The sequence below is a fragment of the Tiliqua scincoides genome, chromosome 2 (genome assembly GCF_035046505.1).
Source record: "Tiliqua scincoides isolate rTilSci1 chromosome 2, rTilSci1.hap2, whole genome shotgun sequence".
Lineage (NCBI taxonomy): Eukaryota > Metazoa > Chordata > Lepidosauria > Squamata > Scincidae > Tiliqua > Tiliqua scincoides.
Genome location: NC_089822.1, coordinates 13286695 through 13347642, shown reverse-complemented (window position 1 = coordinate 13347642; position 60948 = coordinate 13286695). Strand labels below are relative to the sequence as shown.

The following is a 60948-nucleotide window of genomic DNA, read 5'->3' as shown; positions in this document are numbered from 1 at the left end:
GTCACTGAAGTGGCTTGTTGGGCATTGTTTTCTCAAGAAGAATATATTGAATCTAAATTTGATATAAAGCAAATTGAAAGCATGTTGTGACAGTTTAAAACATTTTGGTCCAAGATGCTCTCCTTTTTTAAAAGGAAAGTTCATGTCTGCTGATTAACAAGTGATAATCTTGGATTACTGAACATCCTGTACTCTTTTTCTTTTTAAAGGAGTAGGGTGTGCTTTAATTAGAAAGGTACTATGGTGGATTAAGAGATTAGCCAAGAATGACTCCTCCCATATGTCCAATGAGAAACTAGTTATGTTGGGAGGCTCATGTCATGTATTGCATTCTATACACACCATGAATATCCACCTCTTTAATGATGTATGAATTAACAGCAGCAATACTGTGAACCAAAAGAAAGAAAATTAACCTCTCTGGTTGTTGAAAACCTTTCAGTGTTTCCAGGAATACTGGACTTTTCTATATCAAATTTTATATAGTATTAAATCATAATAGCAGCATCAGCAACAACCATACTGTATTTCATACCGTATTCCCTCTTACCCACACCATCTTTGGTAATAAGGACTAGACACTCAGCCTCCAGTGGTGGAAGAATGAACAACAACCTTTTCTAGGGGCAATGATGAGAGTTAACCCTACTTCTTGTGCCTTGTCACCCACTCCAAAGACTTCCACTTCTTCTGCATAGCTCTCCCTCTTCATCTGCATTGCCTCATCTCAAGGTCTGTTTCTTGGTCACGCTAGACTGTGACTGACTGCTGAAACAGGGTTTTTTTTTTTTTAAAATTCAGTATAAAGATTAGAACTTTGTTTCAGTATAAGTGTGGCGTTATGTTCCAATCACTGGTCACAAACCTTTTAGCATAGAAGAGCAGATCGGACAGAAATCCAGTGCCCAATGGGATGAAACAATATTAATGGATAAACCATAAAAGGATTGATTTTCATCTAATGACGAATCCTATTCTGCCCTTCTGCACTATGACAAATCGTGTTGGCCCATCTCCATCCAACCTGATTTGCTGGGCAGTTCCACACTGCTCATGTAATCAACCGGATCCTGCCATTTAAATTAGATCAACATGAGCTATGGGGGGAGGCATTCTTCTCGCCTGAGTTTCACAAAAGGACAGAAATCTTAACATTGTCTCAATGCCTATTGTGATTTAAAAAAAAGAAAGAAAATTGGCTTAAGGTATTAATATAAAAAGTAGGTAGCAGCATCTAATGATTTTTTTCTCCGAGTAATCTGAACCATCTGCCTCTAGATACTAAGGAGTTCACTGCCTTAATCCAGATTATGGCTGACAAAACGTTTTCAGCATACAGTTTTCACTAGCGCTGTCCCCTTCGAGATCTACTGGGGGCCGCAGAAATTTCATTTACTTACTTGTTTTATTTTTTTTCTGTGGGGTTCTTGTCTAGTTTCTTTTGCCCCTGTTTTTGGCTTGTTCCCCCCCCCCAACTTTTGCCGGTGCTTTTTGGGAGATAAAAATGGCTTTCCTAGTGAAAAGTATGTTGAGCAACCAAGTGAAAAATTTGGGACTCGGTGGCCAAGCTGAAGAAAGTAAGGAAGATGCTGCCCCCACTGATCCAGCTGCAGCAGCAGGAATGACCCGAGAGGAATATGAGGAATATCAAAAACAAGTGATAGAGGAGAAGTGAGTACCTTTTCCCATAATAATCAACCTCTTTAAAGTAATGCATAATGTTTCTGTTCACCAGTGAACAAGCTCCCAGGTCATAATGCAAGGTTTGCAATCTTGACATGTCCCAATGTGATCAGCATGTAACAAATTTATAATATCTCAGTTCACAAGAGCAATATGTGGGTGCAACCTTATGCTACTTACTACCAAGAAGCTCCAGGCACTTCCTTCATGGTCCAACTTCCAGGATTCAAGGGTTTGGACACTATCATACCATTGCATGTGGCTTTTCTTTTCCTTGGTTTCTACAGGAAAAGGAAGAGAAATGCCTAGGATATCTTTTGCAAGATATTCTACGAGTACAAATATATTTGTGTTTGTTATTTCACTTTGTCCTTGCAGTGTAATTTAACCAGTCAAACAAATTTTGATGGGGTTTTTTTTTCCTTTGTGGGACTAGTTGTGGAGTTTCATTTTATTCCTGTAAACCACGAGTGATATAAAGTTGGATTTCTCCTTAGAATGCAAAAGGCTTAATGGTCAATGTTACTCAAGCCTGTCTCTGAAAACACATGCTTAAAACAACCTCATTTTACCTCCATGATTCATTACAATTATAAAAAAATGAGAAATATAATTGCTAGAATATAACTCTATAAAGGAGATCCAACAGTGTTTTAACAGTGAGCATTTTGATTTGTCATGTGCTATTTTCTACCTGCAATTACTGAAATGAAGTGGGGTATTTTATGTACAGACTTGTTTTTTTATTTGTACTCTATGTCCAAAAGGAAAAAAAAGTATTGTTAATTGTGTGCAGTGTATAACAATTGTATCAGTAATTGACCTGTAAGATACAAAGCAATTTTCATGGTTTCCATCATATAAATCGCAAAGCAGGCACAATTACAGCAACAAAAACAATTGAATTTCAAATCTCCATGGCATCATTTCACTAATGATCAATTACATAATGGTGGTCTAAATCCCACATCTAAGATGATTATGGGTGAAAGGTTAATAACCCATGGAATTTAAGATGGACCAGGGCTATATTTAGAAGTAGCCATTTTTGTGACATCGTCTTCTCAACCTAAATGCAAATTTTTGTGTGTGATGCACTTCTTAGGCTTTTAAGCAAAAAATCAACCTTTGGGGCTGGGGGAGTCAAACACACAAACCCCACCCCTCAAAATCTGGCAAAAGCGAAAACTGCATTTAATGAGGAGGTCTTTCAATTACTTTTGTTGCATATTAAATGCTAAGTTGTGTTTCTTGGTGGAAAACAAAGTTAACCTGCTTTTCAAGAACTAAAATACTAAAATGGTACTGTATATACAAAGGCGCTGTATAGAAGGGACAGAAGTGTCCCTTTAATTATGTAAATAGATGATAAAGTCATCAAAAGACCTTTATCATAGCCACAACTCTTTTTTTCTGTAATATTTTAGGTTTACAGCTGAACAGACTAAGGTTCACAGAGGTTAAATGACTTGCCAAAGGTCACTTAGTGAATCAGTGGCTCAGATTGGATTAAACTCCCTGTGACCCACCAATTTTCCTCTTGTTTTTGTGTTTTCATGTTCTTACTACATTGTCAGTTTCCAGAGTTCAGGAACACTGTCAATCTGCAACATGTGCAAAGGGCAAAAGAGAACTAAAACTCTCAAAAGCAAATGCTATGGATGGTATTTGACCATTGAACCAATAGTAATATGGCAAATCAGTGGACCAGCCTGAATCAGGTAATTCTTATTCTCTGTTTTATTCAGTTAGTGAACTGCCAACTGCCTTGAGAATAGTTTGAGAAAGACCATAAACATTGGACCCTAATCTCAATTCCTAAAAGCTCCTGCCCCACTACAGAAAAGGAGAAATGCCCTTAACCTTGGTCAGAAGTAGGGGCAACGCTATTTAAAAGGTCTCCACCATTCAGCAGCCATTGGGTTGCCAACCTGATCAGGTTGAAAATCCAGACTTGCCTGCTCTCGAGCCTTAACAACATTCTTGACTAACAGAAACCAGCAGGTGAAATTGTTCACAGTACAGTATTAAGCAAAACAATTGGTTGGCAACTTCCGGTCTCGAAAGACTATGGTATAAGCATATAGCACCTGGTATTCCCAGGTGGTCTCCCATCCAAGTACTAACCAGGCCTGACCCTGCTTAGTTTCTGAGATCAGAAGAGATCAGGCATGTGCAGGGTAAAATAATTAACCCATATTCATGTCTGTGCATCATGGTACTTACTAGTCAAGGTGCAGCTACAGTGACTGGTTAAAAAGTTGGCAACCAACCCTAGTTACATGGGACTTTAATGGGACATCCCTAATGTGTGAGCTACAGCAGGTAATATCTCTTGGGAGTTTGATGTCCTGGAGCAGAGAAAGAAGCATATGAATGAGTTCAGCCCGAATTCTGTATGCAACTTCTGGGTTGCAGAGGAGCATTTGGTATCTCCTCATGCTTTCTTTACAGGTAGAGGATCAGATTCAGAACAGAAGCCTTGTCCTACCCATTGCTCTGTTTGGTGCAATTGTCTCTATGAGATGGTTGTGCCTTCACCATGGTTTCCTCATGAGGAAGCTGCTCGAACCTTTCACTACTGAGGTTATGCCATATATCTGAAACTAGACATGATAGGGTAAAACTGATGACATTTTTTGAATCAGAGCCCCACATTCATATAAAACCACCATAAATTTTGAAAAAAGTTTTTCTGACCCCGAGTTTCACAGGCCTGTGTTACAGAGCAGAGTTTTTGAAAATGTTCAGAAATAAATAGGTACCTGGTCTTTGGAGAGATGTTCAGAGAAAAGAAACAGAAAGAGTCTTGGGACACTGCAAAGACCGAGAAATGTTTCTTGTAGCGTAAGATCTTGCAAACTAGCTGATAAGTGAACTGGAGCCCATGAAATCTTGTGGCACAATAAGCTTAGGGCCCAATCCTATCCAATTTTCCAGCACCGGTGCAGCCACAATGCAACCCTGAGGTAAGGGAGCAAATGTTCCCATACCTTACTGAGGCCTCCATGACTGCCTCCCCACCACAGGATGCAGCACACACACCATTGGCACAGCTGCACTGGCAATGGAAAATTGGATAGAATTGAGCCCTTAGTTGTTAAGGTGCCCCAAGGGACTCCTGATTGTGTTTGCTGCTACAGATGAACATGGCTACCTCTCTGGAAGAGAGAAGGGCAGAAACTTCCTAGGCCTTGGCGGAGTGAGAAAGGCTAATCAGGTGGCACATGTGTGCATCAGCCTCTAGGTTTCCAGTTCATCAGAGGCACATTAGAGGGTGCATCATAAAGTCTGCCACAGGGAGATGCTTGGCAGATTTCCCCCATTTTAATGCTTCAATGACAGGAATCTGACAAAAGTCTCTCTTTCCACTACACCCCTCTTTCCAGTCAGGAGCTGGCAACATTCATGCCTCCTTCAGGGAAGTCTTTTCTTTCTAAGGTCACCAATATGAAGCCCAAAGGGTGCACCTGTGGCTCATATAGATGCATGTTGGAGGGACGCTTGGCAGAAGCAGCTTCTCCTATGACTTCAGCACTCCAATGAGAACATTCACACTTGCTAAGTTTAAGAACAGCCCTACTGCAGCAGACCAAGGGCTCCCCTCCCCTGGCTCTGCTTCCAACAGTGGCAGCCAGAGGGTTCAGAAGAGCAAACCAACAGGTCAAGAGGCCAACAGCCTTCCCCTGTTGTTTGTCTTGGTATTTTGAGGTATTCAAGTTGTCTCTGAACTTGGAGGTGCCATTTTGTTTTCGTAGCTAATAGACCTTCTCCCCGTCCATTTGTTGCAAAAGGCACAGAAATTCTCTTTGGTTCAGCCTTGCTGGCAACTCCCTGTGCAGCTGGTCTCTGTGGATTCTTCAGCTGCAAGGGGGAGTGATGAGACAATTGTAGGAAGGCTGTGACTGCTGGCATTCTGGAAGTTCTTCTTTACTGCCAAAGGACAAGCAATTGCTGGGGAGGGGGATAATTCCTCCCAGAAGTGTATTCAGTTCCCAGATTTATCCATGAAGCAGAATCAGTTGGTGAAATTCTAAGATGGTAGAATGGATGGACTGCACCACTTCTGACTGGAGATGAGGCAATCAGCCTCCACAGAACAGCAACATATGACAAGCTGTTGTTTTTTACCACCTACATATGTACAATATTCTTGCTATTTATTTCTCACATGTACATCCTGCTCTTCTCCCAGGAGATGCAAATCCCCTAAACTCATTTTAGAATCACAACAACACATTTTTGAGCAGGTTAGGCCGAGAGATAGTCAAGGCCTAAGGCCCAAGTGAGCTTCACAGCTGAGTGGGGGATTGGAACGTGGGTCTTCCAGCTCATAGCCCAACACTCTAACCGTTACACCACACTGCTTGAGGGAGACATGCATCCCCCCCAACAAACCCTGGCTTCCTAACAACAGATTTGTTGTCAGGAAGCCATGGTCATCCATAGGTTTTTGGCACATGTCCGCTTATGGAGGGTTTGGAAATGCCTGTCTCCCTTTGACACAGCTTGTGTGTCCACAAGTAAACATTAATGTGACTTGAACCACCATCAGTAACTTGTTGCTGGCTCTCAGACTTGGTAGAGTGAAGAAGCACATTCCAGAAAGGTTGGAGGGGAAACTGACTAAGTAAGATAACAGGACACTCCACTTTTGCTTTCAGGATGGAAAGAGATGCAGCCTTTGCCCAGAAAAAGGCCGAGAGAGCTGTCCTGAGGGTTCACCTGAGGGAAAAGTACAGGCTCCCAAAGGTAAGTCCTGGCTTAAAAAAAAATATGCATGATTTCACATCATTATTTCATTCTGTATTCCCTGCCCCCTATCTCCAGGACCCAGAGCAGGTTTCAGAAACGTTACATGACACACAAAATATCTACCTCCCTTATTGGAACTGTAAGCAAAGTACAAGTAAAGAAGAGACAGAACATACTGACATGCCTTAAGGTGAGTCAGACCCCTGGCCCATCTCAGTTGATGCCGCCACATGGCCTGGCAGCAGGCTCTCCAGGGTTTTAGTCAAGGGTCTTTCCAGCCCTACCTGCAGATACTACCAAGAATTGAACCTGGGACCTCCCGTGTGTGCTCTTAAGAGAAAGAGGGGCAGGAGGATGAGACTTACATTTCTTTATTAGAGTTGCCACAGTTTTTTGTTTTTGCACCTGTAGTAGCAGCCTGATACATATACATTCTACAGGTGAAGCACAAATTGATACGTTTTCAGGAGAGAGGCATCCACTGCAGGGTCCAGACACTGCTGAAACCAGGGCAGCAGTAATGGGAATGCACCAGAAAAGAGCAGTCGCATGCAGTCTTTTCCACCTGTCTTTGGGTCCAATCCTATCCAATTTTCCAGCACCGGTGCAGCTGCAATGCAGCCCCAACGTAAGGGAACAATTATTTCCATACCTTAAAGGAGGCCTCTGTGATTGCTGCCCCACCACAAGATACAGTGCATGCTCCATTAGCATATAGCTGCACCAGCACTGGAAAATTGGATAGGATTGGGCCCTTAGTCCCTCATTTAAAATCCACTTTTCAAAACATAGGGCTATCTCACCAACATCAAGGCAGAACTATATTTTATGTTGGCACATGTTGCTGTTCACGTCACAGCAATGTAGAGGCAAAGGGGCATTTTCAGGGGAGAATCGGCAGGCAGAAGGAAGGGGGCTTCATCTATCCCCTGATTCTTTCCTGGTCCTTCCTCCGCCGCCCCCACCCCAGTGTATTTCCAGTCTTGGGTCCAACAAGGGGAAAAATGAAGGGAAATACAGGTGGATGGGCAGGTTGTAGAACTGGTGGGTGGAAGAAGGTCCAGCACTCTTCTCCCACCCACTGATTCACCCTGAATAGGAGCAGGAGCCTGTAATTCAAGTTGCTGGGGCAACCACTCTGCCATGAACTCCCAGCTCAAACAATGCAGAAAAATCAGAGTGGGGAGGGGGGTCTCTCACCCTGCCATGCCAGGCAGGAGGGACAAGAACCTCCTTCCTGGAGAGGGGTCAGTCTCTTTCCTTACACACAGCTTTGGAGAAGAATAAGTCTTGAGAGGCACCCACTCCACTTCGGTCCCTCTGAGAAGCTCAGGACAAAGCAAGAGAAAAAAATTTATTTGAGAGATTTTTAGGCCACAAAGTGACAACCAAGGTGGTTTGCAGAAATACAACACATGCAAATATTAAAACACATTTTAAAACTAATTGTGGTTTTAAAAAATTAAGCAAACAATGCAGTACAGAGCAGGCACAGAAACAATATCAGTGAGGTAAAGAACTAAGACCTGTTTGTTCAGGGAGCACCTGAAGAAATGGAAATGTCCTCACTGCCTTTTAAAAAAATGGGCAGTGTTGGGGCTTTTGGGGCATCCGGTGGGAGGGAATTCCACAATGAGGACCTGTAGCAGTTTGGCACTGCTTGGGAAGCACACAAGGCTTGGACCTTGTGGCTTGATGGGAGAGTGCAAAAAGCAGAAGCACCCTGAGGGTTGAGAGTGGAGCTGAAACTGCGAGAGGCAGAGCAAATGAGTGAGAGCCTGCAGACATTCAGAGGGTTGATGCAGGGAGGCTTGAAGCTGGAACAGATCTGACTTCTTTGCCCCGCCTCTGCAAGCTTTATTCATACAAAGATACACTGCTAGGGAACCGGCTGTAACTTGCCGGCTCTCTAGCTTAACCACAAAACATTCTTGAGATAAAGACTTCTCAGCATCCTGTTATTCCTAGACGCTGGGCTTGAAGAGAGTGTCAGCATATTTCAAGGCTGAACAGGTGAGTCCTGCGCAGATACAGAGTGTGCTTTGCTTTGTTGCTGTCAAATATGCCAAGGCATCTCAAAGCTCAGTGTCTGTGCACATAAATACTACAATAATAATAATAATAATAATAATAATAATAATAAATAACAGGTATTTATATACCGCCTTTCTTGGTCTTGATTCAAGACTTTATTCAAGGCGGTTTACATAGGCAGGCTTTATTTAAATCCCTTATTAAATAGGGATTTTTACAATTTGAAAGGTCCTTACTACAAGGACCTGCCACTGAGAAGGTCCTCCCCTATGTCACCAACAGTGGTACTTTAGACTTGCATCCTAGAGAATCTGTGTCTAGGGGCAGGAGGAGAGGGGATGGCAATGATCACAATTCATGACTGGCTAGTAAGCTGAGCCAAAATGTGCACACCCCTGTTTAAGAAGAAAGGAAGTGAAAGAACATGGTGAACATGGTGTATGCCTTCTGAAGTACAGTTCTGCCTCAATCAGTGGCATAGCTAGAGGGGGTGCAAAGCACTAAGTGTTGCAGGGAGCCTCACCGAAGCATGCAAGGGGCCCCTCCCATTCAGAGCCATTCCAGGTGGGGGAAAACATATGCCTCTGTTTTACACCTCCTCTAGCTATACCACTGGCCTCAATCAAAAGATGAATGCTTTCATATTTAAAGTGCTCCATGGGATTTGCTCCCTGTAAATATGCAGAGGAGTTGCATGCTTGGTCCCAATGATTTCAGTGAGAGACATGGAGGCAGGTACATCACTCCCACCTGTGGAAATCAACAAGCCTCAAAAGTGCTTACCTGTTCGCAGAACACTCCACATTTTTGCTTTAAAGGCTTATGTAGGTTTATTATCCCACAACTCATAAACAAACAAGGTAATAGCCTACAATAACTGAATGTAAGCGGGGGCACTCTGTGGGACGCTGAAGCTCTTGTGAAATCTAATGCTCTGTATACATTTTAAAAAGCTTTTTATGTTGCCAGGTGAGAACATAGTGTGACCACTGTCTGCAGATGAATGGCATGATGGAGTTAAATCTCAGCTATAAGGCTTTAACAGCTGGACTTAGATTCCAAGTATAGAGAAAGAGGCTATGTTGCTTCTGCTCTTTATTTTGTACTCTATTCAGCAGCATCAAAGCCGTGAGCAAACTGCTCTCTTGGTAGTAAGGTCCTTTCCAGAAAATATTGTTCATGGGTTTATTTGTGATCTTCAGTGCTACTTCCAGAAGTTTCAGGCCTGGGTCAAATATATTTGTGTGAGTTTACTGTCTGATTACTGTGAGTGGGCCTCTTGCTATGGTTTTGTCTTAAAAGGCTGCCCAATTAGAGCCTAGAGTCTAGGGTCACAAAAAAGGATAATGTTTCTTAATGACAGTAGATGGTCCTCTAAAACAGATGATTCACTTGCACCAGTGGGGAGTCTGAGCTAGTTGCTTGGTAGATAGATGTGAGGCACTTGAGCTTTGGAAAGAGAGAACTGAGCTACACAACACAACAAGTGTGCAGTTGGGGCTTGTATATTTTTAATGTTAAATAGCAGTCACAGGGGACCCTGATTCAGATCAGGACCCCAGCATTAGGGAAGGGGGTCTTGAACCCTTTGCCCTGCCACTGTCCCAAACAGGATGAGGCTTCCACAGTCACCTCCCTCTCTTGAAAAAGCTGTGACTGGGACCATCACACAGCAAAGGCTTGAAGAGTCCCCCCCCATACATCTTAGTCATTACCTGAATTCCATTCCCTCCCAGCTTCTACTTAGCAAAATAACACACATGCAAGTGCCACTTGTGTGCTTGTGAGACTCAGGGAAAGGTATCAAAAGAGAGATGGCAGATGGTCAAAGGTGATGCCCCTTGGCTTGGAGTACAGAGGTGCTCTCTTTGGGGATCTGATGTGATGTCTTTGGGGAGCAGCAGTGCCTCTGCTGCCCTGCATGAGTGCCTGCTGTTTGCCTCCATTGGTGCTTGACTTGTATATTTGGAAACAGAGCAATAATAGCATTTGTAGAGCACTTTCTGAGCATGCAAAGTGCTTCACATGTATTGACGGGATGTTGTGAAACAACCCTGTAAGGCAGGGGTGCTCAATACGTCGATCACAATCCACCGGTCGATCGCGAAGCAAAATGAGTCGATCGCAGGCTTCTCTCCTGTCCTGTCACTCCTCATTCATTCACCCAGGGGAGTGAGCCCCGCCCTGGGAGTGAAGCTCCCTGGGAGTGAGCTCCTGTCCACGCATCCCTGGGAGTGAACCCCGTTAACTCTACTGGGGCTGACTTACCTTTCCCGTTTTTGCACTGGTCTTGCTGTGATGTCTATATAGAGATCTTCCCTCCCCCACACCTTTTCCCTGTTTTTGCACTGGTATGTATGGAGATCTGCCCCCCCCAACTTCCATCTGTTGGTTCTGTGTGCAAGGAGTTTTGCACTGGTCTTGCTGTGATGTCTATATAGAGATCTTCCCTCCCCCACACCTTTCCCCTGTTTTTGCACTGGTATGTATGGAGATCTGCCCCTCCCCCAACTTCCATCTGTTGGTTCTGTGTGCAAGGGGTTTTGCACTGGTCTTGCTATGATGTCTATATAGAGATCTTCCCTCCCCCACACCTTTCCCCTGTTTTTGCACTGGTCTTGCTGTGATGTCTATATAGAGATCTTCCCTCCCCCACACCTTTTCCCTGTTTTTGCACTGGTATGTATGGAGATCTGCCCCCCCCCCAAACTTCCATCTGTTGGTTCTGTGTGCAAGGGGTTTTGCACTGGTCTTGCTGTGATGTCTATATAGAGATCTTCCCTCCCCCACACCTTTCCCCTGTTTTTGCACTGGTCTGTATAGAGATCTGCTCCCCCCCCCCACTTGTATTGGAATCTGGTGAGGAGTTAGATGTGGTGTCAGCAGTGGCCCCTTTAAGGGTAAGGCCTAGGCATCCAGCAGAGTGTGCTGCACAGCTGCAGCCACTTGAAGGCAATAGGGCCCTCAGGGATATAAGAGCACCTGAGGCAGGAAGGGCTCCACTTATTTATGTGAGTCAGCCTTTTCCTACATGAAGATCATTAAGTCCAAGTACTGTTCCACCATGACTGATGAACATTTGGAAGTGTGCTTGAGGCTGGCTGTCAGCAGCTACTGTCCGGACTATGCATCCTTGGCTGATTCACTTCAGTGCAAGTCATCAAAGTAAACTCAAGTAATTACAAAAAAATGTTTATAGTTAATTATGTTGTGTTGTGCAATATTGGCTCATGTGGTTATGCAAGGTACACCAACATACATTGTACACATAAATGTTAAATGTTATGATGGCACGAACATTGTAAAAAAACTCTGGTAGATCTCCAGGCCTTGCTGGGTTTCAAAGTAGCTCTCAAGCCAAAAAAGTGTGAGCACCCCTGCTGTAAGGTAAAGAATATTATCCCCGTATTACAGCTGGGGAAGACTGAGGTTGAGAGAGAGAGTATTGCCTAAGACCACCTAATGAGTTCATGGCAGTGGGAAGATGCAAACGAGGGCAGTGTGATGAGTAACAGTCTCTCTGCCACTACATGACATCAGTCTTCTTTGTGCTCTCATCCAAAGGAAACTAAACAGTGCAATCCATGGAGCTTCTCACAGGAAAGTGAGAAGCCTGCAAGTTTATCCTTTGATCCATTTAGATTTATAAACCACCCAGTCGTCTGTTCTTCCTAAAGGCATGCAACTGGCCACAGTGGAGAGCAGGATGCTGGACTAGATGGAAGCATGTCTTCTTGATGTACCTCTTTTTGATGGATCTTCTTCTTGATGTTCCTATGCTCAATCCTTGCAGAGAAAATCAACATTTCCTTATCCCATTCATCACTGGATAATCTCACCCAGTCTAGAGGTTGCCACCAGGTCTACTTGGACCTGCACTGACTAAATCACCAGCACAAGTTTGAGTGGATCTGGCCTGGGAAGAAGGATAGGATACAGCATGTGCACTGCTGCCACTGATCCCCCTCCCCTCTCGGGCCTAATCCACCCACCACTGTCCCCTCCCTGTCCTTCCCTGCCCTGTTACACCCTCTCCATGCCATCTCCCTGTCCTTCCACCACTCCTCCATGGCTCGGTCTGGCGCTTACCTGCTCTGACGCATGTCAAGGCCTGCACAGGCTCTGGCTTTGCCAGGAGTGCTACTAACTCCTATGCTGTCACAACGAGCTTTATGGCATGTTTGTGACAGCCTGTGCATGTGAAGCATGTGCTCCACCAGCACAAACGGAGCATAGGATTGCGCTGATAGCTGATGAAATCTGCCTTGGGGACCCCTCTGGAGGATAGAAGGTGGGCTATAATACAATTTTTTTAAAAAATAAACAAATAAATGCTTGGCATCCCCAACATCTTTTTCCTTTCTTGAAAAGCAGCCACCAGGGATGGAGTGACTTGGATTGTGGCTGTAGTATGTGTGGGTGTTGACCCTTCCCACTACACAATTTGATTCAAACTGCTGACCCCTAAAACCTGTAACTAGTTATGGTTATACAGACAGAAAAGATTTCCCCTCTGCAACTAGTAGTAGTTTTAGGGGTGATTTAAACCAGAGAATCAGTAAGGGGAGTCAGTAAGGGTTAAACCTCCCTGCCCTCCCTACCATGGCCCTGATCCAAATTCATGCACACACATATCCTATCCACACAGTTACTTTTTAATAACAAACAAAAAACACCAGGTACTTCAATATCATTCTAGTTTGGCAGTCAGAAAGCAAATTCTTGTCTGGAGGCAAAATTCTGGCATTGTGTTTACGGTTATAGGAAATAAACTTATTCATAAACAAAATGGACAACTACTGGCTATAAAAGTATTTATTCATCCAAATGCTTAGAACACTTCCTGCCTCAAACCACTCAGATAAATGCATATCCTGTATTTTAAAATGTCCTTCACTTTTGCAATGATCAGTTTAATCTAGCGGCAATAGAAGCAAAATTCAGATCCATGTAAAGTGAGGAGGCAGGGCCATTAGTTTAACTGGGGATTAAACCAAATTCATCTTCCTACTTTTCTCTGAAATGAAAGTGCATATCCACACTATAGACTTGAACAGGTTTAGCAGTAATTCCCTCTTCTCACTGACCTCTGGAAACTGTAATAATAATATAATAATATACAGTATTTATATACCGCCTTTCTTGGTCTTTATTCAAGACTTTATTCAAGGCGGTTTACATAGGCAGGCTTATTAAATCCACACAGGGATTTTTACAAATTGAAAGAAGGTTCTTTCTTTCAAGAACCACTACATATTCAAGGTGTTACACTCCGATCTGGTTTAACATTCTGGCCTCCATCCTCCCACGCTCCGAGCAGATGGAACAGCTCAGCTGCAGCTTGCTAGCTGCTTCAAGGTCGCACGGTGCCAGTGGCCTCGAACTGGCGACCTTGTGGATGTTAATCTTCAGGCAAATGGAGGCTCTACCCTCTAGACCAGACCTCCTGCCCAACTGTAGTTCTGGGAGGTAGTGACTGGGATCTGTAACAGGGAATTCTCAGCTCCTTTCCAGTTAAAATTCCCACGATTCTTTGGGGGAGCAAGGACATTTAAAATAGTCTAAAACCGATACACATGTGTGGCGTCGTTAGGTCTTATAGTTGAACTTCCAATTTCTTTTACTTTGATTTTGTCCATGTCAGGTCAAGACTTCCATATTAAGCCTGATTTTTATTTCCAGTGATTGAAGTAGTGGCTTCACTAGGTTTGCTGTCACCCAGTGTGGTAACTCATGGTGTCACCCCCCATGGACCTCCTCCCGTGCACAGTGTCTGCTCGGATCGCTACCTCTTTCTCCTCCCTTGGCTGTCTGTGACTGCCAAGTTCCACTGTAACATGTGTCCTGGACAAGCTGCATGAGCCACTTCAGTTCAGCTGTGATCTGCTTAAAAGGGGGGGGGGCACCCCAAGCCTTTCCTCACAGATACAGCACACTGTGGCTGGGCAGTGCTGGGTGCTTCTGCACTTCTCAGAACATGCAGGTGTGGCACAAGGGAGGGGAATATAGCCTCTTGCAGCAATGGCAGTGGTGCAGTTAAACTGGAAGTGGATGTAACTGGGCAAGTCATTTTGGTGTCACCCCCCTCCATGGTGTCACCCGGTGTGATTTGCACCACCCACATCCCCCTAATGATGCCACTGGATTGAAGCTTACCTGTTTAAAAATCCAGTGAATCACTTATTAAGGGAAAAGCCAGATGCAGCTCAACTGAAAGGACAAACTTGGATTAAACGCATTATGGTTTTTATGATACAGAACACCATGTACTCTCCATCTAACTGTCCATGTTTATGAGGAACAATCCTAATTCTCTGGTAAATCATTGTCTTCATTTTTGCCTTTTGGATATACCTCATTAAAAATTATGTTCCCACCAGTGCAAACAAATGGTTATTCCTCAGGATTCAGTACCCTCATCCAAATCTCTAGAACTTAGGGCACAATCCTAACCAGGTCTACTCAGAAGTAAGTCCTATTTTGTTCAATGGGGCTTAGTCTGAGGAAGTATGGTTAGGATTGCAGCCTTAATTTTCAATGTTTTTCTTCTCATTGCACACTGACTTCTATGGTCTTCGCCTCTTGATGTCACTTCGCACTTCTAGGAAACTCTTCCAGGTTCTGTGGCTCTGTTTCTGTGTGTGTGCCTGTCACCTGGGCCCGGGCCCAGCCCCAGTGGCCAGGGTTTCCTCAGGAGCAGGGGTCTCCTCATGGGTAGGGGCCTGGGGGGGGTAGTAAGGCACAAGTACTGCCAGGAGGTAGGGCCTGGGGCTCTTGGGAGCATCAAACAGCCATGTGGCCGGAAAGGGTGGGGCTGGCTAAGCCAGACACTGGCTTCATAAGCAGCCTGGGCAGCCCAGGGAGAGGTCGCTCCTCCCCTGGCAGCAGCAGTGCTGGAGGGAAGGCCAGAGGGGGTAGCAACCCTGGCCTTATTCTGCTGGTCCATGACGCGAAAGGGAACTTTACGCCTTGGTCCTTGAGAGAGTGAGCCGGGACTGGGATGTTCAGTTTGCCAAGCGCAGGGTGCAGGAAGGAGAGGTTGAGCTTTCGACACCACATTCCACTTCCCAGCAACACACTGGAGTCTCCAGATGAGGGAATGAACACGGCGAACAACAGACACAATGCTCGCATGATTCAAACCCACTTGTACAAGTGGTTTAACCCACAAGTTACAAGTGATAACTCATGTATAGCCTGATGCAGGTAAGCTGTATGATAACAGAGCACACACATTCAAATGACATAATGATGTGTCCCTGTTTCCCAGGTCATCCCTGTCTGAACTCTGCAACCTTTCCTGCTCTAGCTCTTATTTATTTATCATATTTTTATACAACCCTTCCTCCAAGGAGCTCAGGGTGATGTACATGGTTCCTCCCCTCCTGTTGTCTTCACAACAACCCTATAAGGTAGGTGAGGCAGAGAGACAGTGACTGGCCCAAGGTTACCCAGGAAAATTCATAGCTGAATAGGGATTTGAACCTGGATCTTCCAGGTCTAAGTCCAACTCCTGAACCTCTACACCAGTGTTTCTTGGTCAAACTGTGGGTAAGGACCCATTACGGGTCATGAGCTAATTTTAGGTAGGTCGCATAGCACCTAGCTCAGCCACCATTGAAAAGACAGAGTTGAAAATCCAGCGTACAGAGCTGCTGGGCAGGGCAGGTTCCTGGTTGGAGACAGGCATGATGCTTTGCCCTGAATAGGTGGGAAGATGGGATACTGGAAACGGGGAAGGGCTGTGTGGTTGGAGAAGGAGGCAATTCTGTATTCTGCTTTGACTTCCTAGCTGGAATGTTTGAGTACAGATTGGAAATTACTAGTATATAATGTAATGTGTGAACTGTGTGCATTAGAAGGGGATGATGATATGCAAGTGATAAGGAGCAAATATACCCAACTCCCTCACCATCATGGCCAGGCAAAATTATGGCCAGCTCAGGACCAAGCATTTAAATTATTATTAGTCCAAATGGGCTTCATTTTTCTTTAGCCAATAGTAGCTGAGTCATGGAGTCCTGTGGATCACAATTATGGGCTCTACCTCCCCACTAGTTTTGTTTTGGGGTGGCCTGACCTCACTGCTGTTTACTATGGAAAAGGTTCCCACTGATGCCAACTTTGACTCGAATTGCAAGCCTGTGTTGCAGGGGACTATATACCGAACTTGGGCTGAGGAGCCTTGAGTTCAAATCCCTGCTCTACCATACAGCTTACAGTCACGTGCACTCAGTCCAACCTGCTTTTCCACATTGTTATGAAGATAAAATGGGACAGCATTGCACTTCCTTGAGTTCTGTGGAAGAAAGATACGTACAAACAGGAGTGTTCTGAGCAGATCTGTTGCCTGAATTGGGGCAGTTCCTCCACCCCTGATATGTCCTTCCTTTAAAAATCAAAACAAAAACCACTGTAGCTGCCCCCCCTTGCTTAGGAAAGCAGCTGGATGGGCAAGGAGAGAGGAGTGAGCAAGGCAATTCTTTCCTCACAGGCAGCTCCAGTGCTGCCTCTTTTCTCTTGCTCCTGTCAGTTTTGTTTGAAACAAATAGGATGGGTGGAGTGCCCCCACCATGCTCTGCTCCTTCATGTTTCTTTCAACAGGACCAGGTAGATCAAGCTGGAGGAGGTGGTGATGACAGAGCTGTAGGTCAGAAGAAAGGGAGGCTCTGCTTCTCCTTCTTGACTGCCTGGCCTTCTTGCAAGAAGGACAAGCTGGTGGAACTTGGTGATACTGCTCTGACTGCCCTTGAAAGTGAACAGGCAAAGTGGGCTGCTGTGCTCCAGTGGCACTTGGGTAAGAGGTGGGCTGCTGCTGTCCCCATCTTCAGCAAACATTATCAGAGAATCAATTGACGTGGCTTGGTGGGCAGTAGGCAGACACCCCAATCTGCCACTCCCCTCCCCCCATGCCACTCAGTCAACCTCATGGCTAGGCTGGCCCTGAATACAAATGTGTGTTTGTACGTTGGTCTAAACTAGTGCTTCCCAACCTGTGGTCTGTGGACCGCAGGTGGTTCGTGAGACCCTGAGAAGTGGTCCATGAGGTCTCAGGAACAAAATGATAGGCTTTATCACTTCCAGCATCTCACTGATCGAGTGCTCCCCTACAGACCATTGTTGGCTGCTGCTGTAGGTAGTCCACTCTATGGTGGTCCCTGGGACAGTGCTTGCTCAGTGAGATAGTCACCCAGGGCCCACCAGAGAGGGCAGAGAACTGTCCTCTCACAGCTGCTGCTGGCACTTCCAATGTCTTGCCAAGTGCTCCTAATGGACTATCAAATTTAACTGTATTTCTTGTGTGTATACAGGGGGCTGGGGGTTGTACATGGCCCACGGCAATTCCAGGTTTTGCCCCAGTGGTCCATAGGCTCCTAAAGGTTGGGAACTGCTGATGATGATCTAAACCAGGGGTCTCCAAACCCCAGCCCAGGGGCCAGATGTGGCCCGTGGAGAGCCTCTATCTGGCCCACAGCCAGCCTCTGATCCCCTGAGAGCCTCTGGCCCAGTTGACGAAACACAATCAGAGTTCTGCTTGTGGGGTGGGGGAATAGGGGTCCATTTAAGTGTGTGCTTTATTTCTTGGGCTGTGTTGGTGCTTGGAGAAATTCTTGACATTTGAGCCCATTCATTCATTCATTTCAGTCATTCATCTAAGTCCCATCTCTAATGTATTTATTTTAATTTTATATTTAATTTTTTTTTCCGACCCTCGACACCGTGTCAAATATTTGATGCAGCCCTTTGGCCGAAAAGTTTAGAGACCCCTGATCTAAATTGATGATTAAAGAGATGTCTGTTAAAATATTGCTAGCAACCTGAAGATGCACTGAAGTTTGCTGTATTTTACAGGCCCAAAGTTTGGGTGCAAGTCTTGAAGCACCATGGAATTTGGAATGGGCTTACATGACAAAACACATCCTTGGTGAACTGTAATCCTATTAATGGGATTGTCAGGGTCAATTTGTCATTGAAAAGATGTTTTCATCCATGCATCCTATGACTTGTCCATAATGGAAATCTTTCACTGAAACTGAACAGCACTCCAAGACCACTTAATGTTACCCCTTGTGTGAGATTTGATAGACTTGCAGTGACTAGCTCTGCCATATTTTTGCCCCTGCCCACATGGCTGATTTGCAAAGGACACAAAGTCCAGTGTGCAACCCACCTTTGCAAACTGCATTCCATCCTAGGCCCCTACCTGTAATTACCTGCCCCAAATGGGAACATTTGTACTTTGACCCAGAAAATGGTGCCTGATTTTTTTTTTCTTTAGCTACATACCTTGTGCAACTTCCCCTACTTGCTTCTAATTCAATCTGCAAATGCTGCAGGAGGTGGAACATGACCCCCAGAGGCATTATTTATCTTACAGCCTTCCAATAATGAACCCTCCACTATGCCCTAAAAGCAATTCCTACCATTTACTGATCAGAAGCACAATTTGTTTTAAAGGTATATCTTAAAATACAATTTATGCTTTCCACATTTGTGCATTGACATGATACATGGAGTGTGCACATTCTTAATGACGTTACAAAAGCTCAAAAGCTTTGCACTATTCTGGCAAAGTTGTGTAGGCATTCTAGTCATTAGGGAGCAGTGGCCCAGGGTTCCTCGTTCTGGGATGTTGCACAGGCCCCCTCACAAGCCTGTTTTCTGCTCTTCCCTGAAGAATTTGCTGACATGGCTCAGTTGCACTGTGCACAGGAAGCTAAAGAGAACTGTCGCAGCCGTGCTGGGGCCTGCTTCAATGATGACATGCAGCCGCCTTATCAAAGCAAAGGTGTCAGTGTGTGGCATGTACCTAGTTCTGAACTGCAACTCTGACACTGACCAGAGGAAAGGGTGCCACTGAGAGCATTCCTCCTGGGACAAAAAGCAGCTCTAAGGGTGCCAGATTGGATTGGGACTATGGCAGGAACAAAGCCTCCTCCTGTCCCCTCCTCTCTGCCCACTATGATCCTGACTGAGAGTTCCCTTCTCCCACTCCCCCACTCAAACATTTATCTCCCTATATTTACATAAGCTTGTAAACTGCTGGAGCTCAGCCCATTCGTTTCCGGGCCCAATTCAAGGTGCTGGTTTTGACCTTTAAAGCCCTATACTGCTCTGGGCCAGGATATCTTAGAGACCGCCTACTCCCGTACAATCCAGCTCGCCCTCTCAGGTCATCAGAGAAGGCCTTTTTACAAGTGCTGCCACCCAAGGAGGTCCGGGGGGCGGCTGCAAGAAATAGGGCCTTCTCGGTAGTGGCACCAACATTATGGAACTCCCTTCCCCTTGACTTGAGAATGGCTCCCTCTCTTGAGAGTTTCCGGCGAGGCCTGAAGACACTGCTGTTTACACAAGCCTTCTGATTCTTTGGCCTTTTTAACATTTTTTACACATTTTGTAGTTTTTACAGGTCTGATTCCTCTGTAACTTGCTCTTTTGTACTCTTTTTATTCTGTCTTTTAATCTGACTACTGTTTTTTTAAGGTCGCTGTTAATGTGTTTTTAATGTTTTTATCTGCTATTTGTTTTAATTTATGTTTTTAAATGTGTTTTTTATATGTTGTTAGCCGCCCTGGGTCCCTTTAGGGAGAAGGGCGGGATATAAATAAAGTTTATTATTATTATTTGCAGGGGAATTAGCAGTTATCTGATTTTTGAATAGCCTCAGGGCTTGAGGCAATTAGTTATCCAATCTTTCCATCACCTGTGTTTTCATTGGAGGCTGTGCGGGACCCTCCAAAAATCGGGTCATGACCCACCAAGTGGATCCTGACCCACAGTTTCAGAAACACTGGACTAAAAAATAACTGAGCCCACTGGATGTTAAACATGTGTAAATCGGCCCCATAGTGCAGTGGAGCCAGCTGTGGCCTGGCAGAATCCCTATGTCACTAAGGACCAAACAATATTTTACCATGATGAAAGAATTAGGAATTGTTCAGACAACCTTAAGCATGGCAAAAAGCCAGCCATGGGGAGAGGAGGTGATCACTGTGCAAATAGCCACTTCAAGGGAAATAGCTTCCGGGGGGGAAATGACTTCTGTCAGGAAAACAGTGTTGGAGGAAAGGGTTCACTCTCTTTCCTGAGTACTGCAGTCCCCCATCCTGGTTTGCCCACAGATGCATTCTCCATAATGTGTAGGTTGGACTCCAGGAGTGGGGCTGTTGATTTGGTGGGAAAGAACCAGACAGGTGGTTGCCATGGTTGCTTGGCTCACTTACACTGCCCAATGACCACTTGGACTGTTGCACAGTACGTGTGTGTGTGTGTGTGTGTGTGTGTGTGTGTGTGTGTGTGTGAACGGAACCTTTGACTCTCCCCCCAATCCTCTGCTATCCACTCCTGCAGCTGACTACCAGTTGCAAATCACTGCTGTTGCTTGTTATCTACTCACATGCCTAGCCAAGTCTCAGAGAATTTGGCCCAATAGCCAAGGCCAGTGCCAACTGACCACAATTGATCACAGGGTTGCAGGCTGCAAGACGTCAGACATTTGAAGTTTATCCTGATGTTAATGTAGAAGAGCTCACTCTGCACATACCCAGAAGCACTCTTTCAATATTCACTTTCATATTTTATATTTTTACACATTCTGAATATTTTAGTGTTTGGGGGAGTGTTACATCCACACATGAACATGTACTTCCAAGGTTGTAGGGAGATGTATAGTTTAAAGCAGTGGCATAGCTAAGGGGCATAACTAAGCTGTGTTTGGTCTCTCTGGGCCTCTGAAGGCCTCCTAAGAGCCTTAGAAAGGCACTTCCAGTTTTTGCAAAAACTGGACATGTCTTTCTAATGCCTCCAGGAAAGACCACCTCCCAGACCCCCCTGGAGGGTGTTCTGGGCATCTGACCCCTGGGGGGTGTTAAAAAAATTTTGTACCCCCAGGTACCAGATTCCTTAGCTACATAGTTGGTTTAAAGAGAATATTTCAAGTACTGTTTGGCAAACTTGGCATTTTAATTTGATGTTTGCCTTGCTTGTCATTATATTGTGATTTCTTTGCATAAAATGATCTGCGTCTATTCAGTGGTGTTGCTAGGGGGGTGCGGGGGGTGCAGGCCGCACCGGGTGCACGCACAGTGGGGTGACACGCACTGGGGGGTGACATGCTAAAATCACGGTGGTTAGGAGTAACCCCATCATATTATATATTGTTGGATGCAGAATTTTGAGCGGAATGCAATGCAAAAAACCAGAGTGAAATATCTCCTTTCTATCAAAAGTTATGACCAAAAAACCGGAGAACAAAAAATGCATGGATCCCCCATGCAACAGTTGGAAAGTGAACCGTATAGCACGTTTACTCACGAGTAGGCAAACTTCTCTTAGTCCATCGGAAAAGGCAGGCTGAGCGGAATCCAATGACACCAGAATGGTCCTGATCCAATGAATGCAGCCCCACAAAACACCTGAGATAGAAGTCCCTTCCTCCAAGTAGACAAATGTATTGAGTCCAATGGAAAGTGAAACTAAGCCTCACGGTTGCACTTACTTGTGAGTAAGCAAACGTGCTTTGGCTGGTGTGAAAGATCAGGTGAAGGAGAGTGCAAGGCTACCAGAATGGTCCTGATCCTATGCACCTGCAGCTAAACAAGTGCTCCAGAAGGCAGCCTTCCCCCCCCCCCCTAAAAAGGATCAAAACAGAGGCTTCAGCTGATAAGGTGAACTTTTTTTGAGGCTTGCAAAGCCAGCTGGATCCCGTCAGTGATCTGGTTGAAACAGAAGCTCTTAAATTGAACTGGGCACTGGGTAGGGTTGAAAACCTTACTGATTTTGGAGGGGGGGGGGTGTTATTGCAGGCAGGCTACAGAGGAAATTCACTTGATTGACCAGGGCTGGCTTCTACTTATTTATTTATTTGTTTTAATTTAATTATTTATACTTATTTATTTTAATTTGCCTGATGATGCCACTTCCACCATGACATCACTTCTGGTGGGTCTTGGACAGATTGTCATTCTAAAAAGTGAGTCCCAGTGCTAAAAGTTTGAGAATTGCTGCAATAAGGTGTTAGTAAGTTAACACCCTGGGGGGGGGGGTGTGTGTGGCACCACTAGTGACCAAAATCAATAAAATCACAGTTTGGAGGAATAATAACCATCATGTTAAATATCAATCAATGCGTAATTTCATGCAGAATGTGTTCTATCAAAAGGTACAGCCCAAAACCAGTGGGGGCGGAGTGATGATACATCACCACGCCCACCACCTGGGGTGTTGCCCCGCCCACTGCATGGGGGTTGAAGCACTGGCATCCCGCACCGGGTGGCATGAACCCTAGTGACACCACTGGGTCTATTTTCACTTATCAACAGACATTAGATGGTTCAAAGTGGGTGGTGACCCCCCCATCCCCCCCACGGCAGCATATGTGTGCAATAGGGCAAGCAGAGTTGCTTTTTCCATTGCAAAGCAAGAACAAAAGGCCAGGGGATTTGAGATATTTGGGGCTTTTGCTGGAATAAAACTGGAACTGGACCTGGAACTGCTTACACCAACAAGGACGGAGGACCCTTATAGCTCAACATGTTATGGCACAGCTCAGTACCTACAATGCCACCTAGTGGTGGAGAATTTTCCTCTTAATAACCAAGATCATCTTTTGCCTAAAGGAGAAGTCAGAAATCTGAATTACAATCACATGCGTTTGCCTGTTTAGTTGGTTATTTTATATGTAAAACGTTGTATGTATACATATACATGCACAATAAAAGTCTGCAAATAAAACAAATATGAACTGCAGCAGGAAAATCTTAAGTCACACAAAAGCAGGAGCATAAGCTGATACCCTATCAATTTCATTCTCAGACATAAATCAGGAGTCACTGATAGGCCACCTTTCTGATGGAGAGTTACTCAAGGCAGTGTTGAGTTGCCTAAGGGAGGGCTGAGAATTTCTTTGGGAAATGAACAGCAGTCAATTCCATGACAAAAACAGTTGGAAACTTGTTTATCAGTATGATCCTATGGGCAGGCTTTCTTTCTTTTCTTTTCTTTTCTTTTGTATAGTGCTTGATTTTTAAGCACTATGACCATCATCACCATCGTTCCATTATCATTCTGGATATGTCTTTGCTCTGCCTGCATAGATCCAAGATTCCTTTTTGCAAAGTAGAATCTGTGCAGCAGAATAGATATATGCAGAGCTCAGGCTTCCAGCAGGAGATAGCTTACAGAAATTCCATCAACATCCTTTGGACTCTCCCAAGAGCTGCCTGTCAAGCTAAAATCAAGAATTCACAGAGAATCTTGGAAGAGATCTCATGCCAATCATTGAAGGAAGATCAACCTTGGCCTTCATTCAGTAAAACCTCTAAAATATGCAGTCTAAACCTGTGCACGTTTACTCAGACATAACTCCCACCAACTTCAATGGAACGTACTCTCAAGTAAGTAAACATAGGATTTGTTTGGTTCCTAGTGTAATATCACCCATATTTTGGCTGTAAAGCCTTGCAGATGGCCCTGGTCCATTGGCAGGGGTTGTGGCGGACAATGGCAGTGTTCGGTTTTTGCTGTGAATTCCAATGTGCTCAGCCTTCGTGTGTACAGGATTTTATTTTATTTTTTCCCCTACACAGTTCACATATCAAAGATAGGCATTAATGCTTCATTAAATCTCCAAAACGAAGGCTGACAGCAGCTAAAGGCCAACAGGAATAAGCATCAATGTGTCAGCAGGAGGTGTTTCAGAATGTAGGACGGGTTTGGGGATCTGAATAAAAGTAGACATGAATGAATGAACTGTGCGTAGGGGGGTATGTTTGGTGCATGAGCAGGCACAGCCCTTCATAGGCAAAATGGGTAGGGCCTGCTGCTTTAACCAGTTATTTACATTTATCCTTTGTGGTTAGAAGACCAGAGGTTTGCAGCCTACATTTGCAAACTGCAGCCTGCTTGAATGAGGGTTGCACATGCCTTCAGGGGAACTGTACAGTTGGAAAGAGGGACCCTCTATATGTGCTCCATCGCACAGGCAGATCTCTTGTCTAAGTAGGCTTACCCATTTGTTTCAATGATGGGGCAGCTCCATCCCACATTGCACATCCCAGCTCCATCCCATGGGAACCAAGAAAGTGCAAATGGGAGAAGGAACTCTGTCATTGGCTTGGCCCACCTTATGAGATGTGGGAAAGCCTGTCAGTCCATCCGACCATGTTTCCTTGGGCAAAATTAAACAGAGCAGATGGATTGTCAAGCTTGACATCTGACTGGTTGTCAGATTGCTGGGATTAAGGAAGAATCACAGTCTCTATCATGCCCTGCTTGTGACCCTCTGGAACATCTGACTGGCCACTGTTGAAGGCAGAATGCTGGGCCAGAAGGTCTGTTGTCCAATCCAGCAAGTCAGTTCTGATATTATTGTAGCCTGGAACCACAGCTCAGATAAGTAGGTCCTAAGAGAGCATATCCTCATTTACAAAGTGTGAAAATGTGCCCTTGTTTGAGCAGGTGGCAAAACAATGACTGCCTAAATGAAATGGAAGGTTGCCTGAGCCTGGCCGCCTTTGGAGAACAGTTTCACTCTAGGCACATGGAGGAGGCCAGATTTACATGTCTTTGTAATTTTATTGTTCATTATTTTACTTCTCTGACTGTAACAAAAAAAAAATGCAGTCTGGCAAACATGACATAGTGGAAAATCAAATGGGCAGTAAATGCTGGCTTGGAATGAAAGAGGGTTAGAAAAAGTGACTCATGGGCATGCTAAGAGAGGACTGGGGAGCTGGCAACTTGGACAGTGTTCAGAGTGGCTGGATTCTAAGAGAACCCTCGGCTTTACCACCATTCCTTGGACCTAAAACTCCCCCCACCTCAAACGAAAGGCATGCCACTGGCAATGACCCTGTATTTTTCTACCTCCGGCTTTCTCTTGGAGCAACTTAATGTTTTAATGTTCTAAACTGGTTAATCGGTGTTACTGTAACCAGCAATGTAGCTAGAGGGGGTGCAAAGCGGTAAATATTTCTGGCACCTGGATACACCATGCAAGGGGCCCTTCCCCTTCAGAGCCATTCCAAGTAGCAAAAAGCTACACTACTGACTGTAACGTTATGAATATAAGTCTGAGCGTCAGTCACTGCTTGGCAGGGGATTGAAATTCAGTTAATGGAGAGAGCCAGCTGTGATGCATCACCCTCACTACCCATTTCTGCAGATGTCCTCCTCACAGTGTTCTTTTTCTGCTGCTCAGATAGCCAGTGTGGTGTAGTGGTTGGATCAAGACCGGTGAGACTCAGATTCCAATTCCAACTCAACCAGGAAACTCCCTGAGGTGACTGTGGGCTGTTCAGTCTCTCTCACCTTATTGTACCTCACAGGGCTGCTGTGAATCAAAATGGGTGGAGCTGTCCTAAGGAAAGTGGAATTAAAATGCGTGGCACTGTCCTCCACCTAGGAGGAAAGGTGGGAAACGGAACAACAGCACAGGTGTGCACCACTTAACGATGGGGATGTGTTCCCTGATCTCCACTGTTATGTGATTAGGTCATTAAGTGAACATTCAGGCCAGTCTAGTGCCTTTGTTGTGTAAACAGACACTCTGTGCCAGACACTAGCTGACTGCACAGGCTACTGGAGATAGGTTGCCTCTTCTTTGCATTAAGAGCCTCTATGTTGTGTAAACAGACACTCTGCTATAGGCTACGGGAGATGCAATTGCCTCATTAACAGCATCTTTATTGTGCTTTGACCACCATCATATATGCGGCCTGTTGTTAAGTGAACCGACCTTCTCTCCCTTCTCCTACTACATGTCATCACTATCACTGCAGCTTCTTCATCCTGCTAAGTGCAGGGCCAAGTCCAGATAATCAGGTCTAAACCCATGATGTCATCAGCCTCTATAGATGAAAGGGTGAGAAGATGGGGAATCTTCTTCCCCCACATGCTCTCACACACCTGGTTGACACATTTGCTCTGACAAAGGCAAGGGCCTACTTTCGCTGACCTGGCTCCAAGAGAACTGTTGCCCGGTATGCTTTTAAACATGGATCAACATGAGCACATGGAGGAAAACCTCAACTGTGTGCTGGGATCCTGAGTAGTGGCCAGTGGCACAGCTCAGTGATTCAGCAGGGAAAGAAGAGAATGACGAGAGTAAAAGATACAGCAAAGCACACGATTGTGGGGATAAGTACCAAAAATGGGGAAGGGAATCAGAATAAAACAATGCAATGCCTCTTCACCACACATTCACAACTTGATTCTAAGTGTTGCTATGAAGCAGTGAAAGCAGAAGAGGGAACAGGAAGAAAATCTGTAAAAGGGAAAGGCGTGCCTAATGGCACAGGCATGGAGGGGGAAAGAAAGGAGATACCGGTGTAAGGAGACTTTTGTGGTTTCTCAGAAAAATCTGAGGTTAGGAGATTAGGGGGTTTGGTGCTGGGAAAGAAGGAGGGGAGAGCGAGAGAGTTTCCTCAGGTTCATGCTGTGGGTTTTGAGAGCTGAAAAGGAGGGAGGGAAGGAAGTCAGGCAGAAAGGAGAGAGAGAGAGCTTCCTCATGATCATGCTGTGGCTGGAGATCAGTTCCCTGTAGCCCAGTGGTTCTCGAACTTTTCCGGCTGGCGCCTCCCCTGATCCTTGTGGCCATTGGCCACAGCTCCCCATTACAACATCTAAACTCAGTTACCCCCAAAATGGGGATGAAGGTGTTATAATTATACACTAGAAACAACAACAACAACAAAAAACAGCTGCCAGCATTCTGAGGCTGCCAGCACTCAGCACTCTGAGGCTGCAATCCTAACCACACTTACCTGAGAGTAAGCCCCATTGAACAAAATAGGACTTACTTCTGAGTAGACCTGGTTAGGATTGTGCCCTGAGTTTTTTAGCAGCACACCTGGAGGGTTTTGGCAAGGGAGGGGGGAAGTGATGAATTTGCTGGGGGAGGGGAAGACTTGTATCTGCTAATTGCAAACGGATGCAAATTGAAACCTAGAGACTGTCTGGGTGCAATCCTAACCTCGCTTTCCTGGGAGTAAGTCCCATTGAACACAATAGGACTTACTTCTGAGTAGACCTAGCTAGGATTGTGCCTTTTGTCTTACAATAGCTCTGTTACCTTGCACATGCCCAATCTCATCTGATCTCGGAAGCTAAACAGGGTCAGGCCTGGTTAGTACTTAGATGGGAGACCGCTTGGGAATACTGGGTGCTGTAGGCTTATACCATAGTCTTTCAAGACTGGAAGTTGCCAACAATGCTGGGGGGGGGGTATGGGGAGTGTGAACCAAAGCAGGTGACACACTGGGGGGGGGGAGGAATTGTTAAAATCTTTTTTGAAAAATACTATCATGTTATATATCATTTGCTGTGTAATTTCATGCGGAATGCCATGAAACAAACTGCACTGAAATATCTAAAGTTATTGAACATTATAGCTAAATAACCAGAAAAAGAAAACACAACTGCCTTATGTGACAAAAAGTGGATTTTCATAACTCAGATCTGACCAATGAGACTGATTGTTCCAAGAGCCAATGAGGTGCTATTATGACTCCACAGGGCACCAGTAAGGTGTTAGTATAAGTCAGCTCTCATTTCCATAGATCAGAACTAATACTAGAACTCTTATTCACTTGTGTGAGTGTCTTCAAGTTGGCCACTGGTTTTTTTTGTTGCTTAGTGATTTGTTGGGTGACCTGTACTGTACATATACTGTATATATTTAAAAAATTAAGTTAATTTGGGTTACAGCAACCCTAGTGGTTCCACTGCTTTCAGATTGTGCATATGATATTGTAATTTATTCTTTATGGTCTGGTATGAGAGGAAGTACCTCAGTGGTACTTCCTGAGAGGAAGTGGTATATGCACCATGGGATGATGCAATGAGCTCCCACATTAGGTGATGTAAACCCTAGTGAGGCCTCTCAGTTTCATTGTATGTTTATTGTTCTTCTTTTTCCTCCCTCAGAGTGAGCTTGATGAGACTCAGATCCAGTTGGCTGGAGATGATGTAGACTTGCCCGAAGACCTTCAGAAAATGGTGGCAGAAGATCAAGTGGAAGAAGAAGACAAGGATTCTATTCTCGGTCAGCTTCAGAACATCCAGAACATGGACATGGATGCCATCAAGGAAAAGGCCCAAGCCACTTTCACCGACATCAAGCAGGCAGCTGAACAGAAGTGTTCTATAATGTAAATAGAGACATTTACAGGATCTATGTACAAATGTTCTCTAGGAAAGAATGAATGCCACTGCTCACTTGCTACCCCTCTATGAAATGTGGTGTTTTCCCGCCACATAATATAAAAAGTAATGTATAGCTGTTGACAAATCCTGGTGGAGGAAGTGACATGACAAAATTTCAGGCCACGGTCCAAGGCAATTGTGTGAACAGGTCCTCACCCAAGTCAATCATGTTTCAGGTTCCTGAATATTATGACAAGATCTCACCATAACAACAAGTGGAAGCAACATTTGCAGATATTTAAAATAATTCTTGCTAGGATTTAAAGAAACTTCAGTTATTCTCACCTGCATCTCCTAAACCAGAGATTCTTAGATAAGGAATACTAGAGATATGTGATGTCTATTCTATATATACAGACCTCAGTGAGTTTATTCTTAACTAAGAGAAACATATTACATTCCAGAGAACAGTGGTGAAATAGCATAAAGGGACAATGCTTTAATATAAGAGAGCAAGCCCGAACCTTATTCTCAACATATACTGCAAAAGTATGGACTCTACATATTTGGGCATCCAAAGGATAGAAAGAATACAAGGATGGAATGTCATTTTAGAAATGGAAAAACACTCCAGTACTTTTAAAAAACCTCTATGTTTGAGGATTGCTTTATATAGAATCTATTATTTTTGTTTTATTGAATCCCAATGCACCAAAACACAGTTTTTAATGATTTTCTGCCACCCATCAATTTCTGCAGCAAGAAAAACTCAGTAGGGCCCAGAGGGCTGTCACCTCTTTAGTCCACCCCTGCTAACAACAGGTGAAGTTCTTCTCACTTCTTATTTCCATTCCCTCACCTGCTAAATCTGTGCATGTCCAGCTGCTGTCAAGCGTATAGGAGCAGGGCCAGCAAAAATACAAGCTGGCTGTCCTAATGACAAGGCTGTGTTGAGTCTTTACTAAGATTCCCACAACCAACTTTTTTTTCATTTCTCAAGCTATCAAGGGTTCCATGATTTCAGTAATGTTTGCCTTGACCCAAAAAGCAAATTTGTGGAATTGTGCTGTCTGTTGGCATACGGAGCAATAGAAAAAGAGTGCCCCCAGATCTCCATGACTATTTTCCAGTCTGATCAGTGAGTCCCAGGCACAGGGTGACCAGATGTCGAGGAAGAAGCTACACTCAACAACATCACACATCTAAAAATATGGACAGCTGTGTGTACCTGTTATACCCCCATTCTCACTGTCCAAGAGCCCCCATCTACTCCATATGGATGATGCCTCTCCCTGTGCTGTGAATGCTCCATTCATTTACTCTTGAATAGGACACCCTGCACTGGTTCCAAAAGCAGAGTTTGTTACGAAATGAAACTGGTTACCAACTCAGTTTCTCTTTCCAGAAAAAAATGTAAAGTTTAGTATTGTAGAATGTTTTCTCTGTCAAAAGCAGTTTGTCCTCCCTGTGCGTGTGCCTAAAATGATATGCAGATGGATTCCAAAGCATGCAGGGACAGCTTCACAGGGCAACCAGCTCAGAGAAGCGGACAGTGGCTCTCAGGTGGACTGTGGGTATCATCCCTTGAATGAGGGGACCAGTGGCGTCACTAGGGTTCGTGTCACCCGGTTCAGGATGCAAGCGCGTCACCCCCCATGCAGTGGGTGGGGCAACACGCCTGGTGATGGGTGTGGTGATGTACCATTGCCCCACCCTCACTGTTTTTTCGACTGTACCTTTTGATATAACACAGATATTTCAATGTGGTTTGTTTCATTGCATTCTGCATGAAATTATGCATTGATTGATATATAACATGATGGTATTATTCCTCCAAACTCTGATTTTAGTGATTTTGAAAACTTGTAGAGTCACAAACACCTTACTGCAGCAGTTCTCAATCTTTTAGCACCGGGACCCACTTTTAAGAGTGACAGTCTGTCCAGGACCCATTGGAAGTGATGTCATGGCCAGAATTGACATCATCAAGCAAATTAAAATAAATAATTATAAATAATTAAATTAAAATAAAAGAAATAATTAAATAAGGGAGAGCTAGTCCTATTCCACCAAATGAATCTACTCTGAAGTAAGTCCCATTGTGGTCAATGGGGGTTACTCTCAGGAAAGTGTGGGTAGGATTGTAGCCTGTGAGCCCAATCCTATGCATGTCTACTCTGAAGTAAGTCGCATAGTGGTCAATGGAGCTTACTCTGTAGCCTGCCTGCAATAACAACCCAGCTCAGTAGCGTAGCTATATGGGGGTGGCGCACTATAAGTAATACTGTATGTATTGCAGTGGCTGCAGTACATCAAGCAAGTAGCCTCTCCCACTCATTGTCATAATGGCAACACCCAGAATAGCTCCAATAGCAAGTGGGAGAGGGCACTTAACATGGTGCATTGCGGCACCTGCAATACTTACCATGCTGCCCCCTTGTAGCTACACTACTGTCTGAGCCCACCCCATTTCCTTCTATGTTTTTTATTCAGCTCTACAGTGCTGATATCATCAGGGGTGTGGGGTGCTACCATCTGGGAACAGCCTCCGTTTCAACTACAGGCCTATAGCTCCCTTTTCATAGTTCAACTCAGGCACAAAGAGGAATTGTTCTGAAGGTAAATCTCTGCATATGCTTGAAAAATTAAGCTTCTATAGGCAGTCCAGGTACATATTTTTCCACACTCATCTCTCTTATACTAGAACTGTGCTACTGATATTCAAAAATATTAGAGGAGCAGGCATGGAAATGTAGCATGTCTTATTATTATTAAACTGTTTTTCCTAGCATCTGCTTTTGGGCATTCTTGTTTGCTTGCAAGAAATGTGTGTCTATTTTAACAAACTCTGTTGCTCTGATTTTTTTTAAAATTAAGCAATAATACAATTACTGAACAAAATATCAAATATTAAAAAAGAATAAAGAAAAAGAAAAAGGGGGAAAGAAATATATAATCAGTAAACATAGTTAGATATAACCATATATAACATAGATATGAGTACAAAATCTATACATAAATTTCTAAGAAGGGCTTCCAAATACCCTCCAACTTATTGATATGCAATTACCTTGTATAAGCCATAGATTCAAATATTAACAGAGTTACTCTAATATAAAAACATACCAGACTGGACTCTCAAACAGTTAAAAGTGGATTGGACACATGCTGCTTGTGGGCTTCCCAAGGGTATCTTGTTGGCTTTGTGGGAGAAAAAAATGGCTGGATTTGATGAGTCTTTGGGCTGATCTAGCAGGCTCTTCTGATGTGTTTAGAAGTAACATATTGAATCTTTTATCAGGCCAGAAACTACAAGTCACACTCTCATACATGCACAGGTGGTTGGTGTCCCCAGAAAACAGTGGAGGTCCAAGTGCCAGTCTAGCTCTTTCATTGGCCTTGCTGTCAAGCTCTTCCTAGATGCTCCCACCCAACTTTCTGGGGGACCGCACATACAAGTTAGAAGGTGTTTTCTCCTGTTAAAGTTGCATTTTTTCTTCTTCTTCATTTGTTTCATGTTTCTCTAAATAGTGTTCAAAAAGGGTGAAATCACAGTGCAGCTAGGTACGCTTAGATCTTTATCCCCACTATGGTTCCCACCCTGCTCATAACCCACATGTGCTGCTTTTTTTGGAAGAGGGAAATCTTCCATTGGTTTTCAATCTAGAACATAAGAAGAGCCCCGCTGGAGCAGGTCAAAGGCCCATCTAATCCTGCATCTCACAGTGGCCCACCAGGTGACTCACAGCCCAATCCTGAGCTGCCAGCAGCGCACAGGTCTGGTGGCTCCATGGCGGGCTCCCGCTGGATCCTGTGCCTCCCGCACTACCACGGGAGGCTCCTCGGGAGAAGGGGATGTTCATCCCAAGTAAGGCAGTGGGGCTACTCACTTTAGCAGCGATCAAAAGGTTGCCACTAAAGTAAAGGCGCTCATGTAGGGCAAGCAGCCCTGCCCGAGCACCTTGGATCCTGCGGAGCTCGGCTCCATGGATCCGCCTCTCCACCCCGCCACCAGACACGCCTCCCCCATGCCCCCGGCCATGCTTCCCCCCTCCCCAGAACGCCTCACCATGCCCCAGGCCACACCCCCACCTCCCATTCTGCAGCCCAGTGGTCCAGGAGGCCACTGAGCTGTGGAACTCAGGCACCCACCAGGTGCTAGCCCAGTACCAGCTGGCACTGAGCTAGCTCCAGCTGGAGCCCGGTGGCACACCCCGACTGTGGGCACATTTGCGACTGTGGTCCGCTGCGCGGAGGCACGCCGCAGACCACAGGATTGGGCTTTCAGGGTGCTCACAACTGACAGTTTTTCAATTGAAAAATAGTGTCTTCTCCACTCTGCTTTCGCTGCTGGGAATGGCTTTGATGGTGAGGGAGGAGGGGCTGCTTATGCAGCAAGTTGAGACCCCTGGCAAAACTTAGTACTGTGACTCCCCTGTAGCTACAGCCAACTTGCACAGCATCTGAATTCCCATGGTGGCCAGAAAAATGCCTCTGGGAAGCCTGCTACTAGGGGACAAAGGCCATCTATCTCCCAACTGGTGATCAATGGCATAATCGCTGAATGAATAATCTCTGAACAATAATAATCTCTGAACACTGAAAGCCTCATATAGCCATACGTGCTAGTCACCACTGAGAGACCTATCCTCCATGCATTGCCATCTTTAAAAGCCCCCTTTAAAAGCCATCTGCCCCCTTTAAAAGCCCCCTTTAAAAGCCATTGCCCCCTTTAAAAGCCATCTGAACCCCAGAGCACACCAGAGCAAGCCCATCCATGAGGCCAACTGAAGTGGGGGGGGGCACCCATCTCTGTCCATCTCCTTGCCTCCACTGCTTTTCTTTCTCCTTCCACTCTGTGGATTGCATGAGGAAGAAAATATGTGAGGAGGAGGAGAGCCTTGAGCTAGAACACTGGAGAGCGGGAGGACCAGAGGCTGGCACATCTTCAGGGAAGGGGGACAGTACATGGGCATGCTGCCTTGGGCCTCAAGAGCTCTTGGGCACACCGTCACATATTTGCAACCATCAAACACCAGCCAGCCACTCCAAAAAAGATCAGTCAGTTTCCTTCTTCTTAGCAAACATTAACTTCTAGTTGTAGTTATGCTTGAGAAGCGATCCACAGGATGTCTGTCCGCGCTGTTCTTTCTTGAGAACACAGCCAAGCAGGCTTATTATAATAAGTGGCATCTTACTATAATTATCTGTGAAACTCTCTTATTAAAAGAGACAGGAGCTGCTAATCTATTAGGTGCCTAGAAGAGTTTCCGATTATCGACTAATCCTTAACAATCCCTTATAAATCTTGTCGTTCACTTCTTGGCAACACTGGGCAATGTTTTCCCATGAAAATCCAGTTTGTGGGCCTTTTCAAGGGCATTTACACAAATGAACAACCCACACAGGGAGAAAAAAAAATCTTACCTTCAGAAGGTTTTACAGTGCAACTAGTCTCCCATGATTCTTGTCCTCTTCCTTTTATATTTTAGGAAGGTTACCAATTCTTTTACCAGCCCCTGCTCCTCTGCATTCAGCACCCACTTGACCTGCAGCCATTAAGATACAATGCTGACATTTTTTTTTCTTGATTACTTAACAGCCTTATGCTTTAGCCATGCTTCTAAAATCAATGGAACTCCTTCCTAATGTGTTGGTTCAAAAGTTCTGATAGGCAGATGGAGATGGAGAAAGAGACAGTCTCAGCAAGTTTATTGTCCCCCTGCTGCATTTCCCTGGATTGGGGCCACTGGATGGAACTCCCAGTGGTACAAGTGAAAGAAGCCATGATATGGAAGATAAGTGGAAGAAGCCATGATGAGGTCAGTTGTGATCTGAGCACAGGCCAGAGAACATTAGACTAGCACAAGACGTATTGCAAACCACTGGGACTAGCACTTAAATCTAAAAGGCAAATGCATAGAAGCAGGCCTTGTTGAAATCAGTTCAGGCTGCAAGCCAAGCGCATTCACTAGGGAGTCAGCAGACTGAGTAGAAGAGAACTTGCTTTTAAATAGAACACACTGCAGTCATGATCAAGTTGTTACCAAGCTAGATAAAAGATACTTGATTGCTAGAAGTGAAAGTACTCCTATATATCCGCAACTAATGTATCTCATAATGCGGTGGTTCTCAAAATGTGGGTTATGATCCACACAGTAAGGCATTCTAGACCACACAGTGTCCCAGAATGCCTTGCAGTCTCGCATTCTGGGGCACAACCTGGAAGCTGTGAGAGATTCTGAAGCACAATGCAACTGCTGCAGCTGACCAAGTGGGTTGTGGTGATAAAAAGTTTGAGAACCACTATGACATAATGCATGACTATAACTGCCATAACTTTTTTTTCTCACAGAGTTCCTGTGCAAAGGTTTAACAGCTGCCTGACAAGACTGAAGTTTAGCACTGGAGGCAGAAATTTAGTAGGCAATGCTTTTCTCATCACTATACCTACAATCCTAAAAACACTTGCCTGGGAGTAAGACCCATTGAAAACAATGGGGCTTACTTCTGAGTTGATATGCATAGGATTGTGCTGTTTATCTACATGCCTGGAAGAACCTCACCTGTCTTGTTGCTACATGTGATATTGCTATAAAAGCAAGTCCTGTTGAAAAAAAAATGTTGGTAACTCTATTGAACCACAATTAATAAAATTAATTAAGAGCCTTGTTGAATCAGACCAAAGGCCCATGTAGCCCAGCATCCTGTTTCCCAGAGTAGTCACTCAGAGGCTTGTAGAAAGTCCACTAAAAAGAGGCTTTTCCCCTGTAATCTCAAAGCTTTATCAAAGCACCTTCTTTCAAACATTTTAGACCAAAATTTAGTCCAGTGTTTCTCAAATTGTGGGTAGGGATCCACTAGGTGGGTTGCGAGCCAATTTCAGGTGGCTCATTCATACCCATTCATTCAATACCCATTCATTTCAGTATTTTATTTTAAATATATTAGACTTGATGCTCCCATGGTATGTGACTGCACTTGGGGATATGTTGCAGATCTGTACTTTGAACAGGTTACTATATATATGCTTTTAACAATGACAGTCAATGGGACTCACTCCTGGTTACATGTGGGTAGGATTGCAGCCTAGGACTGTTAAAAATTTTCCTGCTTAATGATGTTACTTCTGGTCATGTCATCACTTCCAGTAGGTCCTGACAGATTCTCATTTTAAAAAGTGGGTCCCAGTGCTAAAAGTTTGAGAACCACTGATTATAAATCACTGATTATAAACCACTGAGTAGACATAAACTCTACAAACTTTTAATTTTTATTTACTATTTCCAAAATATTTAATCTCTCTGGAGGGGAAAAGATCAATATACCAAACCATTTAGTGACCAAATATGAATCTTGAAAGCTCAGTTTGCAAAGACTGTCATATCATTTTGTCATAGCTAACCAGGGATTTCCATCTAGCACTTGCTACAGCAGTCCAAGCTGTGTGCTACTTTAAAGAAAAAGAAAATAACTCCAAAAACAAGCCTAACGCTCTTGACCTTTCAAATAAAATGTGACAGGAACATCTTGAAAATCTTATTGAAAGAATATGGTGGTTTAAAGGAGCTAATTAAATTCATCAGCACATATCAGCATTTTCGTGGTTTAAAGGGTCAGAGGAGAAAGCACAATCAGGATCACCAAACCAGTGATTAATGAGATTCCATCAAATGTTAGAGTTGATAGGAGCTAGCAGGTTTGAAACATAATTATAGGGGCCTCTACTAGGGGAAGGGGGTCCTCTTGCTCAATATCTCACTGTATATATCTGTGTTCACAAAGTTAGCCATCTAGCCATATTGGGCCATTATTCAATTTATTTATTGACTGTATTTTTACTCCAGTTTTCTCCCCATGTAGGGGACCCAAAGTGGCTTACAAAGATCATAAACGCAACAAATACAAAAAGTCGTAAAATCCCATTTAAAATAATTACAAAATACCTACAAACTCATGAAACATTTAAACCATCTAAAAATATTTCCCATAAAACACAAGAGCAGAATGGCAGATAACTTATTTAAAAAATGGTTTAGCTGGTGCAGATCAGAGCAGTCTCATTGAGTAGGCTGGGACTTGTGACGAGGTAAGGGAACAAATGCTCCTCTCCAGCCTGCCCAATTTCAGCACTGGATAAAGCAGGGGTTTTACAGCCCTACTGTGCCACTGCTGAATAGGATTGGGCTGCCCGAGAGAGGGAGTTCCATAAGGTTGGGGCCACTACCGAGAAGGCCACCTCCATAGACAATAGAGGTTTTCTCCAATGACCTGAGGAGACAAGCTGGATTGTACAGAAGTAGGCAGTCTCTCAGTTAACCTGTATTATCATAAAATCTACATGGTCACATTGAATCTATACAGCCCTAAACTGAGGTAGGCAAGCCTGCCCCAGTTTTCCTTAAAGAAGCTCTTTGTCCTTAACAAAAATCTGGTAGGCAGAAATCCAACCAATATGACTTTAATACTATAGAGCAGTGGTTCTCACATATTTAGCACCAGGACCCACCGGGACAGAATGAGAATCTGTCGAGACCCACTGGAAGTGACATCATGACCAGAAGTGACATCATCAAGCAGGAAAATTTTTAACTATCCTAGGCTGCAATTCTACCCACACTTACCCAGGAGTAAGTTTCCTTTACTATCATTGTTAAAAGAACATACATAGTAGTTTGTTAAAAGTACAGGTCTATAACATTTACCCCAATGCAGTCATATATCATGGTAGCATCAAGTCTAATATATTAAAAATAAAATATTGAAATGAATGGGGACCCACCTGAAATGGTCTCACGACCCACCTAGTGGGTCCCGACCCACAGTTTGAGAAACACTGCTATAGAGATTTGTATTATAGGAGTGGGAATCCCGCTATACTCTGTCAAGAAGTTCATTGGATGCCTGGCCACAGCATGCATTTGAGAGAAGGGCCTAGGTGTGTACAGTGTTGTAAATCAGCATTATAAATCAATATGCAACAGCAAATTGCTAAATACAAGATGTAATCTGGTAGGCCCTTACTGCTCCCCTGCAGTAAACAGCAGCACGATAGGCAGAAATTAGTCAGGTGAAGCTTTTCCTGGTGTGCAATAAAGAGATGGGCAATAATTTCTCTACTTAATTTAGTGTGTCAGGCTGCAATTTAAGATTCAGAAGGATCCCTGCAAGGGAGCTACCTACAAGGGAGATACAGACCATTGTCTAAAAAGTTTCCATCTTGTGGTTGCCAACTGACCAGAAATGCACAATCCTGGACTGCTCACCTGCCTATAATGAGTAGAGATCAGCAGGCAGTGTTTCGCAGCATGGAGACATCATCACCTGCTGATATATGCAGATAAAAAGGGTGTTAAAGGCATAGCAGCAAAGGTCAGCAGAAAATTTGGCAGGTTTATTGTAGCCTCCCACCCAGAATGTTTCTTGTTTTGAATGTTGCCTATATTTAAAGAGTTTGCAATGTCATACATGCAGACAGCAGACTAAACACCATATGTCACTGAGCCACAGTCTCCCCATTCTGGCTCATTAAAAATTAAGGGCTAATTGCACACATTTGCATGGACAACATAGCTTGCTACATGGACTTGTGTAGCACTGGTGTGCCCATGGTAAATATGATTGCCATGTAAAGGATGCAGCTGCTCTTATGTACAAGCAGATCTCTGAAGAAAAGGAGCAGCTGATCAGGGTCCCATCACGTGGAAGCCATGGCTGTCGCACAGGCAGCAATGTAACCTGGAATTTCCATTCTTCTTACAGCTAATAGGATCGCCTGAGCTTAGAGCCGTCATCCCATCAAGCTAAACGTTTCGGGTGCCCACTTTTAAACAATCTGAATTCAATTAGGCTAATTAGAAAACAAGTAAAGAAGGATTGCATTAATGTAGCTTTACTGCATGAAACGCAAAAGCCCTACCCTTTGGGGGGAAACTCCACCAGGGAGAGGAGAAGGAAAATAAATCTTGCAAATAAAGTGATTCATTCACCAAAAAAACAGAGGTAGTTCAAAGACTGCCAGATTCTTATTGACTCCTGTGCTTTTACCTAGAATGATTTTGGTCTAGTCACTGTGAAGTAGACTTCCAGGACAGGCAAGTCCCAAATACAGCTTCCTTGGATTACACCAGGGGTGCCCAAACCCCAGCCCTGGGGCCACTTGCGGCCCTCAAGGACTCCCAATCTGGCTCTCAGGGAGCCCCCAGTCTCCAATGAGCCCTCCAGAGACTTGCTGGAGCCCGTGCTGGCCTGATGCAACTGCTCTCAGCATGACAGCCAACTGTTTGACTTTTCATATGAGCTGTGGGACGAGGGCTCCCTCCACTGCTTGCTGTTTCACGTCTGTGATGCAGCAGCGGCAAAAAAGGAAAGGCTGACCTTGCTTTGTGCAAGGCCTTTTATAGGCCTTGAGCTATTACAAGACCTTAATTCATTCATATAAGTTCCATCTCTACTATATTCATTTATGTAAATTTATTCAAATTGGAAATGTAAATTAATTATTTTTTTTCCTGGCCCTCGACACAGTGTCAGAGAGATGATGTGACCCTCCTGCTTAAAAGTTTGGACACCCCTGGATTACACTAATGGGGCATGGAGGGAATATAAGAAATCATCATCATCATTGAAGCAGACTACCACAGAGTGCCTCCATCCTTCCTTCCCAAGTCTCTTTTTTTTCCTGTTAAAAACACATCCCCAGTCTTTTCCTTCTTTGAAAGCTCTCCCCCTTCCATTCTTCCTTTTCTATTATGAAGGGAAGAGGAAAAGCAGTGTGGTGCCATTTTGCCTTCTGGAGGCCAGCTTTGTGCATGCATGTGTGTTGCACCTGGAAGGGCATCTGATGCCCATGATCTGATGCCTCCCCCCCCCCCCAAAGCCTGCTTCACTCTGCTTCATGGACGGACCAGCCATGCCCAGAACTTGTGTAAGGCCAGTTATGGTTGACAACTCGGTGGCTGCTACATTATGGACCAGACAAAGTTTCCAAACAGTTTTCAAAGGCAATCCCACATTGAGTGCAGTATAGTGGAAGAAGATATTCCTGGCTATGGCTGCTATCTGAATACCATATCAGTGAACTTCCTCCTCCATATCTGTTCCATCAGCAAAATGCACCCCTGCCCATTACACCTACTACCTGATCAGTAGTCTCACCCATCATCTCTATCTTGTTTAGACTGTGCTACAGTTTGTTGGTCAGTTTGTTACTGCCTCCAGAAATCTCAGTTATTATTAGGCAAATGATTAATGTCACGTCTGAACATCGAATGATTGATACTTCCAGAGTGCCCAAAATCTACAACAGGAAAATAGAAGCATTCCCTGATCACAGTAAAACAGATCCGAAAGGGAAGTAGACAAGAAAAGCAGACACCGTCACAATTGAACTGTCACTATAAAGAGTGAAAATAGGAGAAGATAATGGTAAACAAGGGATGGAATATAAAGTTAAGAACTTAAGAAGAGCCCTGCAGGATCAGGATAATGGCCCATCTAGTCTAACTTCCTGTACTCACAGTGGCCCACCACATGCTTCAAGGAGCACACAAGACAACAAGAGACCTGCATCCTGCTGTCCTTCCTTGCACCTGGCATGCTGAGGTAGCCTATTTCTAAAAGCAGGAAGTTGCACATACGCATCATGATTTTTCCTCCAGAAATCTGTCCAATCTCCTTTTAAGAAATCCAGACCATCCCCACATCCTGTGGCAAGGAGTTCAACAGACTAATTACACGCTGGGTAATATTTTCTTTTGTCTGTCCTAACTCTCCCAACACTCAGTTTTAATGGATGTTCCCTGGTGCTGTATGAGAGGGTGCTGTATGAGAGGGAAAAGAACACCCCCCTATCCACTTTACCCATCCCCTGCATGATTTTGTATGTCTCCCCCCTCAGGCATCTTTTTTTCTGGACTGAAAAGTGAGCCTTCCTGAAGATCTTAAAAGTAAAAAGAAAAGCAGCAAGCTGAATATTAATATGAATTCCCTTTAAATGGAGCAGCGAGTGAGAAAGGAGGAATATAAGAAAGAGAATAGGAGTTGCACAGCCTGATTCTTAGCCTGTTTCCTCAGAAGTGACTCTCACTGTGCGCAAAGAGGCTTCCTCTATGCTCAGTGTGCATAGGATTGCCGCTCTTGTCTTGCACATACTCACACAGGGGTGGCATTGGGGGAGAGCTGTAAAACACACACAGACAGAGCCCCAATTACAAGACATTAGGAACATTGCACAGGCTATTCACTGTCCCTAGCAGAGTTCCTTGGATATACGCATGCAGTTTCAAGTGGAACAATATCCCTCCCACTGATTGGTTTGAGTTGGCTCCGTTGCCTCCACAATGCTATTGACTTGCTTTTTAGAGGGTGCACAAAAGCTGTCCCCAACATTTTGTTGTTTCTGCCTTCCCTCCTTCGTCCAATGGCAGCCAGTCCCTTTCTTTGGCTCCTTCCAATAATAAAAACTGACTCAATAGAGAGTAACCTTGCCTGGCAGTATTAGAGAGTGCAGGGCAACTGGTGAAGAGAATTAACGGTGGGAAACAAAGACTATAAGCCCCTTAGCAGCATGTGGGCAAAAGCTCAGCGAAAACACTGCCAATCTCGGTTTGGAAGGCTGTCTGCCATGCCTCTCCAGCCTGGGAGTTCAGGTTGGGCTCCTACTGCTCCCAGTAACAAAGTGAGCCTTGCTGGTCTCCCCAGTCCAGCATTCTCTTTGCCACAGTGGCCAGCTAAATTCCCCTAGGAAGCCCACAAGCTGGGCATAAACTGAAGGCAAGAGTCTTTCCCAAGTATCCAGCATTCAGATATAGTGTCTCTGAACATGGAGGAAGCATTGATGGCGCTATAATGGCTTTCTGATGGCAGCGATGCCTTGCACTTTCATCTGGTTTCATGTTATAATTGGGCTCTCCCAGTGGGATAATTGGGCTCTCTCATCTTAAAAATATGAACAAGATTTGCATAAGAAAATATGAACAAAATATGAACAAGAACTTGTTGTCTTAGGTGCTTCCTGAATCATTTGGTGGGCCACTGTGAGATACAGGAAGCTGGACTAGATGGGCCTTTCGCCTGATCCAGCAAGCGGGCTCTTCTTATGTTCTTATGCACATTTTCTCTTCTGTATTTTGCAGCTAATGAGTTTCTGTGTTGGCAACCTTTAGTCTCAGAGACTATGGTATCGCGCTCTGAATGGTGGTTCTGGCACAGCCTCTAGTGTGGCTGAAAAGGCCGATTCGGGAGTGACAATCCCTTCCACACTGGGAGCAAGTGTAGTGTGTCCCTAGTCTGTCTCCCTGGCTATGGGCCTTCTTTCTTTGCCTCTTTGCCTCAGTCTGTTGGCCAAGTGTCTCTTCAAACTGGGAAAGGCCATGCTGCACAGCCTGCCTCCAAGCAGAACACTCAGAGGCCAAGGTTTCCCATCTGTTGAGGTTCTTTCCTAAGGCTTTCAGATCCCTCTTGCAGATATCCTTGTAGTGCAGCTGTGGTCTACACAGCTAGGTGGTCTAGGGCGCTTTCCCTATGCAAGTTCTCCATAGAGGAGATACTTTGGGATCCGACCATCGCCCGTTCTCACGACATGACCAAGCCAACACAAGCGTCTCTGTTTCAGCAGTGTATACATGCTGGGGATTCCAGCTCGTTCCAGGACTGTGTCGTTTGGAACTTTGTCCTGCCAGGTGATACAGAGGATGCATCAGAGGCAGCGCATGTGGAAAGTGTTCAGCTTCTTCTCCTGTTGTGAGCGAAGAGTCCATGACTCGCTGCAGTACAGAAGTGTACTCAAGACGCAAGCTCTGTAGACCTGGATCTTGGTATGTTCCGTCAGCTTCTTGTTGGACCAGACTCCCTTTGCAAGTCTGGAAAATGTGGTAGCTGCTTTGCCGATGCGTCTGTTTAGCTCGGTATCGAGGGAAAGAGTGTCAGAGATTGTTGAGCCAAGGTACACAAAGTCATGGACAACCTCCAGTTTGTGCACAGAGATTGTAATGCAGGGAGGTGAGTTAACATCCTGAACCATGACCTGTGTTTTCTTAAGGCTGATTGTCAGTCCAAAGTCTTGGCAGGCCTTGCTAAAACTGTTCATGAGCTGCTGGAGATCTTTGGCAGAGTGGGAGGTGACAGCTCCATCCTTGGCAAAGAGGAAGTCACGCAGACATTTCAGCTGAACTTTGGACTTTGCTCTCAGTCTGGAGAGGTTGAAGAGCTTTCCGTCTGATCTGGTCCGGAGATAGATGGCTTCTGTTGCAGTTCCAAAGGCCTGCTTCAGCAGGACAGCAAAGAAATCCAAACAAGGTCGGCGCGAGAACAGAGCCCTGCTTCACTCCGCTTCGGATGTCAAAGGGGTCTGATGTTGAGCCATCAAAGACTACAGTGCCCTTCATGTCCTTGTGGAAAGACCTGATGATGCTGAGGAGCCTGGGTGGACATCCGATCTAGGGGAGAATCTTGCTGACCAGGTTGAAAGCCTTCCTGAGATCTATGAAGGCTATAAAGAGTGGCTGTCGTTGTTCTCTGCATTTCTCCTGCAGCTGTCTAAGGGAGAATACCTTAGAGAATAATGAGTTTCTATGTGATGAGTTTCTATGTGTGAACAAAGTGCTTATTTCTGGTCATCATCTGCTTAATGGTATCACTTCCTGCTTAATGATGTCATGTCTGGCTCTCAGCAGGTGCCATGAATGCTAACTTTGGCCCTCTGTATGAAACAAGTTTGACATCCCTAGTTTAGAGTGTAAGCTCCTAGGAACAGGGACTTAAAAAAAAACCACTTTATACTATAAACATCCATGAACATTAATGCTACCGTGCTAATACAGTAGTGATAATGAGAATAGATCTGCTAGCTCTCTATACTACTATTTTCCAACTAGATGATGAGGACTATTCAGGGAAACTAATTTGTGCAGCTCCCTCTGAACCAGCTTTCAAGCCCAGAATCTTGTTTTCATGAAGAGGCAACAAACTATGGTAGTGGAACATGAGGGAGTTGTTAAAAGTTATCTCTCTCTTAAGACTAGAACTCAGGGTCATCCTGTGAAACATCCCTGAGATGCAGGCCACAGTTGTTCTTCACACTGTGCATAAAGCACATATGGAAAGTTGCTGCCACATGATGTGGTGATGACTGACACAAGTTCAGAAGATTTTAAAAGGACATTAGATGAACTTGTGGCAGAGTGATCCACCAACAGCTATTAGCTATGATCAGTGGTGTAGCTAGAGGGGGTGCAAAGCACTAAGTTTTGCAGGGAGCCTCTGAAGGGGAGGTGGATGGGCTGCTTGCATGGCATAGTGAGGCTCCTGAAAAACTTAGTGCTTTGCATCCCCTCTAGCTACGCCACTGGCTATATGGCTAAATGGAACTTCCATCCTTCAGAGGCACCAGACCTCTGAATGGGGGAGCAGCCCACAGCCTGTTGGGGAGGGGGACTGTTGCCTGCATGCTTTACTATGGCTTTCCTGAGTGACTCTTGGGGGAAGCAAGATGGACCCTTGGTCTGATCCAGCAGGGCTCACTTGACATTCTTCGCTTCAGGGCCAGGGCACAGCTCACAGACATTCGTCCCATTGAGAATCCAGTCATAACTCTAAGCACATGCAGAGTCTGTTTCCTGTGAATGGAACCAGATAATCAGATAGTAAGGAAAAAATGAATGGAGAGTTGGTCAGTGTGGCTTCACCGAGGTGTGATGAGTCCCTGGACCTCTTAACGCCCCCCCCCCCAATCCTGAACCCATGTTCCCATCAAGCCTGGCTGGAAACTGGATTCCCTGCATAGATTTCACTGGAGTGAATTTGCTTAGGTGCCTCATCTCTACTTTCCATTCTGGAGCTCCAACAACCTCCAGATCCTCCTTGAAAAATGCACTTCCCTGGTGTACACCCAGATTTAGTGGCATAGCTGGGGGGGCGCAAAGCACTAAGTTTTGTAGGGAGCCTCCCTGCGGCCTGCAAAGGTCCCCTTACTCTCCCCTTTGGAGCTATTTGGGGCAAATGCCTCCATTTTGCTCCCACCACCCGGACTGGCTCGAAGGGAGGGGGAGGGGTCGCATACATGCTGCAGTGAGGCTCCCTGCAAGACTTACTGCTTTGCCCCCCTAGCTACACCACTGTCCAGATTTTCTGTTTAGATCAGAGCTCCAGCTTCCTTCTCAGTTCCTCTTGCACGTGTGTGTGTGTGTGTGTGTGTGTGTGTGTGTGTGAGAGAGAGAGAGAGAGAGAGAGAGAGAGAGAGAGAGAGAGCAGGTAAGGATATACATCCTTCTCTTTCCACTTTTCCTATACATCTCATTTGCTTTTAACCCCTTTGGGCCAAGAAGCTCCTTAGCCCTAAGAAAAGCTACAAACAAACAAACAAACAAACCAAACAAACAAACAAAGAAGCTCCTAATGAACCAGGAACGAGAACAGGGAAGGGATAATTGGTGCAGCAAATCGATTAATTCCTGGACTGCAGATTAAGTTCCCTTTTAATAGGATTTCCCGCGACGCCTTATCCGGGGAAAGGGTGTGCGGTGCCGAGGGAGGATTTGGGGCTCCCGATGTCACTCGGCTGGATCCGGATCGGGCCCTGGAAACGAGCCCCCTTGCAAGGAAGGGACCATAGCGGGACCCTCGCAAGCCGGGGAAGGCAAAGGCGTCCGTCGAAGCCCGACGGCTGCAACGGTGGCGTAGCCAGAGGGGGGGAAGCACTAAGTTTTGCAGGGAGCCTCCCCGCGGTGCGCAAAGGGCCCCTCCCTCTCCCCCTCGGAGCCATTCCGGGCATTCCCCTCTGTTTTGCTCCCCCAATAGATCCGGAGGGAGGGGCCCCTTGCACGCCGCGAGGAGGCTCCCAGTGCTTTGCCCCCCTCTAGCTACGCCACTGGGGGGACGGTCGCCCTGTTTTCCTCCACCCCCCCTCCCGGTGACCTGCCAGTCACGAACCGTCCGTGAAGCGCGTCATTGAGTCAGGGGAGGGAGACGGGGCACCGCGATGGTGACATGGGGAGGGGGGACATCGGAGGCGAAAGGCTGAAAGTCCTTGACCGGTGTGACGCACGTCGGGACGGTCCACGAAGCGTGTTCGTCATTCCGAGCCCCGCCTGACTGTTTGTCCTTTAATTAAGTGTTTAATCGCCTTCCAAGGAACCCTTCAAGAGTCTTCCAATATCGTGTCCACGACTGAACACCCCCTAAGTCTCAGAAGTAATGTTCAGATGTTCCCAACCATCACGTGTTTAGATGAAAGGGTTCCACTCGTTTTAATGGGACTTTTGACATTGTGCTACTCCCTCCATCGTTCCAGCCTGGTCTCCCATCCCCCGCCTCCTGTCCGGTTTACACCAGGGACATGAGCTGAGCGGGGAGGCAGGTGAGGCAGAGCCTCCCCTCCGGAGTCCTTCACAAAGCGCCCACACCGTGGGAGGTGCACAAGCACTCTCAACCCACACATCCACCAGGGTGACCAGATGCCCTCTTTTTCCAAGACGTATCCTCTTTTTTAGTCTCCTGTCTTGGAAAAGAACTTAAATGTCCTCCTTTTCCCTGTGAGCAGGCAGCGCATGGCCTTCTTGTAATCAATAAATTCTTTGTAGTATAGTTTTAAATTTAATAATAAGTAATATAGTGTTTAAATTAACCCCATGAAATCAATACAGGAGTATTTTTAGCTTTTATTTGGTCACGTCCTACATTTTTCTTGGATGTCCTACATTTTCGGGTGCCTGGTCCTCTTCTGCGGTTATGACATCTGGCTACCCTGCTCCCCACTCACCACACGCCCCTGGTTTACACCAGTCTTTTCAAAAGGTTCTGGAGGCTGCCCAGTTCCCCCAGCTCATTCATTAGGTCAAACCACTTTTGCTCCTCTCTCCTTCGGCCTTCTTTTAGGACAGGGGTTCCCAATAATTTTTGCACGTGGGTCCCCCTTGGCAGCCCTGCAAGGCGACTAATGCCAGCCCCAGAGGGCATTCTACTACAGACCTGCCTTTTTCTGCCATCATTCCATTCTTTTTCAAGTACCCCTGGCTTTACAGTACCCCGGGTTGGGAGCCACTGTTATAGGGGATCCTGGTGAAATTGCTTCTCTGAACATAAGAACATTTCATCTTGAATCGGATGGGGATGGGAGCCAGTCCCTGCCCACTGCCTCCCCCGCCACTGCAGAGGGCTCCTGGACCAGCCCCCTTGGCAAACATCTCCACCCCCTCCCAAAAGAGGACGGCTGCCACCACCCCCGCCCCGTCTGGCTCTCTGGTCAATTTCAGCTGGTCAGTTTCACGGAAGGGAGGTCCCTGCGGTGGCTCCTAGAACAAGAGGAGGAGCTTGGGGCGAGGGGGGCATTAACTCAGGGGCATCCGGCCCCCAAGTCTCCCACACTCCCCAGAGCAGCAGCCTAGCCGGATCCAGGGCAGCAGCAGCTGCATCGCAGATAAGACGGCCGGCCAGCCGCGTCCAGGAAGAGGTGCCCTGGTGAGAGGTCAGTCAGTGCTGGAGGCTGATCCTGAGCTCTTCAAGGACAATCCCGGCCGTCACCTCGGAGGAGCCGGGCTGGGGCGAGAGCTGCTTAGCTTAGCAGGGACTCAAGCCCTTCGCCTGCTGCCCGGTGACATCAGGAGAGCCCGAGCCCTGCGCTGCTTGGCAAAGTCTTCCCTGGCCCTCAGCTCTCTTGCTGGACAGCTCTGGACAAAGCAAGACAGTGGGGCTGACTTGTGGATGGCCTAAGAGAACTTGGGGGGCCCTGGAAGGGGAGGATCGAGGGCTCTCCTCCCCCCTGACACCCCCCAACCCAACTCTCTCCATGCACCTTCAGCAAGGCTCCCTTCTGAACATGACGGACGGCAGCTTCTCCCTTGCCGGGCACTTGGTCAGGAGCCCTGGGGGGAACACCTCGAGGCTCCACAGCATTGAGGCCATTTTGGGATTTACCAAAGAAGACCCCCTCTTGGGCAGCTTCCAAGCCCAGGATGCTCCCAACGATGGCACCAGGTCCATGAAAGAGACGGAGAAGAGGAGCCCACGGGACTGCTTCCCCAAAATGCCCACTGAGCAGCCCCAAGGAGGGCAGGCCACGCCAGAGCAGGAGGGACCCACCGTGGAGCACTTCGAAGGTGAGAAGAGCGAAGGAAAGGGGGGACATGAAAGGAGCTTGGGAAGGGGAGTCGGCTTGGGGACCCCATCATGGTGGCCATCAGAGGAGCCTTTTACATTCAGTTGTCACTGTGGCTACTAGTAAGGAAAAGATACAGTTGCTTTTTTTCAGGATCAAGGAGATCCATCTCCAAACACAAATTTGGGGGGTGGTGGGGGTGGAAAGAAGCAGGTTCTAATGATTTCATTAGGAGAGCACCTGAATCCCTGCACGCCCACAATTTGTTAATGTATAAAGTCTCATATATTGAGCCCTGGGATGAAGATGGGGGTATATCCTTGAAGGGGTTAACATGTACCCAGCATCTTAAGTGAAAAGCAGAATAATTGAAGAAGACTAGGAAATGTCTGAAAGACCTTTGGGGGCATCCCTGATGCTGTTCTTGCTCAGGCCTTCAGCATCCCACAAAAGTTTTATCTCCACCCTTTAAAAAAACAGAGCAAATGGTCGAGCTTCAGAGTTTGAAAGGAAGACAATGTTTTCTGCAGCAAAATAGCACCAGTTGGGAATGCCAAGGCTGCAATCCTGTGTGTACACAGAACTCAGAGGGACTTATTTACTTCCCCAGTAAACCCACTTAGGATCACACCAGCGCTTAAATGTTGCAATACTTGCAGTTTTGTTTGGTTCAGGACCAGAGCATGGATGAAAGTAAAAAATGGGTGAATGTCAAAGCAGAGCCTTATTTAGCTTGCAGATTCATTTTGGCTAGTGAAAAACCTAAATAACTATATAACACATGTGAATGTGTGAGAAACCTAAATAAAGAGAAATAAAAGGAAAATAAACACAAGAATGTCAACAGGCATTATGGAAAGTTGTACAAAACTGGACAGAAGAGTAAAATCACATGGACAAAATTGGAAATGTGGTTATAACTGGAAAATGGCTGAAAGAGCAAGTGGACGAAAGAAGGCTTTGCTGTACAGCACTTTACTTCAAGTACATGTGCTGGGAACCCATGGAGCGATTCACATTCTAAACACATCTTCTTGGTGGCAAGTCTCCTATTGATTTAATCCAAGATCGTGATGTCTAGGACACTGCCTTGGTTTTCAAAAGAGGCCTGGCTCTTGGGAGGCCGAGAAAGTTGGAATTGTCCGATTCTGGTGCCGATTCACTTTCTTATCCCATGCTTGCCATCCACAGGTGGCTTGCTCTCAAGTAGACATGTCAAAGCACATGGTGCTGTTTGGAAAGAGGCTGGCAGATTGCAAACAAAGCACAACCTCTCAGTTTTTATAAGCCGCTCAGAAGAGGGGACCGTTCTCTTTCTCCCTCTGAAGGCTCTTTTTTTGGAAGAGGTTAGCTGGTCACACCAAGAAATCAAACAAAATCTGCTTGAACCACTAAACATGCACTCAGAGCAGCCCTGCTGAAATCACTGGATGAGTAGCCCAAGGTGAAGGTTGCAGCCTCTAAGGTTGAGATTACCGGGCCTTTTGATTTGAATGAGATTGGTCTGCCAACCCTGCAAATACGGACCCGAACCACTTAAATTTTAAGAGGCACATATTCCACAAGGACATGGGCTTGGGAATTGTAGCTAGTTATCTGTCTGGATGAGCCTTCTGAGAAGGACCAGCTGTCTTTTCCAGCCCCTTTTGCACTTGTGTTATCTGAGTCATGCAGCAAAATGGCAGATGCGTTTCAATGTAAGTGTAAAGTCATGCACATTGGGGCAAAAAATCAACACATATAGGCTAATGGGTTCTGAGCTGTCTGACAGATCAGGAGACAGATCTTGGGGTGGTGGTGGACAGATTGATGAAAGTGCTGACCCAATGTGCGGCAGCAGTAAAGAAGGTCAATTCTATGCTTTGGATCATTAGAAAAGGTATTGAGAACAAAAAAACAGCTAATATTATAATTCCGTTGTACAAATTGATGGTAAGGCCACACCTGGAGTACTGTGTCCAGTTCTGGTAGTCACATCTCAAAACAGACATAGTGGAAATGGAAAAGGTGCAAAAGAGAGCAACTAGGATGATTACTGGGCTGGGGCACCTTCCTTATGAGGAAAGGCTATGGTGTTCAGGCCTCTTCAGCCTAGAAAAGAGGCGCCTGAGGGGCGACATGATTGGCTGGCAACCTTCAGTCTCGAAAGACTATGGTATAAGCCTACAGCACCCAGTATTCCCATCCAAGTACTAACCAGGCCTGACCCTGCTTAGCTTCTGAGATCAGACGAGATCGGGCATGTGGACATACAAAATTATGCACGAGAAGGATAAAGTGGATAGAGAGATGCTCTTTACACTCTCACATAACACCAGAACCAAGGGATATCCACTCAAATTGAGTGTTGGGAGGGTTAGGACAGACAAAAGAAAATATTTTTTACTCAGCGTGTGGTCAATCTGTGGAACTCCTTGCCGCAGGATGTGGTGACGGCATCTGGCCTGGATGCCTTTAAAAGGGGATTGGACAAGTTTCTGTAGGAAAAATCCATTACGGGTTACAAGCCATGATGTGTATGTGCAACCTCCTCATTTTAGAAATAGGCTATGTCAGAATGCCAGATGCAAGGGAGGGCACCAGGATGCAGGTCTCTTGTTATCTGGTGTGCTCCCTGGGGCATTTGGTGGGCCGCTGTGAGATACAGGAAGCTGGACTAGATGGGCCTATGGCCTGATCCAGTGGGGCTGTTCTTATGTTCTTATGAGTTTCCAGAGGCATCTGGCTGGCTACTGTGGGAAACTGGTTTAGTACTATGGGGGGGGGGTTAGCTTAGGTGGGCCTTGGTCTGACCCAGCAGGACAATTCTTGTATGAATCACTTGTCCCTAGCAGAAGGTGCACTACTTCACATCTTTCTTTCTTTCTTTCTTTCTTTCTTTCTTTCTTTCTTTCTTTCTTTCTTTCTTTCTTTCTTTCTTTCTTTCTTTCTTTCTTTCTTTCTTTCTTTCAGCAGCTATGCAAGTGGACTATGCTATGCTAAATGCATATCTACCACTATGCCAGTGGAATAGTTCAGAGAACTTGGTGCTGGTTCAGAGGACTTGTTTGCAATGTGCGGGGGAGGGGGGAGTGGTGAGCCATGCAAAGAGGTTGTGCAAATTAGCCACAGCACACCTTGACCACCACTGAATTCAGCAGAACTTTCTTCTGAGAAAATCTGCAGTTGGTCTTTAATTGTGGTAAGGTTGGTGCTAACTTCAGGTTAGCACAAAGGCTGGTTCTATTGAAATCAGTGGGATTTCCACCGACGTAATTGTACCCCGAATCTGCAGCGGGAGTGCCTTGGTGGTGATTCATAGCCTAGTGCTGGACTTCCAACATCTCAAAGTTGGGTACAATCTGAGAGAGAAAAACGAAGTACAAAATAACAGTCTCCATGAAAGCAGCTCAAAATGTTAACAAATAAGTGTTCAATGCTGCAATCTACAATGTGGAAGGTGATTGTACTGAAATGGATGGGACTTGCATATTTGTTTAGTAACTGGCCCACCTCACCCCAGCACTGTCTGTTCTAGTGGCTGTCTGCTGGTGTTGCATCTTTTTAGATAGTGAGCCCTTTTGGGACAGGGAGCCATTAGATATTTGATTTTCTCTGTAAACCGCTTTGTGAACTTTTTGTTGAAAAGCGGTATATAAATACTGTTGTTGTTGTTGTTGTTTAGGGTGTGTGTGTGTGTGTGTGTGTGTGTGTGTGTGTGTGTGTGTGTGTGTGAGAGAGAGAGAGAGAGAGAGAGAGAGAGAGAGAGAGAGAGTTTCTATCTATGCCTTCTGGTTTGACTGGTTGGTGTACCAGGCATTTTTCTTCTTATCTCTCAGATTCCTACTGCCCCAAACGCTCCGAAGTCTGCTTGAGTCCAGAGCTGGCTGCCTGTAACAACAGCGATGGCAAACTGTCCGACGAGGACCAGCCGAAGAAGAAGCACCGGAGAAACCGCACCACCTTCACCACCTACCAGCTACATGAACTGGAGCGAGCCTTCGAGAAGTCCCATTATCCCGATGTGTACAGCCGAGAGGAGCTGGCCATGAAAGTCAACCTCCCTGAAGTAAGAGTTCAGGTGAGAATTCAGGTTGCCTCTTCTTCCTCATTGCTCCCCACCTAACAGCGACTGTGAAATCTGGGGTGGTGACCCCTCTCCTGCTCCTTGTTTCCTTCCTTGGAAGACCTCACTCAAAAGCAGCCCTTGCTCGTTTATCAGGTTTTAAGGGCTCTCCCTCGTCTCTGCTTTGTTTTTGCCCAGGAGATAATTTCAGACTTGCACGCACACTAAATGGTGTGTAAAGGGTTTTTCCTTAATCTGTCTTTTTAAACATTTCAGACTGTAATCTCCCTCTAATTATTAGTGTTTGGTTTCAAATCCTTTGGCTAATGTTCCTCCCACTCATACCAGCTCCAGCGAAGACACACAACACTTGTACAGAAAGAGCATGCCATTTGCTGAGTCACTCATACCGATGGACTCATATTCAGAAGTTACTGAAGTTCCCTATTGAGTCTTAGGGGTCAGAATTCTGGAGAAGGGGGAGAAAACCCAAAGGCAAAGGCGAGGTGCAGCCAGAAACTTAAGTTATGGCTGCTAATTTTGCACTTTTACATTGAAAATACTGCAGAGGGCAGCTTTTGCATCTCATCCTGTGCTCTCTGTTCTGTCTCTTTGTATGAAAGTTAGTACATCTTTAAACAAGTACTAACCTTCCCATAGTATTTGTCTGAACAAATACTTTATCATGTGTTCTTCAGTCCTTGTCTCTCTACTCATTCTTCAGTGTCAGAGTCTCCCTCCCTTTAAGACAGGGGTTCCCAACCTTTAAGAACCCATGGGTCACTAGGGCAAAAATTAGAATTGTCGTGGACCACATGCGGCTGTGGGGGGTCTGGTCTCCGCCCTTTCTGGTGGTTCATCCCCCAAGTGCTCCCCCATGGAATATCAGAGAGGATGGAGAATGGATTCCCACAACCACAGCTGACACTTCAGTAGTTGCAGCTGTGGACTGTTCGTTCTCCACCCTCATTGGTAGTCGATGGGAGATTGCTTGCTCGGTGAGACACTGGAAGTGATCAAAGGTGATTTTTTTTCTGAAATCTCACGGACCACATCTCAGGGACTTGTAGACCACTTGTGGTCCACATACCATAGGTTGGGAACCAGTGCTTTAAAACAAAAAACCAAACAACAACTTTGACTGGGAGTACAGATTAACCTTTTCTAATGGAACCACTTCTAGCTAGTCAAACCAATATTCCATTTTGGATTTTGATGCAGGAGTGACATCAGGAGGGAATGGGGGAGGTTCACAGCGAAGTTCAAAAGTCCTCCCCTTTGAGTCCTCCTCAATGGTTAAACTGCAAACCAGCATTGTGTCTTAAGAGCATTTGTTATGGCTATTTTCCCTCTTGTATTTCACAATAACAAGCAGTATTACAACAGAAGGCAATCAGCCACCCTTTTAATTTTTAGCAAATTGATTTATGCCCACATACCTACATAGGCCTATTTCATTGTTACAATAGTGACTCAATGTGTGGAGCATGAACCTGACCAGCAATTTGAATGCTCCTAAGGAATAATCATGTGTGGTTTGAGACCCTGGTTATGGCGGGGGGGGGGGATGTCTCACCCCACCCTCCCTAAATGGTGCCTGTTCTTCTTATTCATTTCTCTGTTTCTGAATGCAAACAAGAACAGCTATTAGATTATCTTCCAGAGATATCTCAAAATCCTACACACACTTCACTACAGATGAGAGCAGAGATGATCGGACTGTAAGTCATTTCCTTTGCTTCATTTGAGTGATGTACTGTACTATGGACATTAGGATAAAGTTGCTCCCTATTATTATTATTATTATTATTATTATTATTATTATTATTATTAACAACAACAACAACAACAACAACAACAACAACAACAACAACAACAACAACAACAACAACAGTATTTATATACCGCTTTTCAACCAAAAGTTCACAAAGTGGTTTACAGAGAAAAATAAAATAACTAAATGGCTCCCTGTCCCAAAAGGGCTCACAGTCTAAAAAGATGCAAATGAATACCAGTAGACAGCTACTAGAACAGACTGTGCTGGGGTGAGGTGGGCCAGTTACTCTCCCCCTGCTAAAAAAAGGAGCACCCACTTGAAAAAGTGCCTCTTACCCAATTAGCAGGGGTCTTACCACAATACACTGGACAAAAGAGCTTTTCAGTCTGTCAGTTCGGTTGGAGAGAAGTCAGCTGCAGCTTCTCCCCAATCCGGTTGTCTTCCATATGGTTCAACTGGAAACCTGCTTGCCCCAGAAGTGGAGAAATGGGGCAGATGACTGAAGACCTGGTTGCAATAGTGGGAGGCACCACTCTCTTCCATTGTAGTCCTTGAACTAAAAGGGGGGCTGGGGGGTGGACCCTTTACTTTTTGTGAAAGTCTCTTAGCTAATTTGTAAAAACTAGAGGTCATGAATTTGCCAAAATTGGGGGGAGGGATCCAGAAGTGGTGCTTATGGATTTCATGAAGGGCCACCCTCCAGTTTTCCCTATTACTCAAGCATTGTACCAACGCATCAGAAAATTTAGAGGTATGTGCCTTGTGTGTCAGATAAGTAGTAACGACACTCCATGAGGTGTGTCCAAGGGTCCTGCACAAACAAAGGATGAAGTACGTGTCCCTTTGTGCACATGGAGCTGTTCCATGCTCTGAGCACATATGCAGGAGCTCCATGCGTGTACCACTGCTCACATGTGGCTCTGGATCTCCTTGGCAGTTTGAGGCTTCTTCTTCTCTTCTTGCATTTTCTCACCTTGTTGCTGCCCCTCCCCAGTTTTTGTTTCTGGGCCAACTACAGCCTATGTATTTATGCACTAAGAGATCAGTTGGCTTAAAAGTAATTCTCTTTCCCCGAGGAATCAGATTGGGAGGAATGGGGGAGCAGCAACGGAGAGGCCTCTAACAAAAAACTCTCAGGGAGATTCATTATAGTTAAATCTGTATAAAACCAATCAGCATTTGTAGCATAGAAATGTCCTTAATAGTATCTGTGTTTCCCAGATAACTAGAATATTCTATATTGATTCTAGGGAAAACTAGAATCAATATAGAATGTGTAACATGAACATGTTTTTATATAGCAGCTATGGAGGGTGCATAGTGGGGCAAAATTGCAGTGGAGGGTTGGGAGGGGGTGTTAGTTCTTTGCCTCTGCTGCAGTCCTATCCCATTTTATCACACCCCAGATACAATATTAAAACACACACACACATCATTCCGCGTTTCACTTAATGTGTAGTTTGACACATTGATGCTTAGTGAACTGCACTGAGTTCTTTGACAATCTTATTTGTTTAGAAGGCATGAAAGATTGGTGACGATCTTTGCTGAGAAAGGCAGGAACTCTTGAGATACACACTTCATGAAATGGAGGGGAAATGTCAAGCAATATTGGTGTCCTTATTCTTACAGTGGGTGGAATCAGAGAAAACATTTTTGCTGAGGACTTAGAGCCAATCTTATCCTTCCCTCGCCCCACTGGTGCAGCCGCACCAAAAACAAGTGCACTGTGTGTGTGTGGGGGGGGGGGGGGGAATTGGGAGTCTTCAGAGATGAAAGGGCTTTAAAATCCACTTATACCTTTGTAAGCCTTCCAACCCACAATGGGTCTCCTTGGACCACGTTTGAGAAGAGAAAGGGAGCAGGGAGGCTGCAAGAAAGGGGGCTAGGATCTGGTGCATGCAATTAGGGCTGGGTCCACCCCTCTTGCAGCTTCTTCCCACCCCTTCCCCACCCAGTTTCATTCCCTCCTTGCTCCCATTCTGCTCTCCCTCCCCCACTTCCCATTTCTCCTGATGACTTACCTGGTAGGCAGTATGAGAGACTGGGCAGGATTGGGTCGGTTGACACTTTGAGTACAACCTGTATAACTGGCTGGATGCTGCTGCTTGTAGATTCTATATCAAGTAAGCATACGTGCACCTCATCCTCTGAATTTTTTTCCCTCTTCTCAACTACTTTAGTTCCCACTGCAAAAAGAGCCCCCCCTCTAAGTGGGAGGTTTTTTTAAAGGCTTAATTAAAGCTGAATTATCTTTAATCCCTGGATCATGAAAATGTTTGTAAAGCTTGAAATATTTACTAGTCATCTGTAAAAAAAAAAAAAATCTGGGAGGCCTTCCAAAAATGAGGTGGGTGTTTAAAAAAACAACCAACAACTATCTACCATACCAATGGTGGAAAAGTACTAATTTTATACCATTGAGTGGGGAATGAGAACAGATTTGGATTTATGGATTTAAACGGACTTACTTGATGAGGAGCGTGAGACAAAATTGTCTGGAAGGGGTTTCTTTTTCGAATTAGCTCGGGGGGGAGGGGCTCCAGATGCAATACGGATTTCAAATTTTATCTGCTGACCCAACTAGAAACTAAAGGGAAAAAATCAGAGAGAGAACTTGACTTTGGTGACAGCTATGAGATGATGTCCGAGAAGCAGTGACTGGCTGTCAGGCAAGCTTTACAAACTGCAAGAACTTTACAAGCTGCAAGAACTTACTGAGAGAGTAAAGCTCCCTCAAAGTTTGAGAACCTCTGGTATATATAGTTATACAAGACGCAGAGAATATGGCTGAAGAGAACTTGTCTTCCTCAAACCAGGGGTCATTCAGTGAAACTGAGTTAGAGCAGAAAAAGGCCTTCTTCACAGGGTACCTACTTAATCTATGGAATTCACTGCCACTTGATGGGGTGATAGTCCACTGCTTAAATGGCTTTAAAAGGGAATTAGTCAGATCTGTGACATCTATTATATATGATGGCATGCCTCTGAATACCAATTGCTAGCCAGCAGCAGTGGAAAGGCCTTAACGTATTGATTGTGGACTTTCCCGAAGCATCTGGTTGGCTGCACTGAGAAACAGGCTGCTTGACTAGCAATTACTGGGGTTGTGTTACTTGTTTATAGGTTAGACCAGTGGTTCCTAAACTTTGTGTTGCGGTGCCCCAGGGTGTCGTGGCAAACTCACAGGGGTGCTGCAGGATGACCCTGGCAGCCTCTTTTTCCTGGCTCTCCTATTCACCACCTTCTTGGTTCACACGAGCACTGAGACAAACCTGAGCTTGGACTGAGAAGAGCTGAGTTCAAATCTCTGCTCAGCCAAGAAGTGCACTGGGTGGCCTTGGGCCAGTAAGTCTCGCTCAGCATTTTTGTTAGAATTAGTGTTATTTTCATATCAAATGTATGTAAATTTAGCCAATTGATCAGCCAAAGGTCATAATTAATTAAAGTTTATATAATTGGGTGAAAACCTTAGATGTGAGAAGTTGTGGAACCGAGGCAGGGCATAAACAGTGGTGGCCCCACAGCTCCGGAACCAGGTGCCCAGGAAGGTTTGCCAGGTGTCCTCTCTGATAGAATTTAGATTCAAAGTGAAAACCATCTTTATTCTGCCATGCATCCTAATTGTTTGCCTTTTATATAGTGTCCAATTGTGCTGTTCTTATTTTTGTGATTGTTATAGCCTTTTTTAGAGTGGTTTTTTTTAAAGAGTCATGCATTGCCTTGGGTAGCTTCAGGCAGAAAGGCAATACATAAATAAATATGCACCCAATGTGATGATGATGGTGGTTGTTAGAATCCATCCCATAATATATCCTGAACTATTCCATTTTCAGGGGGCTGCAAAACATGCACCCTATTAAAGCAATTTAGGACTAAATCAGCCCTTCCAAGTTGTGCTGGGCGAAAATCTCTCCCTCGCGCTCTCTCTCTCTCTCTCGCTCTCTCTCTCTCTCTCTCTCTCTTCCTTTCTGTATTCAAAGTAAGTGATTGAGCTAATGCTAATACTTACTAGAAACTTTAACAAGCCAGGGAAGTTGCTCTTGGAAAGACAGCCAAGCAGTCAGAAAGCAGCTAGAGCTGGTATTAAAAATTCATTGATAGCAAAATTTAGTTCTACCTCTGTCATTCATTGGAATCTGTGGAACTCCTTGCCACAGGATCTGGTGATGATGCTTGGCCCAGATGTCTTTAAAAGAGGACAGATTTATGGAGGAGTGGTCCATCACAGGTGACAAGCCATGATGATTATATGCTACCTCTGGATTTTAGAGGTAGCTTATTTATGAATGCCAGACAAAAGGTAGTAGTCTCTGCATTGATTAAACAAGATAAAGGTATCTTGTTGTCTTTTGTGCTCCTAAAGACATTGGTGGGCTACTGTGAGATACAGGAAGCTGGGCTAGATAGACCCTTGGCTTGATGCAGCAGGGCTCTTGTGATTTTTCAATTCAGAATACTGCTTTTATGGAATAAAGTTATGCTTTTTCTATTTATATCTTGCCCACCAGTCCCAACAGCAAATAGCCTTCACCCACACTGATAGGAATCCCATGTCAGGATGCAACAAATCTCTTGTAAAGAGTGCCTAGAGACACACTCCACGCCTCGCCCACCCCTCCCAGGACTTGCCCATCCATCAGGCCAAGTGAAGCCTTAAGCAATAGATTGGTGGAGAGCGCTAATCTCTGTCCACGTTCTCTGGTCCACTGTTCCTCCTTCTCCTTCCACTTTCCTGGATTGGAAGAGGAGACAGCGAGGAAGTGTGGAGAAGAGCACTGAGCTAGAACATTGGAGAGTGGGAGAAGCAGAGGCTGATACATCATCTGGTAAAGGGGGAGAGCATTTGGTATGCTGTCTCTGGCATCAGGAGGTTTTGGGCTGGCTCTCAATTGCTCCATCAAGGTCTCTGCATACAGGCCCTCCCTATATAGGCCCAATATATAGGCCCTCCCTTACTGCCCATTGGCAATAACAGGGCCAGGTTTAAGGCCTGTAGGTACAACCTTGCTGAAGTAGCTCTGGACCTGGTCAGTTCCTGAATAGGAGACGTCCATATATGCTTGGAGCCCTGTTGAAGAAAGGTGGGGATATAAATTTACATAACAATGGACATTTAATAAAAGTAACAAACCACATTCTTTTACGTTATACTAATTCTGAGCTATGTTTTTTTCAGGTTTGGTTTCAGAATCGGAGAGCCAAATGGAGGAGGCAGGAGAAGCTGGAGGTGACTTCCATGAAGTTGCAGGATTCCCCCATTCTCTCTTTTAACCGCTCTCCACAGCCTTCCACAATTGGGACCATTGGCAGCAATTTGCCCCTGGAGTCATGGCTGAACCCCCCCATGCCCAACAATAGCCCCCTCCAGACTTTGCCTAGTTTTGTGGCTTCCCCCCAAAGTCTCCCCAGCAGCTACACCCCTCCCCCTTTCCTGAACTCTCCCCCCATGGGCCACACCTTACAACCCCTTGGAACCATGGGGCCTCCACCACCCTATCAATGCGGGACTACCTTTGTGGACAAATTCCCATTGGAAGAGGTGGACCCAAGGAACACCAGCATAGCAGCACTACGGATGAAAGCAAAGGAGCATATCCAATCCATTGGGAAACCATGGCAGACAATATAAGCCCTTGCACATGTGACTTACAAAGGGTTGCACCAACTTTGGAAAGATATCTCATTTCTTGAAGCTATGGTAGATCTTCCATTGGACAAATAGGCAAGGACTATTGCTGTCAGGAGTGACCTCCTATGTAGAAGGGAACTGAGCACTAAAAAGAAACCATTTTGCCCCCACCCCCATTTAGCACCTACGTTCTTTGTGTCTCTTTCCTCCTCAGCACAAAATTTAGGGCTTGATTCTAGTTTTCTTTGTTTGTTGTAATGTTTCCTAATGATCTAATCATTTGATCTCCTTGACTCATTGGCCAGACTACAGTAGAGGCAAAGAAAATCCTTGTAAGCCTCTTAGGGGCATTTTGTAACATTAAAGCAAAAATATTTTCAGACTGCCCTCGGAGCTTTGAATTTTGTGTGGAGGCTTCCACTAAATATGGTTCACAACTGGTTTCTGAAGCTTTAGTTTATCACTGATGCAAGCTCACAGTAAAAAAAAAAATTCATGTGGTAGGTGCATGAAGAGCTCAAGAAAGGGATTATAAGCTTGGACTTTCAACGCAATCCGATCAGGGCCTGACACGGATGAATCACAGATGAATCAGTGTAGGTCCAGGACTGATGGCAGGAAATCCGCTCCACCATTTTGGCACACTGTGGCCGCCAGGTCAAATAGCCAGAGGCCTCATGCAGGCACTGTGTGCCTCCTCCTTCCCCATTGTTGCCAGTAAGTCAGTGGTGGGGGAGGCTTGAGGGAGGATCAACAACAACAACAACAACAACAACAACAGGTATTTATATACCGCCTTTCTTGGTCTTTATTCAAGACTTTATTCAAGGCGGTTTACATAGGCAGGCTTTATTTAAATCCCTTATTAAATAGGGATTTTTACAATTTGAAAGAAGGTCCTTTCTTTCAAGAACCACTACATTCAGGTGTTTCATTCTGATCTGGCTTCACATTCTGGCCTCCATCCTCCCACACTCAAAGCAGATGGAATAGCTCGGCTTCAGCTTGTCAGCTGCTTCAAGGTCGCACGGTGCCGGTGGCCTCGAACTGGCGACCTTGTGGATGTTATCTTCAGGCAGACGGAGGCTCTACCCTCTAGACCAGACCTCCTGCCTGGAGGATCACAGGCAGATCAGGGTGGGAACCAGGGTGGGACGGGGATACAGAGAGCAGGAAGGGAAGATCTTGGTGGTCGCTGTGTACACTGAGATATTACCCTCCCTTTCCAGAGCAGACCTGCACCCAGGAATCTTCTTAGACTTAAGCGAGCAAAAGCGCTGGCATAGGTTCAAGGAGACTCATTGGAGACCAGGCAGCCCATGGAGAGGTAAGTAAATAAGTTTTATCCTTGCCCTCTCCCAGACTGTCTGGTGCCCCCACCACCACCCATATCATGCAGCATGTGTTCGGTGGTGTGCATGCTATGGGCTGGGAGGGGGAAAGGATTGGGCCCTTAGTGACTCAGCTGTGGCATTCTGCAGTCAGGAAGAACTTCCTCATGCAACCTAAGTTCTAAGACTGGATCTCCATATGCAATGGAATGAGGAGACAGGGTCCTGAGGTGGTAAAATAACTGTACTACTTCCAACTGCAGGTACAGGAACTACGCATATGCAATCTTCTCCTCCTAAATATTCTCTACCGGCAACAGCTAGAGCAGCAAAAAAGAGGCTAACCTAGAAACCCTCTCCTTGATTTACTAGTATTCTGGCTGCAAGGACGTTTAAAAACATGTGACACCCCCCACCACCACCACCACCAGCAATCCATTCTACTGCCAGGTG

At 45.3% G+C, this 60948-nt stretch overlaps 2 protein-coding genes and 2 pseudogenes across 2 annotated transcripts; 3 read left to right on the top strand and 1 right to left on the bottom strand.

Annotated features, from left to right (window-relative positions):
- Positions 1–346: 346 nt before the first annotated feature.
- Positions 347–28626, top strand: CPLX4 (complexin 4). Its single transcript, XM_066616829.1, has 3 exons — positions 347–1671; positions 6348–6435; positions 28399–28626. The coding sequence occupies exons 1-3, from the start codon at positions 1505–1507 to the stop codon at positions 28624–28626; spliced, it is 483 nt and encodes a 160-aa protein (XP_066472926.1). The 5' UTR covers positions 347–1504.
- LOC136643187 (5S ribosomal RNA) lies at positions 3762–3880 on the bottom strand (annotated as a pseudogene).
- On the top strand, positions 27528–27646 carry LOC136642372 (5S ribosomal RNA; annotated as a pseudogene).
- An 18775-nt stretch (positions 28627–47401) lies between the features above and the next one.
- RAX (retina and anterior neural fold homeobox) lies at positions 47402–59164 on the top strand. The gene is made up of 3 exons (XM_066617317.1): positions 47402–47738; positions 51532–51770; positions 58712–59164. The coding sequence occupies exons 1-3, from the start codon at positions 47402–47404 to the stop codon at positions 59162–59164; spliced, it is 1029 nt and encodes a 342-aa protein (XP_066473414.1).
- The last annotated feature ends 1784 nt before the right edge of the window (positions 59165–60948 follow it).

What these genes read in the sequence shown, in the direction of transcription:
- CPLX4 (XM_066616829.1), top strand. Translation starts at nt 1,505, where the DNA reads ATGGCTTTCCTAGTGAAAAGTATGTTGAGCAACCAAGTGAAAAATTTG. An exon ending in AAACAAGTGATAGAGGAGAA is followed by an intron (nt 1,672 to 6,347) that starts GTGAGTACCTTT and finishes TTTTGCTTTCAG; the next exon opens with GATGGAAAGAGATGCAGCCT. An exon ending in AAAAGTACAGGCTCCCAAAG is followed by an intron (nt 6,436 to 28,398) that starts GTAAGTCCTGGC and finishes TTCCTCCCTCAG; the next exon opens with AGTGAGCTTGATGAGACTCA.
- RAX (XM_066617317.1), top strand. Translation starts at nt 47,402, where the DNA reads ATGCACCTTCAGCAAGGCTCCCTTCTGAACATGACGGACGGCAGCTTC. An exon ending in GAGCGAAGGAAAGGGGGGAC is followed by an intron (nt 47,739 to 51,531) that starts ATGAAAGGAGCT and finishes ATCTCTCAGATT; the next exon opens with CCTACTGCCCCAAACGCTCC. An exon ending in TCCCTGAAGTAAGAGTTCAG is followed by an intron (nt 51,771 to 58,711) that starts GTGAGAATTCAG and finishes TGTTTTTTTCAG; the next exon opens with GTTTGGTTTCAGAATCGGAG.